The sequence below is a fragment of the Crotalus tigris genome, unplaced genomic scaffold (assembly GCF_016545835.1).
Source record: "Crotalus tigris isolate CLP2741 ecotype Arizona unplaced genomic scaffold, ASM1654583v1 scf7180000019826.329540, whole genome shotgun sequence".
NCBI classification, from domain to species: domain Eukaryota; kingdom Metazoa; phylum Chordata; class Lepidosauria; order Squamata; family Viperidae; genus Crotalus; species Crotalus tigris.
The window spans coordinates 247,621-319,709 of NW_024097729.1; the positions used below are offsets into that span (position 1 = coordinate 247,621).

The 72,089-nt window shown below is 38.7% G+C and overlaps 1 protein-coding gene across 6 annotated transcripts; it reads right to left on the minus strand.

Moving 5' to 3' along the window:
• Positions 1-3,784: 3,784 nt before the first annotated feature.
• On the minus strand, positions 3,785-27,901 carry LOC120317803 (cytochrome P450 2C20-like). 6 transcript variants are annotated; one of them, XM_039364685.1, is made up of 12 exons: positions 25,479-25,765; positions 24,409-24,462; positions 23,260-23,414; positions 21,620-21,809; positions 16,313-16,475; positions 14,973-15,122; positions 12,808-12,968; positions 11,670-11,846; positions 7,028-7,169; positions 5,916-6,103; positions 5,531-5,672; positions 3,785-5,397 (listed from the first exon to the last, which is right to left on the minus strand). In XM_039364685.1, exons 4-12 carry the CDS (start codon positions 21,791-21,793, stop codon positions 5,219-5,221), a joined length of 1,476 nt encoding a protein of 491 aa, XP_039220619.1. In that variant the 5' UTR covers positions 21,794-21,809; positions 23,260-23,414; positions 24,409-24,462; positions 25,479-25,765; the 3' UTR covers positions 3,785-5,218. The 6 variants fall into 6 exon arrangements, with proteins under 6 accessions (XP_039220619.1, XP_039220615.1, XP_039220618.1 ...); XM_039364681.1 differs by having other exon boundaries at positions 24,409-24,545; XM_039364684.1 differs by lacking the exons at positions 23,260-23,414; positions 25,479-25,765 and adding an exon at positions 27,646-27,901.
• Positions 27,902-72,089: the final 44,188 nt, after the last annotated feature.

The window sequence follows — 72,089 nt, forward strand, 5'->3', positions numbered from 1 at the left end:
TTTCAGGAACAAAGAAGTTCCAAGAAGAGCATTGCAATAGTGTGAAGGGATATTCTACCCTAACCCACGTTTCTTTCTCCTGCAAAGGAATCTCCCAGCATATTTAACTTCTGGAAAATGCTCTTCAGTGTTTCAGAATTGAACGAAAGGGCCAGAAATCAATAATAGAATCTCTGCTGTGCATGTAGAGGAGCCCCAGTTTAATCCTTACACTTTCTAGGTAAAGTCTTCCCTATAAAAATGAAGATTGCTGGACAATCAGCATCAATAATATGGAGTTAGCTGGATCAGGCCCTAACTTGGTGTTAAGCAGCTTCCTGACCATCCTATACTAGAATATAGCAGTCTTTCTGATAAATCCTTGGAATACTGAAATATTACAAAAAATATCCACTCCATTTTTAGGACTATAGCACTTTATTTTTTTCAAGCATCATGATAGTAAACAACAAAAAGCCTGCATAAAGAATGGGATAGGTGCATTGTTGTGGTAAGTGCACAATTACTTTCATATTGTAAATTAAAATTGTGCCTCTTGGAAAACAAAGCTTGCAGACTCTCAGGGTGATGTATAAACTCAGCCAGTGATATATACTGGGGAGACGATGCCTGGGGAGGGGGGGTGGAGGCAGAAAATCATTGAAAGAAACATCACTTCATTGGTACACAAACACTGGTCCATTTGTGTGTAAGCTATGATGCTATTACCTGCATGAATGGGCAGACCTTGTAATATAATAGGGCAAGAGGAAACTTTGACTGAATGTTGATAAAACATAAATCTAACCATCTTGGCTGAGTTTTATGGATGTTTACAATGTAATGCATGAGGGATTTTATTTAAAAAACTAGTGTTTCTGTTGCAAACTGATATCTTGCCTTATAGTTGTTAAACACCAGAAAAATAGAGGGAAATAGCATTGTCAGGTTCTATGGTGCAATACTATCCCCCTTTTTCTTTATCTTGCACCACTTGTGAAGGACAAATTGAATCACTTTATATATAAAAGGGCCCATTATAACTATGATATAAAGCCTGCTTCCTAAGGTTCTTCCTGTCCAGGCAGCCATTACCTTTTTGGCTTTCTCTGGAGTAAGCTGGATGAAATAGGACCTTGTCTGGTCTCTATTTCCTCTGACAAGCAGAGAACAGCATTAACAGAGGGATAGAATCAAGATCATGTGATGTATTAGTACTGCTTTATAAAGCCTTAGTAAGACCACATCTAGAATAGCGCATTGAGTTTTGGTTATCATATTATTTAAAAAAAAAGATGTAGAGACTCTGAAAAGAGTACAGAAAAGAGTAACATTGATGATTAGGGGACTGAAGGCTAAAACATATGAAGAATGGTTGCAGGAATTGGGTTTGTCTAGTCCAGAGGTAGGGAATCTTGGCTCTTTTATGACTTGTAGACTTCAACTCCCCGAATTCCTGAGTCAGCATGGCTGGTTCAGGAATTCTGGGTATTGAAGTCCACAAGTCATAAAAGAGCCAAGGTTCCTTCCTAGTCTGGTGAAAAGGACTAGGGATGATACGATAGCAATCTTCCAATATTTGAGAGGTTGCCATAAAGAAGAGTGGGTCAACCTATTTTTCAAAGCACCAAAAGGCAAGACAAGAAACAATGGATGGAAACTAATCAAGGCAAGAATCAACCTAGAACTAACGAGAATGAGAACAATTAATCAGTGGCATGGCTTGCCTTCAGAAGTTGTGGGTGCTCCATCACTGGAGGCTTTTAAGAAGAGACTGGATAGTCACTTGTCTGGAATGGTAAAGGGCAGGGGTGTCAAAGGGCCAGACTCATCACCAGGAAACCGCGCCCACCCCATTGCCGGCACGTGATGTCGTGAGTTTGACATGTCTGGTATAGGGTCTTCTGCTTGAGCGGGGGTTGGACTAGAAGACCTTCAAGGTCCCTTCCAACTCTGTTATTGTGATTCAGACAAAGTGATTTATTCATTAAATATGCCACTCTTTTTTTCTGGCTGTCACGAGAGCCCGAAAAAAGCTGTTGCTGGTTTAAGGCATCCGTTCATTCACAGCTATTAAGCTATTAAAGCACTAGCTTTTTGTGTTTCCTTTTCTCTCAGGAAAGCTTGAGAGATGCCAGATTGCTGCCCACAATGAGGGTTGAAGTCCTTTTGCCAATGTTTGAGGTATGTACACCCTGTCTAGATATGTTCAAACAAAGGCTGGGCAGCTACAGTATCTCTTGGGGTCTGAAGTTAGATTCCAGCACAAGTAGGATATTGGGGCCCATAGTTTAGATAGATCCTTCCAGCTATATCAGTCTATGAAGGGAGGGATGGAGGGAGGAAAGCTCACCTCCATGCTCTCCAATAGTTTGTCCTGCTGCTGACTTTCCAGTCCAGTCTAGATAAACATATGAAACCTTGGAGAAATAGTTAATCTTATTACAGTCTCTGTAGTAAGGATGAAAAAAGTACTTTGTGAATAAAAAATCTAAAGGGAGTATATACCTAATATGAAGCTTTTGACTTCGTGCTTGTTGTTTGCTTGCTTTTCATTGCTTGTTAAAATAGTATAAGACTTAAGACATAGGACAACATAAATGTTATTTTAAAAAGAAAACAAGAATTTTATATTACTGGGATTTAAAGGGAATCATTTTCTGCATTAAGGAATGGCAATTGAAGGAATTTTGTGAATCTTGAGATATTAGAGTTCTAATCCAGTCCTTAGAAACAAACCTACTCATTCTCAGAGTTAGTGGAACTACTATTAGTAAGTGAAATTCAGGGTGCTACAGGAGCAACATCTAGGAAATATATGGACCAGAGAGGTCTCCTCCACATCAGAGAGACAAGTATAATAATATGTTACTGTGCTTTTCATCCAAAATTGCAGATGGGAGGACATTAAAGTGGGCTAAGCAAAAAACACTGTACACTGATTTGAATTTGTGAAGTATAATTTTATGTATAGCAATTATATTTGTACAAAACCTAGAAAATATTTAATTGTGAGTACTCTTTCTTAATTCTTGGAAAGCAAAATTATTTGTTTCAGTGAGGACAGATGTAATTGTATTTCAGTGCTAACTGCCTGTTGGGAAGGAAAAGCTAAAAATGTCCATTCCTGCCCAGGAGACAAAATAAGGTCACCTATTTAGCTTTGGCTGAAAATATCGAGAATTCTAATACCACCAAATTCCAAATGTCAAGACTAAAATCTAAATGCTGAACAAAGAGCAAAAGCAACAGGATTACAGCAATCATTACAAATAAACTGATCAAAGTGCTCTTATTTAGGCCAAGAATTCCAGGAAAACATCTTGCTATTCAAAGTTTGGGTTATAGCACAACATCATTTTCTCAAGTGATTCAGAATCAAAACATAACGCCTTAGGTGTTAATAACTAAATATGCTTATCAGTTTTCAAGTCTGAAAACCAAGAAACCAGTTTAATATACCCAGACCCTAAAATTTGCCAAGATTTCAGATCCAAAGAGAAGAATATTCATAAGAAATCTCCTTTCAAACAAAAATTGAAAATCTGGTAGATTGAAACCATCTTCAGTGTAAGGTAATTTTAGTTTGGCTAAGAATATTCAAGAGGATTTAGCCTGCCATAAAAAAAAATCATTAACACAGTGTTTTGAACTGTACCTTAATCTTGATATAATATTCACTCTGGTCTTATCCCAAAGACTTGATAGGATTTCATAAATATTGATTTTTCCCAATTAGGAATTGCAATAGACCTGTTCAGGAGTGCATAATTTGATTCACTGAGGCAGAAAAAAGGCTCAAAAATCAAATTTAATCAGTCAAATTTATTTCAGAGATTGACCAGCAATTAATAAAACATAAATTTTAAATACAAAGTAAAACATAAAGAACTGGGAAAAGATTAAATATATACATAGAATAAAAGGTATCCATGCAAATCTTAAAATTTTAAAATAAGAGTAAACCAAAATAAGATATCAATGATAAAATTACATTTACTTAAATATTCCAAATTGAATTAGGGATGTAATAAAATATTAATATGTTAAAAAAAAATTATAAACTAACAATCTCCCAACAAGTTTTAACAAAAGCAACTGAACTACCACAGGATCAATAAGACTTGTTTGGTTAATTTAAAAAAACCCCAACTATTATAAATTGAGAAGGTTGACCTCAGATAATGAGACAATTGATCAATAATTATGATGATGATTGAAACAAAATGACTTTCAATGTGTATGCCTATACCTCATTCTTGTAATTATCTGTCATTTATGTGTTTTAATTGCTGCAGTGAAAAAACTGGCAAACATTACAGGTGATAAAAGGATTATTATTTAATAGATTAAAAATAGTGAAGAAATGTTCATTTTTCCTACTAAAATCAGTCAATAAAAAGAAAATAAAGGTTTGCTGGCTAATAGGGGCAATATAAAAGCATAGGAAAGATAGTTTCCATGTCACCTGTGCTACAAGGATAAGTTCTTTCACACATGGGGATTCAGTAAATCTCACTTTGAGTCACTATGGACTCCAACAAGAGGACTCATCAATATCTCCTAATACATTGTGTGGAGACTTAGAGACCTATTGGAGTCCGTTGAGTTATACATATAAACATACGGAATGCATATTTAAGACTGAAATAGAGTTAAATCTCTGTATTTCATTTCACTTGGAAGTGTATATTTTCAGAGAAAATGTATTGAAAGCATCGATTGTTCTTCTATTTTTTACATCTATAGATAGAAGGCCCAGTGTCATTCTAGAAAAAGACATAGCTGCTTTAAGGTGCTGCTGATGGATGTTGTTCCCACAACCCTTTGTTCTCTGAAGCTTCTTGCTGGAGATTCAATCTCAAGTACTGCAAAGCCTTAATGCCAAATTGTATGCAATATCGCAGATTCACAGTCATGTCATTTTCGTGTTAACTTATTCCTTGTTGTATCAATTCTTTTCTCTTAAGCTAAATGAAGCCCCTGGAGTATCTCTTCTCTTAAAACCTCTTAAATTCCTCTTAAACATAGCATACTATCATAAGCTCTTGTGAATGCCAGAATAGTGTGTTCTATGGTAGCAAATATGGCTCTACTAAGTAAGAAGATTTAAAAGGAAAAGTATTTCAGATCTGTTTCACTCAAAATCCTTCAATATCCCAAAATTCTTCTAAAAAATTGCAGCTGAGATTCCCCCCCCCCCCAAATCCTCCACTTCTTTCCTTCTCTTGATTAGTGTTCAACGTTTAATGGCTCGCACAAAAGGGAACTGATTATCTTTTAAATCCTTAATGAAAGATATTACATCCATGCCTTTGGTGTCCACATCTAGATGGAAGGTGAAGTTCTGGAGCAGAGTGCTGAAGAACAAGAAGAGCTCCATCCGAGCCAGGGCCTCCCCTGGACAGGACCGCTTCCCTGCATTAGCAAAGAAGAAAACAAAACTTATTTAGGAAGTACCCCTCCTGAAATTGTGTCTAATAACTGAATAATGTGGATCAGGTTAATATATGGCTTTGTAATGCATCCAATCCGTTCCAGAAGATGGTACCTGCTGAGAATGCCATGAAAGCATCTCTTTTCCTGAACTGGCGCTTTTCATCCAAAAAATGATCTGGATTGAACTTCTCTGGAGTTTCCCACTGGAGAGGATCATAATTTACAGAGGGGAGGACTGGCACAATAGCCATGTACTAAAGGAAAAGAAAGAAACAGATGGCACTAATTGGTACTACTATATGCAGAAAAAAATCTTCAGTTCTCACTTGCCGTAAATAACATAGGTCAGTGGGGAACCCTTTGTAAAGAGGGAGGGAAATGAGAGATATTTGGTTTAATATTCAAAATGCCTTGAATATGAAGGATGTCTGGATATATAACAGTCATCTTGTTTTTTCTTCCCCAGAATATCTTGACCAATAGTTATATCACCACACCTTGGGAATGTTATAACCATGGAATTTTATGTCACAGGTTGTTGCCCGTGGAAAGGTCTCAAGACTGTCTTTCCAACACCGTTGAACCTCATGGAGAACAGCATTTGTGAAAGGCATCTTCAAACGGTCTTCCATGCTTGGAATGCGATTTGTACCCACCATCTCATCAATCTCCTTTTGCACTTTAGCTGTGAGAAAAACATATTGAGACCAGATTGACAGCCTTTTACTTTCATGTGCTGAGCAGTCAACTACTACTTGGGTAGAAGCATGTTTTTCAAAGCACATACAGAGAAGATACTTCTAAACAGAAAAATGACCCTCCTCCTCCCTCCATGGAGACCATTTCAATTCTTCTAATTTAAGATGTGATTGATGTTGTTTATAGTATATGTACCTGTGTGGCTTCCAAATAGGCCTAGAGCTAGTAAACATAAAGTATTTCCATATGGGCTATCTGAAGATTAGAATTTCTACTCCAAAAAAATGCAGTGGATAAATTTAAATTAATTTAAACTAATTAGGAAGAGGGGAAGGAGGAGGAATGTTGTTAAACCATGCAATCACTTCTCCCTCTTCATGATCCAAAGATTATAAGTTCCCTAGAAATATCTATTAGCAGTTGCTTCTTCAAAATCCCCATGAAATCTCATTTTCTGGAAATCTTGGTGTGGGACTCATTGGTTCCTAGGGCATATTAGTTAGTAAGGCACACAGACATAGATACTGAAATCCCATAAAGTTAGTATTAAATTAATGCAGTTTGCTGTATCTCTATTAAGGAAAGGGGGAAGGAAAGGACATGTTAGCTGAACTGAATAATTTAAAACAACAACAATAAAAACATTCAGGAAAAAGACAATGGCAAATCATTTCCATAATGGTTCCAACAAATTTGCATAAAAGCAACTGTAATGTATGAAACTTTACTCAACAATATTTTGAGGATTGATCATGGATACCCTAGGAGAAATAGAGGACCTCCAATGTCCTGTCTAACTTTTTATTATTATTATTATTATTATTATTATTATTATTATTGTTGTTGTTGTTGTTGTTGTTGTTATATTGTAAGATCTGAAACCTTTCTATTTTTGTGTTCATTTCTATACCTTGAAGTTGTGGCAATTTGGCCATCACAAGTAGGCTAGAGACCAAAGCATTGCTTGTGCTTACTGTCCCAGCAAAAAACAGTTCAAGCACAGAACGCACAAGGTTTTCAGGAGTGTAGATAATCTCGGATGAATTCTGCTCCTGAAGGGGAAAAGAAGAAGAAAAAGGGAGGAATAAAGAATTCTACTTGGAATTAATAGTAGTTCATGTCGGCATATATTCATAAAGATTAATCTGGCTTTCTGCCAAAAAGACAGTTAAGAGACTATTCTGAACATTATTGAATATTTATAATATCATAATGAGAAACAGGCAGCTTTAATATTTTTAAATGCAGAGAAGGCCTTTGACAACCTAAATTGGGCTTTTATATTTAAAATTTTGGAAGACATGGACTTTGGAGAGAATTTTATTCAAGGGGTCAAAGCAGTTTATATGTCACAGCAAACACAAATTATTATTAATGGTGATCTAACCAATTCATGCGAAATTCAAAAGGGTACAAGTCCCTTGTCTCCCTTATTGTTTATTTTGGTGCTGGAAATTTTGGACAGAGATATTAGGCATGAGATATAAGAAACTAACAGGTGTAAGCATCAAGAAGAAAGTGTATAAATTGAGGGCATTTGCTGATGTTTTGGTTATATTTTTGCAAGACCAAAAATAATATAGAATATTTTATGTGGAAATTAAATGAATTGGGGGTTTAGCGGCTTTTAAAATAAACAGAAAACAACAATGCTTATTAAGAATATGGCCTCTCAGGATGGTTTATTGACTGATTTTGGGGTTGAGAAAAAGGTGAAATATTTGGGGATTATATTGACAAATGCAAAACATATTTCAAAATAACTATGTGCTTCTCTAGAATGATATCAAAAACGACCTATTAAGATGGGATAAACTGCATTTATATCATTATTGGGTAGAATTTCTATAATTAAGATTGAAGGTTTTACCCAAGATGCTTTTTTTGTTTCAGATGTTACCAATATTTGCAACAGATACTCCACTTAAACAATGCCAAATGGATATTTCTAAATTTATATGGCAAGGGAAAGAACCAAAAATTAGATATAAATTACTGCAAGATGCTAAGAAAAGAGGGGGCTTGGGTTTACCATATTTGAAACTATATTTTGATGCTTGTTGTTTAATCTGGGTAAAAGAGTAAGTGAACCTCCAGAATAAGAGGCTACTTGATCATGAAGGTCAAGTAGAGCAGGGCCACGGCATGCCAGCAACCAGTCCGCACAAACAAGCAAAGCCCCATCCACGAGATTCAGGTAGCCCACAAAACCATGCAACCTCCAGTCCATGGGAAAAACTCTCTCCATGGAACCGGTCCCTGGTGCCCAAAAGGTTGGGGATCTCTGAAGTAGAGGTTACTTAATTCATGAAGGTCACGAATTAAGATTTGGATGAAACAGTTATTTATGTCTATGGAGATTCTCAGTCATCCAGGTCATAGTTATCCCAAAGATGCTTTTTCAAGAGGCAACTGGACCTTCTTGTTTTTCTTTGAAGATGTTTCGCGTCTCATCCAAGCTTCTCCAACTCTGACTGGATGGTGGGAAATGGAAAGATTTATACTCCTTGCATTTTAAAAGAATGCAAATGAACTGCTGTCTGCAAGGAGTATAAATCCTTCCATTCCCCACCATCCAGTCAGAGCTGAAGAAGCTTCTTGGATGAGAAGCGAAACATCTTCAAAGAAAAACAAGAAAGTCCAGTTGCCCTGTGAAAAAGCATCTTTAGGACACAGTTACTTATGGTGTGACAAATTTAAAGCAAATGTTGATTTTAATAATCACTTTGTTAGACATAACATTTTAAGAGTTTGGAATAAATATAAAACAAGATTTTCTATGAAGATGCTTCTTTGGATGTTCCAAGAAGGACACCTTTAGAAAAGAAATGATGGCAAAGCCAGACTGATGGATTTATGGTCAAATAATATATTTTAATTTTGGTGATCTTATCCTAAAGTCTAAGGAGGAGTTACAATCGGAAGGACATGTCTGCCATTGGTTTATATACTTACAATTGAAAGAAAGATTTACATTAGATAAAAAGAGTTATAGGTCTGACTTCGTCAAAAATGAATTTGAAATCCTACTGTGTGGTAGTGATGAACATATTATTGCTAAGATCTATAAATTATTATTGGAAAATGAACATGTAAAGCATTGAATGATTCAGTGGGCAAGGAATTTTGGATATAATGTAATGCTTGACCAATGGGAGAATATGTGGATGAAAGGTTTAAAATTTACACTAAATTATAATTTAAAAGAAAATTTCTATAAGATGATGTATTGCTGGTATTTAACATCAAACTGTTAAGAATGTATAAAAGTATTTCAAATGAATGTTGAAAATGAAAATGTAAAGAAGGGATATTTTATCATTTAGGGTGGACATATGACAAAGCAAAGAAATATTGGAGAAGGATTTCCATCCTAATACAGAAGATTGTCAAAGTGAATATAAAGATAAAACCAGAAACTTTTCTTTTGGATTTAATGGAAAAAGACTTGGAAAAAACCTTTGGAACTTTGATGTTATATATGTTGATTGCAACAAGACTATTTTATGCACAAAATGGAAGGACACTTTGATTCCCGCAATGGACAAATGGCTGCAAAAGTTGATGGAGTTAGCAGAGATGGCTAAACTAGCTGCTTTGATTAAAGAAAAAAATACAATTACTTTCGTTTCTTCTTGGAAACTGCTTCTGGACTTTGTGCTTGAGTTGGGAAAAAAAATGAAACTTTGATTTTGGATTTTACCGATTAGATAGGATTGTTGTTGTTATTATTATTATTATTTTTAAAATTTATAAGCCGCCCCACTCCCGAAGGACTCTGGGCGGCTAACAATAAAAAACACATAAAACATAACAAACAACAATACAAAAACAATCATCCAGGGGTAAGGTTTTATAAACCCCAGGCCTGCCGGAAAAGCCAGGTCTTAAGTAGCTTACGGAAGACCAACAAGGTGGGAGCGGTCCTAATCTCCGGGGGGAGCTGATTCCAAAGTAATGGCTAGTTTATACCATTATGTAAAAGTAAAAAGTTGAGGTTTGATGTCGTTATCTTATTCTACTGCACCAAATGAGTCAGAAGTCAATGCCTTCTCTTTCTTTTCCCCCTCTTTTCTACACCTTTCCCTTCCCTATTTTCCTTTTTTTTTTGAATTTTTGTATTTTATATTATAAACTAATAAAAAATAAAAAACAAGTATAGTAGCTCATGAAGTTCAACCTAATGTATCTTCCAATTAAAGGAAAAGTAATTAATTCAAAATGCTTTTAGAGTGTATTAGACAACCTGTGCCCTGTTGAGTCACCACTGGGTGGTTAAAAAGATACAGTGGGAGCAATGTTGACTTCCAACTTCCCGCAGTGTATTTCCTTGTGGAAAATTGGCAGGGAGCATCGAGGTGCGTGAGTATACGTAATAGATGCCATGCAGATCAAGGAAGACAAGAGCTTGCGGAGTATGTGTTGGGAAGATACATGAGGTGCACCAGAGGCACCATGCAGTCAATTAAGGGGCAATTAAGGGAGTGATTTGGGACGGAAAGGGTGTGTGGAAGTCAGGAGGGGTGGCACAGGTTGGGAAGGGTGCCTGGGGTTGCTTGAGAAGGAGCAAAAGGTGCCATGTGGGTCAGTGGCAATGCATGGGGGGGCAGACTGGGTTGGGAAGGATGCATGGGGATCAGAAAGAGGTGAGCAGGGAGGTGAGGTGATTTGAAAACGGTGCTTGGAAACGTTGGGAGTGTGCAAGAGGTACCATGGGGGCAGGGAAGGTGTGCGGGAGGCAGCCTGAGTCATGGAGGATATGTGACTGTGGCTCAAGGAAGCTACGGGGAAAGGCAGTGTGGGCCTGAAAACATCTTGTCCATATCATGAGGGGGCCCTTCAACTAAATATTTACTATAAGGAATGGCCAAATTATAAGAATGCATATTCTGTTTTTGACCGAGGTTGTTATGTATAATTCAGCTAAAGAATTCCTAAAGTGTATGCTTGGAAAACAGAATTAAATCTGATCATAGAAGCTTGGATGTTTCATCCAAGAGACTAATCAAAATTGCTTATAAATTCCAGGAAATTTCACTTGATCATCTTCATATAATCTATTACGAATCTAAAGAAACATCCTATAAAGAATGAATTAGAATGGAGAACAAAATTCTATACACTCATTTTTTTAAAAAATAGCTTTTCTATGAATATAGCAACATTATTTTAAGGAAGATTCCTTTTACTTTGATTTCTGCATAAAGAATACCAAATAGAGATTTCTCATGCTCAGCTTATCTGGAGAAAAGTATATCTATTTTTAGCAACAGCAATTATAGCCAGGAGAAAAATATATGTCAAGAACTAGCAATGTGGGATTGTCCAAGAGCAAAGATAGAATATGGAGAATACATAATGTTAAAATGGTTCACATTAGGTAAATTAGTTTCATGTTAGATGCATATCAGGGAATACTCATATTTATGCAGAATTTTTACACACACACACACACACACACACACACACACATGCACACATGCATACACATACACAAACACAATATATACATACACGTAGACACACACACACACACACACACACATACATACCTTCTCTAATTTGATAAGGAAACAATCAATAAAGTCACGGGGTTCCTGAATATCCAGTGTTTTCTGGTGAAGTACCACTTTTTCATGGATAAAGTCACAGAGTTTTTCAATTTCAGCAAAAGTCTTTGTGTGTTGTCCAGGAAAATATTCCATTATTTTTGGAAAACTATTGTACACCTGTAGCAAATTTCAGGTTAAATAGCATATATTTTTATACTATTATGGTGGCATCATAATCCTCCAAATATTCAGAAATTAATTTTTACAGTGAAATTGCTAATTGTCAAGGCTCCCATAGGTGCCAAAGTTAAGAAGGCAAGAACTCGATTTCACAAAAATGTCTGTAATGGTAGTCACAAATAAATAGAGAATTTGGGAAAGTGTAATAGGAATTTATATTTACAACAAGTTAATTAAAGCAAACTGTTATTGAAAAGGTTTTCCCTAGAATTCTACCCACTTGGGTTGAGTTCCATTTGCAAGGTAATCTGTTAGTTGATTCACCCACTATTTTCCTACCCTACCCGCAATCTCTTACATTAATGGATAATAGTGTAACTGCTCATAATCTTTGATATAGAGAAAAGAGAGTGTGATTATTAGCACAAAGGTATCAGCTAACTGGAGAGAGAGAGAAAGAGACAGGTCAATAATTTGACATGAAAATTACTGTTGCCAATATTATTTGGTATGTATGTGCCATGCACTTTTTAAAAATATATAATATACCTTCTTTTTGTTTGTGTGGAATACTACTATGTATCACAAAGGTAGCATGGAGAAAATAGCAATGAAATATTAAGAGGTATCAACCATTCCAGTGAAATTTCATGTTTGTACCTCCCTGGCAAGTTAGCAAATGAGTAAATACTAGAAAAAGTAGGCTAGAGCCCAAAGGAGTTATGGCTCTAATGATCAGGGAAGAAAATGGCCCATAGGAAATAAATCCAGCTATGAGAGGTGAACTGGGAATCAACTGATATTTGGGTGGCTCAGCCTTTCTGGATGTCTAGATTTAGCTTTTCCAGATCTGCAGTTCATTACATCTAGTTTTCACATTTTTGCCTTCAGCATTTGCATCTCTGCTAGTAAAAATGAGACCTCAAGATAGGAGGTGCAGAGTAGATTAGTAACATACCATTCCTGTGAAATTACTGCAGAGTTTTAATAAAGATTCTACAGCATTTTGGTTCTCCATGAACGTTTGATCTTTGTAATCAAATCGATTGCCGAAGACAACTGCACAGATTACATTAGAAACAGCACTTCTAAGTTTTCTTTTTGGTTCAAAAGGCTGCCCTGCAAGAAAGATCACAAATATTTATGAGTGGGTTCAGAAAATGCTGTGCTTTCTTTCCACAAATCTCATTATAAACCTTGAATAAGAATCATGATCTTTCTAGAATGAAGTGGTCCAGATGGGTAATTACTCTGGAATTAAATATATGAAAATATATGAAAATCTATATAATCCTAAAACTCTTGTAACTTCAGCTGGATGAAATGGTGTATCATACGCAAAACACTTTCAGCTGAGATACCTTAAATTCAGAGTCCCCAACCTCTGGTCCATGGATCAGCCCCGGGCCGCAGCATGCTAGCAACCGAGCGGCATAAACAAGTAAAGACCCATCCATGGGATGCAAGCAGCACACAAAACCATGCCCCTTCCGGTCTGTGGAAAAACCTCTCTTCACGGGACTGGTCCCTGGTGCCCAAAAGATTGGGGGGGCTCTACCTTAAATAGGATAACCTAGAATGCCTGGACCCACTGCTCCTGTGGGGAATTTAGGAAAGTTCTTGCCATTTCAGCAATGCTCTGCTGCTGCTGCTTCTGTGCTGTTGTAGTCACATGATCCTTATGTACAACGTACTCTGGCACTTCCCCACAGATCAATGGGGAAGCTTGAAAAGCTTGCAAAGAGAAAGTCAATGGGGATCATATGATCATGGCTGATGGTGGGAATGTAGCACTGAGTTTGGACTTCTTCCCTCCTGGGAAGCTTAGAGGGAAGGTCGCAAATTGCTGGGGTAGGTTTCCCACACCTACACAATCTCTGCCAAAGGATGACCCAACAGCTCACAGTGGTGTCTGATATCATGGTACTTTGGTACTTAACTGCTCTGAAACTCATCAGATTTGGTACTCAACACATTTTGATGTGAAAATTTTGTCCCAGTACTCATCGTTTGTTTGGTAGTCAATGCACAAGCTAGAACTTGGTATCAGCTGCTTTGTGACTGACTACATTATTCATTATGGGAAACATTGTTCATTTTTGGTACTCATCACGCCTCCTAAAAACAATTAACAATGAATACCAAGGTATTACTGTATAGGTTAAATACATGAAAGCCTACATTATGTTTCCACTATCTTATCGCTGGATTCTGCTGTCTACAATTTTTTCTTTATCTGGGGCTCCTCACTCTGCATTTTTCTGCTCATAGCTGGTTTCTTTTATTTTATTTGTTCCTTTCCCTTGACCAACTTAATTCTTCTTTACCTTTTTGAACTTTCTGCTTCTCTTTCCAGTTTTAACCGAGCTTTTGTTCTTTCCATATCCCTCTCCTTCTAATCTAGCCAACACTTTTTTAAAAACAGTGCCATACTCTTTGTTTTTATTTCTTTTCCTATCTCCTTCTTTAGACTCTACTGAAGATGGTTTTCAAAGGTAATATAACTCCCTGACTGAACTTTATTTGTAGCTTTTTAAGTCTACATTGCCTACAGATCTTCATCCCTCATGCAGAATATTCTTATCCATGTTTTCTTTACCTACTTTAGTTACCTATCTCATTTAGCCATAAAGTGTTTTGCTGGCTGCTGAATTTACCTGATGGGTCATTTAGCATTGATATTAAACCTAGTTAAACATATCCCTGATTAAAAATCCATAATTACCCCACTGAACAACTTCCTAGTATTTTTGATCAGTTGCTGCAGCCACACTAAAATTTCACAACTTCTCAGTATCCTTGTAATTTTAGGAAGCCAAGAGCTGATGGTGGGTAGAAAAGTGTGGGAAACAGCTTGAAAGTTTTATATATTTCCCATGTGTATTTTTATCTGTACTCCTGAACACCAGTGTGAAAACAACCCGGTAAGGGAAGGAGAGGGGGCTTGTCTCCGCCTCTCTTTCTTTTTCTTTATTTTGTACAGAATAAAATGCAGAAGTATTTGAGTTTCAACTTAGAATCTAATTTTCCTGTAATCCTACATGATACAAAACCCCTCTCAGCTTCTTTTTACAAATGAAATTATTCTTCTGCAGGTGAAGTGTTTTGGGCTTTTTGTAGGACCTTGCATGCTCTCTACTTCCTCCACTAGACAAAAGGCTTCCTCTTGCACTCTTTCAGACATTTGTTTCTTCCCCATCCCAAAATTTCTCAAGGTAGATAGGATGAAATGTCTCATCTCCTTCCATTTTCTCTCATTGGCAGTGGCCAAACCTGAAACCAAAGACACAGGGGAAAGAGCATGATGTCAGTTTTCAGCTTTTGAGAAGTAGCATGTTTCAATATAAACAGTGGTTACTTTTCTCCCTCACTTCTTTGTCCTGCTGATAGCTAAAACAGGTCACTGCATTGCAATATATTATGGATCACAAAATCTCCCACTTTTCAGAAAGTACAACTGGCAGCTTGAAATATTAATTAGCCAATACAGCTTCTATTTATTTATTCATTCGTTCATTTTCAATTTATGTAGCTACCTATCTCAAAAATGTACACTGGGCAATATTAAAGAAAATGTATTTTTATCAGCTACTATGTATTTTAGATTTTATAATTGTTATTGGTATTGTGTTTATCTTTAACACAATTTCAATAACAATTATAAAATTTAAAATATGTAGTAGCTCTGAAAAATACATTTTTTTAGTCATTAGTATAACTGGGAGATGAGAGCCTTCACACACTCAGGGCCCCAATCCTGACTGCTATCATATCAAGAGGAGAATAAGTAAGGTTATGAAAATCATGATACAGGTTTCTGCCATTGTAATATAGACAAAAATATATGATGTATATTGAACATAGAGACAAATCTATACTGTCCCTGCGATTTTCAGGAAGCAGGAAAAAAAATAGACTCACTTCAACATTTGTGCAACATTGGCTAAGAGAAGACATTTCCTTTTGAAGGTATATGAAATTAATTTTCAACAATAGCCCAGACGGCATCAGCCAAAACAGTTTTATTTGAAAAAGTATTTCTGGGTCTCTTTCCAAAGGACCAATATAGAAATGAGAGTCTGTCTTTCTTTCTTTCTTTCTTTCTTTCTTTCTTTCTTTCTTTCTTTCTTTCTTTCTTCCTTCCTTCCTTCCTTCCTTCCTCTGTCTCTTTCTCTGTCTCTTGCATGTGCACGCACTCTCTCTGTCTCTCTCTCTCTCTCTCTGTCTCTGTGTGTGTGTGTACTTACATACTTCATAATGGACTACTAACAGGAAAGATGGTACAGTTTTATTCTCTCTTCTACAACTGTGACCAAATTAACATTTCTGCAAAATCATCTTTCAAGTGAAACTTTCTAGATCTCTCTAGCATAATTTCTAGATCTCTCTAGCACAATTTAAAATGCATGTTAACAGCTTGCAAAGAAAAAGAAGAGCAAATAAGGAAGTGCAAAAGTACCAACCATGATTACGGAATATTCGCTCAATGGTGGGCACAATAATACGTCCACCAAATTCTTCTGCATGATCTATCAAAGCATTTTTTATCATGTCATATCCACAGAGCGCAACCATTGGTTTTGACCCAATCCAGATGGTAAAGATAGGACCATACTGTCCAATAAGCTAAAGGTAGAATTAAATGAAAACCTAGTTAATTACTTGATGACCCATGTTGGAGTGAAATTATTCCCAAGCATGTTTGAAGTACATTTTAAATTATCACAGAGCAACATTCAAAATGTTCAAGGAAAGTTCCAAGAATTCTTAACATCCACAAATACAACTAGATTCCAGAATATTACAGGTGTCTACTAGTTTGTGGGATATGGCTAATCATATGGGTTTATATAAAATGTAATTGCTTTTAAAATAACAGAAGAAAAAAGCAAAAGAAACAAAGCATAAAATTACATACATTATCAAGAAATACATAACAAATGCTTTAAAAATAAGTGAAAAAATACAGCACAGAAAAATAAGGTATGGAATATAGCAATAGCACCGCTTCACTGTGCTTGTACAACCCTCTCTAAGTGGTTTACAGAGTCAGCATATTGCCCCCAACAATCTGGGTCATTTTACCGACCTCGGAAGGATGAAAGGCTGAGTCAACCTTGAACTGGTGAGGGTTGAACTCCTGGCAGTCAGCAGAATTAACTTGCAATACTGCATTCTATAACCACTATGCCACCACAGTTCCTATTATATTATGTTGTTAAAACAATAAACAATTACCTTTTTTTCAATATCATTTTCTAGTAAATACACATATACACATATACTCACACACACACAAACATATATTATGAATATACATATATATTTCTAATACTTGTGACAATCATGCTTTTTAATCAATTGTACTTTGTATAAATGTTTACCTTTATATTTATCCATACAAAGTTTATGTCTATACGCAATCCACTCTTAAGTAGCAACTATAATCAGTCTTCAATCCATTGAGTAAATGAATCTTAATTTATCTTTTCAATGTAGCAGTATCAATCTTTTAATTATGATAATGGCATGGAGAATCCATGTATGCTGTATAGTTGTCAAATTCCATATATCACCGGTAAGTATATAATTCAACAGAACTTTATCCTTTGAAAAATTTAGCTTTAGACACATAGTCACATTAACATTATTACTTTCTCACAAAAATTAGCATGGCTAAAAGCATATTTACTTTTATGTGAATTAAATATCCTAGTTCACATACAATAGCATGTGCTGTACATCATAAAATAGAGATTTTGTTGCATTTGTGACATACAAGATAAATGTACCAAAACTTCCTAATACTGTTTGTTTCACCCTTTCTGGTATCATTAGACTTCTTTTACTCTTCAAGTTAGAATTAAACTTTCCAAGTGACCAAACTTTGCCTGTTACAACTTTCTAGTTTGATCGAACTCCAATCAACCCCAAAGAAAACCATAAACTGTCCATTGTCTTACAATTCACCACCTTTCAACCTTAAGTAAGCATTATGCTTTGCTATTTTGTAGTTCCCCATTATATTTATATTCATTGAGGATCTTCAAGAAACTGGATATTACTAGGTTACAGCAAGGAATTTATGTATGTTTTTGTTGATGTCTAGTGATTATGCAGATTTTTGCAACCATATAAGATAGTCTTAGTGTTAGAGATTTGCTATCCTGAGCAGCAGTGCAGCAGTCAAGGGGTTCGGGACTCCATGCCCTTTGGCTGAGTTTCTTCCTGTTAGGGAACCCTAAATGGGCCAGAAGTCGCCCCAAAGAGGCGGCAAAGGAAGGAAGTCCCGGGGACCTTGGAGCAATGGCGGTCGACCTGATCAGTCCAGGAGAAGCCTTCCAGAAACCAACAGGAGAAAGGCTAGCCTAACTTCAGAGTCTAGCCCAAGCTGCAAACAACCGAAGTCAAAAGCACTATTTTAAGCTGACTGTAAACAGCGCGTTTGAATCTGGGTAAGAACATCGATTTTCTCTATCCTACTTATCAACTTTCCTGAAGGAAAAAAAAATCCCAAGAAGCAGAAAACCTCCGAAAGTGAAGGAGGAGGATTTTTGCCCCACCCTTTTACTAATGGAAGCAGCAAATTAAACCTTTTATGGAGGACCAAAATGTATTGAAATGAAATGACTATAAACCCTAAATCTGGATAAGTTTGAAGTTACTGAATGGTTAAGACTCTCATTTTAAAGGCAATTTGTTCATTTTGAAAATTTGAAAAATAAACCAGTGCTGACAGCTAGTGATGGATGAAGACTACGACAGCTATGGCTTTCATGCAGGACTTGGCAAAATCTGGAAAAAACTAATCTCTACTTGTGACCTTGAAAGCTCTAACAACAGAGAATAGCTGTGACAAAAAAAGAAAATCTGGGCTGCAAACAAAGTGAGACTTACAAACTTCAGGGAACAAAAAAAATATTTTTTTGAACTTTCTGGATTACCAGTATCTACCTAACTCTGACCTCAAAGCTATTTGCAGAGAAAAGAAAATTTGGATTCTTAGTCATCATGGAAAATCAGAGATTTATAGAAAGAATCTATCAAGAAAAAATAAATACTTTTCAATACGAGACATATGATATGTTGCAACTAATTCAAATAACAATGATTCCAAACTGCAAAGAAATCCAAAATAACTTTGAAAATATAAACCAATTCATCTCCAATTTATCTTTACAACAACAACAAAAATCCCAGGAAATAACAACAGAGAAGGAACAAATAAAACAGACAACTGAATACAAATGTGAGAATTGTTGTTGTTGTTAATTGCAAAGTCGTGTCCGACCCATCACGACCCCATGGACAATGTTCCTCCAGGTCTTCCTGTCCTCTACCATCTTCTGGAGTCCATTTAAGTTCACACCTACTGCTTCAGTGACTCCATCCAGCCATCTCATTCTCTGTCGTCCCCTTCTTCTATTGCCCTCAATCTTTCCCAGCATTAGGCCCTTCTCCAGTGAGTCCTTCCTTCTCATTTGGTGGCCAAAGTATTTGAGTTTCAACTTCAGGATCTGGCCTTCTAAAGAGCAGTCGGGTTGATCTCTTCTAGGACTGACCGGTTTGAACGCCTTGCAGTCCAAGGGACTCGCAGGAGTCTTCTCCAGCACCATAGTTCAAAGGCCTCAATTCTTTGGCCCTCAGCCTTTCTTATGGTCCAACTTTCACAGCCATACATTGCAACTGGGAAAACCATGGCCTAGACTATACGCACTTTTGTTGGCAGGGTGATGTCTCTGCTTTTTAGAATGCTGTCTAGATTTGCCATAGCTTTCCTGCCCAGGAGCAAGCGTCTTTTAATTTCTTGGCTGCAGTCCCCATCTGAGGTGATCTTTGAGCCCAGAAAAATAAAATCTGTCACTACCTCCATTTCTTCCCCATCTATTTGCCAGGAATTGAGAGGGCCGGATGCCATGATTTTGGTTTTCTTAATGTTGAGTTTCAAGCCAACTTTTGCACTCTCCTTCTTCACCCGCATCAAGAGGCTCTTTAATTCCTCTTCACTTTCTGCCATTAGAGTGGTATCATCTGCATATCTTAGGTTGTTGATATTTCTCCCGGCAATCTTAATTCCAACTTTTGTTTCATCTAGCCCTGCCTTTCTCATGATGTGCTCTGCATATAAGATAAATGTGAGGATAGAGACTTAAAGATGGAACCTAACAAAACAAAGAAGTATGATTTAACCCAAGTGGGGAAAAAAATTACAATACTGGATTTGGAAAAGACAACTTATACTTTAACACCACAAAACAAATTTGAGGGTAAGAAAAAAGATTATTCCAGGAGATGCCAGGAAAAACACTAGAACTGGAGAGACAAAAATGATAAGAGAAACAGAGAGAAAAAGAAAAAGATTTTCAGCAAACATGAAAGGGCAAATGCCTCTTACAAAGATATTGTACTTGACTTACAGTACCTTTTATATCTACAGTAACACCTACAAGAATATGGAAAGATTCTTTGACTCAGCAGAACATATTGATTAAGAAAGATACTGGGCAAAAGAAAAACGCTAAAGTGAAAATTAAGAAAATAGACGATGGGGCCTATCAGAGAGATTATTTAAAAAAGAAATACCTGTTCGAATATGGTTAAAGAAATATAAAAATTTTGGAAGTGAATTTGCCTTTAAGAGGGAAGAGCCCCTCAAGTAACATAGTACTTTTTAATTCTTCTTTTTTATTTTATTTCTTGATATGAATAATATAAAAGAGTTGGAATGGCTTATATAAAAGAAATATTTTAGATATCTAAAGGTGATTGACTCTAAGAAAATTACAATGGATTAAAAAAAATGTTTTGAATAAGAGTTAAAAGACCAGAGTACTAGATTTATTAAATGGAATTTTTAAAGATTAAATATATTTTAATTATGGTAAAAAAGAACAAATAACTTTTGAAAATAAATATGTATTAGCTTATAGGAAATAGGGATTTTAAGTAACATATTATCTTTTTTTATTCTTATTCTTCTTTTTTCTTTTTTTAGTCTTATTTATTCCTTAAGAAAGGTAAAAGTATTGGGTTGGCTTACATGAGAAAAATAACTTAAATATTTAAATGTAATTAACTTTGAGAAAATCTTAAGTAAGAATGTTTTGAACATTGGAGGAAAAACAAATGTAAGCAAGAACTGTAAACAGGATCTATGATGAGACAACCAGAATGACTAGATAGAAAAGGAATATTATATTGATGTGATTATTAGTAAACCTTTATACTCAATCATCATTCATTAAAACAAGAATTGTATTAACTTAAGGTTGGTAAAAGAGAACATCATGGGAAAAAGAAATCAAGTAAAGCTATTATATGGATTATAGATTACAGAAATCAACTGTTGGTGAATGTTTCTTAAATGTAAACCCAGACAACACACTGTTTACCAAATATTAAGGTGATTATATTAAAAAATTAATAAAACATATTTTAAAAAAGATAATCTTAGTGTTTGGTTAGCTAGGACAGAAGGTGTGTCTGCATTTCAACAAACTGGAATCAAGCAGGATGGCTAGAGGAGGAGGAGATTTCATTGAGTTTGATGCTAATTCAAATGAAACAAACTTGAGACCAGATATTTAATTTTCTCAAACACTTATTACTACTACTTATTCTTTTTATCAACTTTATGCTTTTATCAGGTTGCTACAAAGCAATTCTATGCTAAAATACCTGTTGAAAACTTATATGAATACTCAACAACACCTCTAACTACTAAAACTAGACAAAGGAAGTAATATAGATAGACTTCAAAGAAATCATACCTTTTCATAGTTTTTATACAGAGGTAGTACATCTTGCTGCAAGAGGTTCCCCAGAATAGGCCATGGAGTAGGTCCAGCGGGCAGCTGCCTTTTTTTCTTGTACATTTGGAAAGATGAGAAAAGGGTGAAGAGTACACAGAGAAGAAGCAGAACTCCTGTCCAGGTTAGCTCCATCCTTCTTCAAGTTCCTCTTGAAAAATCACAGAAAATGTTTAAATAAGACATACTCAAAGGAGGAGGCCTCATAGACTCCCAATCACATCTAAAGTCCAGGTTTCCTCTAACCTTTCACATACCTACTTGTTTACTTTCTGCTTAATTTATTCTTTCACCTCGAGGAGAGTTACTTATCAACATTTATAAGTTCTTGTTTCTGTCCTTTGGGGGGATTGGGGTAGGTTGAAAACCAAAACATTTGCCTTTTCTGTAGGTGAGGAGTCTTTCAGGAAAAAAAATGGTAACCAACTATGCCAATGATGGCGATCCTTTAGAGACTGAGTGCCCAAACTGCAACCCAAAACCCACTTACACATCGTCGAGTGCCAGGTGGGTATGGCCCATTGGGTGGGTGTGGCCCATTGACTGGGTGTGGCCAATTGGGTGGGTGTGGCTGCGATGGTAACAGCAGACTGGGTGGGACTAAAAAGTTCAATCAATCAATTCCAACTTTGCAAGATCTTTTTTTTTCCCGCGAGAAGTTGAAATTGACTGATTGAACCTTTTTTTTTTTTTTTGCACACAGTGGCAGAGGCCTAAAGTAAAAAGGTTTTATAAAACCCAGCTGAAGGCCTAGGACTGGGGCGACGGCGTGCATGCCCACAGAGATGGCTCTGAATGCTGCCTCTGGCACCTGTGCCATAGGTTCATCACCACTGAACTATGCATAGGAAAATTTTAACAAAAAATATGTAGTTATTTTAATTGTGCCATTTTGAATTAAAAGTTCACTCACAAGTCAATTTAAAACTCCATTGTTACTGAGAGAGGAAATGACTAATGGAATGGTAGTGGGTAATTCAAACATCTGTGATAAAACGAGTGGCAATAACAGTATTTAGATTCATAGGCTATATAATGTTGAATTATGAATACAAATTTGGGGGAAAAACATGGGCCACATAGTTTTTGTATTTCTAAGCTGTAAAACCTAATTACATGAACAGAGCAGTGATTCTCACTTGTCCTATGCAAGGTTACCCAAGTTCTCCTTCCAAGTGGCAAGGGTAAGGAGTTTCAACAAGATCTACTTCTTTGTCATCTTATTTACTGTAAGTGTATGTGTGATCTTGGAACAGTCCAAATCAGTTTTAAATATAATGAAAATTCCTTTACGTTACGGTTCATTCTAAACCAGTGGTTCTCAACCTGTGGGTTGGGACCCCATTTGGGGTCGAACGACCATTTCATGGGGGTCGCCAAACAACGCAGTCAGCCATTTTTCCCCCTTTTCCTTAGCTGTGCTACTCCCTTTTATTCTATTGGCTTTTGAAAGCCAATAGAATAGACTCTCTTGAATAGAGTCTAATTCTATTGGCTTTCAAAAGCCAATAGGAATTGTCCAGGCTGTCTCTGCCCTGCTGAGCCCGTCAAAAGTCCCAGTCTGCAAACTGGGTGCTGCACCAGTTTAGTCCTCGACTTACAACTGGTTGAGTAGTCCTCGACGTACGACTGGTTGGGGGTCGCGGCATTAAAAAGGTTGAGAACCACTGTTCTAAACACTTCCTCTTCTTTGCAGAGTACTGTATTGTTTCTAGAAGATCCTGAAGAAACAAACTCGCTGGTGACAGCCTCTTCACTACCAGGGGAAGGATAAACAGGAAAACCAGGTCAATAAATGAGAAAGTAGCAGCCATTCAGGACTACATCCTTTGGAAGAGCAAAAGTCACCTTTATCTCATTCACATTCACCATTTGGGAATTGCCCAGGTTTGGGTGTTTGCTTTTGCAAATATAAGTCAAGGAACCTAATATCTCTGGAGATAACCAATTTAGCCCCAGTAACACAAACTTTAAATTCCTCTGGAGGACAGCAATAGCACATTTAAGACAGGGCTGCTTTTATAAAATGCTTTGAAACTTCAAATGATTTCCCAATAATAGAACAACTTTCCAGGAATTCTTAAACTATTATGTTTCCATGTTATTGAAACTGGTGGTAACAATATTTGCTGTTCAGCACCACAAGAAATTCTGAATCAATGAGGTAAAGTCCTCTTCACTAATTGTTTTCATTTTTTACATTTTTATATGTTTCCTGAAAGAATAAGACAGAAATCAGAATAAAGAGAATTCAGCATTTCTAGGCTGCTATTATTATGGTTCTTTAGTAATTATCTTCTTTCCTTGGGGATTGGGGTTTTGAGCATGAGTTTTTAATAAATTCAAGAACTACTTCTCTTCAACCTTCATGTAGTGTTCGAGCATTTTGAGCCCATTCAGACTTTACACATGCTTGTAACTGGACAGGCTTTGGAAATAATCCCTGACATGTTTTTCAAGTGGCAGCAATGTGGCAGATTAGAAAGTTCAGGAGGGGACCAGGTTACACAGCAGCAGTAATGGCAACAATAGCAGCAGCAACAACAAAAATAGGGGTTCGTTTGTTCTAACCCAATCAACAACATCCACATCAGCCGTTACCTGGATTACCTAGAAATAACCAAACTATGTTGCCCAAGTAAGGGTGATGGGTCACTGAAGCCTTGAACTATCCTGCAGTAAAAGCTTCCTGGCAAAGGAAAGGGAAAATGTTGACTGAAAACTTCCAGAGAGAACAGCACCCAACTCACCTCACAAAGGAGTTGTGATAAAACCTCTTCGCAATATTTACTCTGGAATACACCCTTTGGAAAAAGCAGAACACAACTTCTGAGCAAACGTGTCTTGAACTTGTCACTTGGAGACAGAAGTCCTGCTCAAGGGGACCCTTGAAAGGATAATATGATTATTTTAACCAGTGTGCACCAACCAGAACCAAATCTCAGTTTTAACCTGAGCAGCTCCTGCTTTACTGTGCAAACTAGGCTTTCCAATCCAGAGATGACAGATCTCATCCACTAGGATAGGTACAAAGTATACTGGAACCTAATTTTACTAGTGTGGCTCACGTCCAGTGAGTACAAAATTACATTGAAGCTTTACATATAGCTTCAGCAAGTTTACTGAAAATTCCTGTCACAAATTCAGGATGTATTTCAAATAGTTTCACCAAAACAAAACTTCAGGGACTAATTAACTAGGTTTTTATTTAATTCTTTCAGCTGACTGGGAAGCATGGGTTTATCTTTAACATCTGGGTTAGATCATGTTAACTAATTGTTAACATGACATGGCTTCGATTTTTCCTTCGATCCTTGGGACCTGTGAAAAATGGCCCAGCATAACTATTTGGAAGGGAGGCAAGTTGACTGGAAAAAAAAAACCTAGGGATGATTATCTTTTTTAAAACATCTTGGATACAAAAATCCTTTGCCTTTTACTGATTATTTAAATTATAGCTATCCATTCTCATTGACTCTGAGGGGGCTTACAAATACAAGTACAAACAATAAAAAACAGTTGAAAGCATACCACCCCAAAGGCAGCCTAGAACAAAACTATCATACCATAACAAATCACACCAAACTAGAAGCCCCACAAAAACAACAATCCCAGTCTGAGACCAAAGTTTCAGAGGATGTTATACATATTTCCGGGGGGGGTGCTGTTTCAGAGGGCAGAAAATGCCCAGGTCCCATAAAACGACAGTGTTTAATAGAAGAGACCTGCACTTGCCCGGCAGAAACAACCTGTAAATATTGTTTAGGTTATAAAAAATACTTAACGCAGTAAATCAGATTGGTATAACATTGTGTCATACCTCCAGCCAGCCAACGAACACCCAGGAGATTAGCATCAGCGCCTTTTATAATGTTTGCCAGATATTCAGGCATTCCGAAGCTGTAGCAGCCTTTGTTAATGGGATGCTATCAGATTTCAGCAGCAGTTAAAAGTATCCTTAATACGACCGGAACAGAGACCAAAAGCAGAATCTTTAACGGCAGCAAATCCAAAACGTGCTTTCAACTCAGCCAGCCAAGCATAACAGCAAATATCTAGAGCATAACCGTCAATTTTTGCTCTCCTTTACAAGCCACGTGCCCTAGAAGCACTTTTTTTTTTAATTAAGAAGGAGGGATTTCACTTCATTGCTGACAGAATGTTCCTTTTTCAGTTTTAGAGTTGGAGAGAATTACGAAAGTTTGCTGCCGCCGCCTGCTGGACGTCTGTATTACTACAGGCTCAATCTTTTGCATCATGGCAAGCAATCAAGGGATTTCCAATCACCCACAATATCTGGGGGTTAACCAAGAGTAGGTCAAAAATCATAGGGTTTCCAAATCCTGGCTTAAAAAAACTGGAAGTTTGGATTTTATTTTTTGTTTTAGTTTCATGTGGCATTTTTGTGATAACTATTAGTTCTATTTACTGACCCTTTTTAAATGATAATTTCTTCCTTTGCCATTACTGGAAATTTAAATAAATATCTTTTGGGCATATGCGATGGTTTGTGAAGAGAAGCAAGACAACCAAGTGAGCCTCTACCAGGCTTTTTGAGGGAAGGTGGGCTTAAGGGAAAAAGGAAAAATAATTCTTAGGCTCTAAGCTCAGCTCAGGACTTGGGTTCAGAATACTAAAAATCTAATACAATCAACTTTGTTTTTAAATCTGCTTTTAGATTTATAGATCTGTAACATCCCTCTGTTTTCATTTCCTATCAGGTGACTTTTACTCTTAGAAATCCTTCTGAGATTTACTGAATCACAAGGAAATTTTACTCCAACTACATTTACTAACATTTACTAATCACTTTTATTCCAGCTGAAATTAATTGCACTTTTTGAGGAGAGAGGAAATTTCATGCATAAAATTAGTATTAGAAATATGCTTCTGTTTTATGCACAGTGAATGCAGATTTAGAATGTATCATACATACACTCTCTGCATTTTGAGCGAAATAACCAATGTATACGTAAAGCAGAATTTAGTTGTTGGGAATGTTGTGTGGTTCAATAAGTGGAAAGAATTAGCTATAGCTTAACAGAAAATGAGTATTTCAGAAGTTATCTTCATCATCATTATCATCACCATCTGTTTTTACTTAATCGGCCCATACGTTGGTTATTTTTTTCAAAACGGCGAACTACTTTTCTGTGAAAGAAAGTCATGATATATATTTGCAATATATTTGGCAGGTCCTATCAGTTGGAAGGGGACATTTTGAAACAAGACAGAGACAGGCAGAGCTTCTGCCAAGCCAGTTCTCATACTGGGCAAGTGTGTATCTCAGGGAGAGAAGAAGCACAAATCACAAAAGTTCTGTTCTGCAGTATATGATGTTGATACTCTCCCAGAGCTTTGATGGAAGCCTTTTCCCCACGTGTGGGACCTCTGGTCTAATTTCCCATAGAGTCAGAAATCTCCAATAGATTTCTCCCTGCAGCCTTTCCAGCAAATCTCATCTTAAACTTCTAGTTAGTTTCATAATCCCTATAAAATCTTTCTCTGTATTACATTTTCCTCCTTATATAAGGAGCCCCTTGTTTCACCTGCCTTCCAGCCCCTGGGTTCATGCAATCTATTACTTTCTCCTTAGTAACACGGCCAGACATTTGATATTGCAACCTACAACTATAGTTATCCCTCTTGGCAAAAGCTCATGACTACATGAACAGATGGATAAAATTTACTTTTCTCCTGTGTGGAGCATAAGACTGCAGGGGCTATGACAGTAATATTATGAACATGACACTCTCTGCATATTCCTACTGAGTGTCTGGAGAGAACACTAAATGGCTTACAGTGACAACAACCTGTTCCCAGTATTTCAAGGCGGACAGTGTATTCCAGCTCAATACTCTGGAGGACTGGGTAACCAAAAAGGTATGATGTGGAAACAAACACAGGCATTCACAGATAAACCACAAAAAGCAAGAAGTTTAGTTACATAGGCTATGGCTTAGAGGAGATGGTTGAGGTTAACATACCCAAAGTCAAGAAAGTAGCCGGCATGGACAGCAATCTAATTATCTTCATTTTAGTATAACTTGCTAACAAGGCCTTCTTGGTACTCCCTCATTCTTCTGTGCCCATAGCAACAGATAGAAATCTCTTGTCATATATCCTTATCCTTTCCCCCCCCCCAAATATTTGATAGGGGAAGCAGAACTGAAGCAAAGATATAGCCCATCCACAGGGGCTTTGTGTCCCTGCCTTGTTCACCCCCTTCCCAGTCCTGTTTCTTCTCTACATAGCTCTAATCTTCAGCACAGTTACAGCCCTGATAAACAATATAAAGTTACTGAGTAACTGTGCAAATGTTGAAAGTAAATAGAGAGGAAACAAAGTACAGTTTGCTGACCTGCTTAAATTATCCTTCTACATTTTCTTTAATTAAAAATGATTAACCCATTCCATGAAATAGTTAATGCTGAACATATTTAAAGTGACTATTTGCCTGCTAATCAGTGACTATGTTGTCAATTTAAACCTAAACAGCTAAACTGATTCCAACATTAAGAGTGTGAAAATTCAAGCTGGGAAGGGGGGAATCAGAGCTGAAAACATGCCAAATTTGAAAAACTCACGTCTTTTACTTTTATTTAATCATTATTTTACTTTAAAAAAAAAAAAAAGTAGACAGGCAGACGGATAGAAAGAAGAGTAAAGCATTCAAAAATAGCATTTATTTACTTTATTTACTGTTGCTGTTAACAGTTCTTAGCCTTTGTCTCAAAGTGTTGAAGCATGCTGTCAATTGTTATTGTTTTTTAATGTATTTATATTCCATCTCTAGCCTAAAGTAGATTGTAGGGTGAGAAGGAGAGTCTCCCCTGATTTTAGCCTTATCATAGCAATCCTGGAAAGGGAGAGAGTCACTGGCCAAAGAAATCCATTCAGTGAGCTGTCTGGTTGAATTGGATTTGAACCTGGGGCTTCCTGGCCCAAGCATAAAACATTCACCCCTACAACTTAGGAAAGGAAAGGAGATGAGAGGAGAGGAGAGGAGAGGAGAGGGAGGGAGAGAGGGAGGGAGGGAGGGAGGGAGGAAGGAAGGAAGGAAGGAAGGAAGGAAGGAAGGAAGGAAGGAAGGAAGGAAGGAAGGCTCAACAATCTAAAAGGGGATGTAAAGAACCAGCAGTATTGTTTCTTCAGGCTGTACTGTAAATGAAAAACAGCTCAGACTTCCTACTTTAAAGAAAGATTTTGCCTTCCTACAACTAAAAAGCAAAGTACAGAAGATGACTTTTTGCTGTTTTCTTCTGCCACCTACTGGTTCATGGAGGAATAAAAGTTGAGCTGCATACCATATGAGCTATTATCGTGTTTCCCCGAGAATAAGACCCAGCCAAAAAACAAGTTCTAGCATGATTTTTCAGAATGCACCTAATATAAACCCTACCCCAAAAATAAGCCCCAGAGATGAGGCTGGGCAAGTGTAGGGGTGGGGGTGGCTGGCCTGGGACATGTCCACTTGCCACTAGAGTGGCAAGTGGACATGGACAGTTCATGTCACTCATGTCAAGGGGTGCCTGTGGGGGCCCGGGCAGGGCTGGGGGGGTCCAGGGGTCTCCAGAGAGGGGGCGGGACCAGGGCAGGTGCCAGGGCCTGATCCACTGGAGGAGCCTTGCTGACCCTCTCGTTTAAGGTCCCCAGCAGGCAACATGGGCTGCCTGGAGCCCTGGGCGGTGGGCACCCACCCAGCGTTTTAGCTCCTGGGGCACTGGGATCCCGTGGCCCGGCTCTGCTTCACCAAAAGACTGTCTGTCTTTGCCCACAGTTGCCACAATTGGGACAGGGCAGGCAGCCGCATAGTTGCCCAGACAGATCACGTACCTCCCCCCATGTATCTGCCTCTGCCTGCTGCTTGGAGGGCCGGCCTGGTGGCCCCAACACACTCACCACCTCCTGTATATGAAAAAATAAGACATCACCCGAAAATAAGCCCTAATGGTTTTTTGGAGCAAAAATAAATATAAGACCAAGTCTTATTTTCAGGGAAACACGATATACACCCTATGTTTTAGGGACTGGGTTATGTCAAGGAAGCTGTCTGAAAAAAATAAACTGTTTTTTTTCTTTTTTCTTTTTCTTTTATTTAAAAGTTTTATAAATTTATTACAATATAAACCCCCCCACCCCTTCCCCCCTCCCCCACTTCCCAGAGCTGATTACAGGATAAAAAATAAAATAAACAAACAATCTAATTAACATAAACCAACTATACTATCAAACAAAACCATAACACACTTTAACTCCTTCTCCAAACAAATATTAACAAATTAAATCAAAAATAATAAGATAATTAAAACTATTAATAATTATCTAAAATCTACTCAAAAGCAAGATAATACTTTTCCATCTCATATTTCTTCTGAATGTAATCAATCCATCTTCTCCAAACCATAATATATTTCTCTTGTGATTGATCCTTTAAATAGGCGGAGATTTTCGCCACCGGAATGAAAAAATAAACTAAGCAACAGAAAGAAACTAGAAATGCATGAAAAATGGAAACAGAACAGAAAAAAGAGGATAGAGATTTTTTTTTAATAATAATAGATCTCAAAATCTGCAGGGTAGGCAAGGGAAGCAAGTGATGAAATAGAAAGGTAAACATTTCCCGTCTCATGAAATATATGTGACAATTAAGCAAATGCCAAGACTCATAGTACATTCTCACCTCAGACATTGATACAGAAATATGTAATCTCAGAATTTGCATGATGGTGTCATTTTGGCTTGTTGCAGGTACCATGGCATTTGAACCGGGGGAACTCAAGCTGAAAACTTTACTTAACCACAGAGTTCACTGGGTGACTATAAGCACATCATTCTCTCTCAATCCATTTTATTTCAAAAGATTGTTATTGTAGGAATATTAGATCCATCCTTATGTGCCATCACCTTGAGCTCCCCAAATTCCTTCTCTACTGATCATCCTTGTCTACTGATCTGCTCAGCCAGGCATGATTTTGAAGACATTATAAACAATAATAAAGATCTGGGCAAGAAGCGAAGGATCTGGAGAAACAGATGCTGTTCCTTTCACTCCTTATCTGTCAAAGAACATAGATCAGAAAGAAAGAGAAGAATATTGTAAGGTAATAACTAGTCATGTTGAAGGAGTTCTGGCAAGAGATGGGCAAAGACTTACAAGGGCTGAGACCAATAAGAGGCACTTTGGAAAAGCCAAATCCCTTGCAGCGGGGAGACAAAAGACCCCAGAAATAGTGAATGCCATGTACTGGGAAGGAACTGGGAGTGCATACTCATCCCCGTAGCCTACTACTGCAATGTGAAAATACCTTGCATGCATTTTCTAAGGGTATGTCCTTATAGTATAGCCTCCATCTCATAAGCAGCCCTTTGTTGAAGCAACTTGAAGCCAGTCCAGGTTGCTCTGTATGAAAACTGCTTACCCAGGGAATATGGAAGATGTCCTTTCCAGAGTGTCTATGACACATGGAGGAAAAGGCTTGAGGTGGCTATGAGGTCTGCTCTTCTGATGACCCCAGACAGCAGTAAGCCCTGAAATTAAGTGTCCAATCCATAGTTAAACAGATGTAATTAAAAATGTAACTAAAAAGAGTGGGCTCTTTTGCATCTGTGTGGCGGGTTATTCACATCCTCTCCTTACAGAATATTCTTGTAAAAAAAATCACTACATCTGGTACAGATATGGTTTTAATATACTTTTTTTTCCTCCTACCCTTTTGGATAATATGGGGTGTATAATATGCATGCTGTGTTTGACACAAATATCAGTAATGTTTTCTCAAACTCCACTTCTGTTCTGTTCTTCTGTTCAATACTTTATCTAACAGCTACACCTTGAATAAACAAATCTAGATGACCTCTAGATACTGCTGAAAGGGACAGAAAAATCTTTATTTATATGTATATATCAAACTTCTTAACTGCCCATCTCCCTCATAGAGGGGCTCTGGGTGGTGTACAACGTAATAAATATAATACAACATTAAAAACTAAATAATTTAAGATTAAAATGTTTTGCTTCCCCTTAGTAGCCAATAGGTCAACATGATATCATCATGAGAGTAAAAGAACTGAAATGGAAATGGGCCAGTCAAATCGCAAGAAGAATTGATGACAAATGAACTAAGGCAGTCATAGAATGGATCCCACTTGATAAAAAGTGTCCCAAAAAAGTGTCCACAAAACTAAAACAAGATGGAGTGACAACATCAGCAAGTATTGCAGACCCAATTGGCAAAAGAAAGCTCAAGATTGAATTGGTTGGAAACAGGCAGAAGAGACCTTCATCCTTCAATTGATAGACAATGGCTAGAATGATGATGAGATCAATTTATTTGTTTGTTTGTTTATTAAATTCAGAGATTCCACCCATCTCACTCTCAGAGCATCTCTATGACAGGTCAGTGAACATTTTGAAAACATTATATGGGTGCATCTCACAACCCTCCACAGCTGACACTTTTTCACACACATTAAACCTGTTTCTTGAACTCTTATTCCAAGAATATGTATACTGTAACTGAGATGGAATGGAATAGAATAGAATAGAATAGAATAGAATAGAATAGAATAGAATAGAATAGAATAGAATAGAATAGAATAGAATAGGTTGTCATTTTAAATGTATACTAATCAGCATACATTAAAATGAAATTTCATTGCATTCAGCTCTCAAACAATAACCATTACACATATACCCACCTACACACATATATATGACATAGAGAAACATCACAATCTAGTTCAGATGTATGTATATGTATGTATGCATACACACACACACACACACACACACACACATCTGAACTAGATTGTGATGGCAAAAAAAAAAAGAGAATCCTGCGAATTTACAAGATGGATGGCATGAGGAACAAAGCTATTACAGAATCTAGTAGTCCTGCTATAAATACTTCAAAATCTCCCAGGGGGGAGCAACAGAAACAGACCATGAAGTGGGTGTGTGGTGTCTCTTAATAATGCTTCAAGCTCTAAGCACATAGCACTTATAACCAGTATCCTGAAGAACGGGAAGCATGCTTCCTTTAATCTTCTCAACGGTCCTTACCACTCTCTGTATGGGCCTTCTATCTGAGGCACTGCTATCACCAAACCAAACAGTTTGTTAAAATGCTCTCAATAGTGCCTCTGTAAAAGTAGCCAGGACATAAGGAGAAAGATATGCTCTCCTCATCCAATGCAGGAAATGCAAATGCTGGTTTGCACGCTTCACTAAAGATAATGTATGAAGAGACCAAGTTCGATTGTTAGTTATCTGCACCCCCAGATACTTAATACTATGGACCACCTACACAGCTGCAGCCTTCATACAAAGTGGAGCATGACTATGTCGGCTCTTTCTAAAATCAGCAATGATCTCCTTTGTTTTATTAACATTCAAAACCAGGCTATCTTTATTGCACCAGTCAACCAAAGCCTTCACCTCTTCCCTATAAGTATCTTCATTGTCATCCGGGATAAGACCTACCAGTGCTATGAGAGAGACTAATTCTTTGCTACCATCTAGTGGTCATTAAGAAAATATATTGTCATTAAGAAAATATATTGTCATCTGGGGAAAAATGATTGGGCAGAGCACCTGCATTCTACAAGCACATGTTCTGTATGGTGTTTGGTGACAACTTTTCCCATGGTTGATGATACTTCACTTTCATCTACAAAAATGTACCAAACACTATTCTTACAATGTTGAGTGCATGGACAGCAGCACAGCATAATCCTATTCCACATGTGTGGTAAGGCCACACAATGGGGACAGCACATTTTATGTAACATGATTACATAACAAACAACAAAGATACTATTGCTGAAGTATGTTGTAAACCATTCCATAAGGCAGAAATTTTGGATAATGCTCTCCTGGACTTGACTTTATGGAATCTTCAGGGAACTGAGATATAGTAATCGTAGGAGACTTCAACCACCTGGACAGGTGATGAAAAACCAGCTCAGCCAAAATTGTTATTTCCCAAAGTTCTTGGTGATCTTGCTCAGTGCTTTATCTTCCAGTTTGTTTGTTTGTTTAAAACATTTATATATCTGCCCTTGATACTTTCCAATAGAGATGAAGTGATAGATGTAGTGGAAGGTGTAGGAACTTTGGGAGAGAGTGACCATGTCATATTAGCCTTCACTATAATGCAGGCACAGGTAACTGAACAAAGTCAGACTAGTGTTTTAGACTTTAGGAGAGCTGATTTCAACAAATTAAGAGAAACAATAGAAAATATTCCATGAATGGAAATCCTAGAGACAAAAACAGTTCACAGTGCTTGGAAAACTCTGAAAAACAAAATAATAGAGGTCCAAATAAAAACAATACCAGAGAGAAAGAAAAACAAGAGATAACTGACAAGACCACCAGGGTTGCACAAAGAGCTCTCTGACAAACTTAGGAATGAGAAGGACAAATATAATAATGGAAATAGGTGCTTGGAAGTAGAGGGGAATAACAACAAATAATCTGAATCTGCAAGGATGGGGTCAGGAAAGCTAAGGTTCAGAATGAGCTAAGATTTGCAACAAATGCAAAAAATAACGTTTCTTTCAATATATAAGCAGCAAAAAGAAAAAAGTCAAGGAAATGGTTGGTCCATTAATGGGAGAAGATGGCAAGAAGATGACAGGCGGCGGGGAGAAGGCAGAGTTGCTTAACTCCTTTTTTGCATGTCTTTATGGAAAAGAAAAACATAGTCCAATTTATCAAAAGCAGCATTGTGAGAAATAGAAGAGAAATATAGGTCAAAATAGTTAAGGAATTGGTTAGAGATCCCTTAACTATTCTGAACAAATTCAACTTTCCCAGAGAGTTTTCCGGAAACTCTCCTAAACCAAATGGTTTATACCACAGGGTACTGAAGGAGTTGGCAGATATGAACTCAGAATCAATTCAGTTGCTCCTGGAGCACAGGAGAACTGCATCAGGACTGGAAAAGAGCTGATACAGTTCCAATATGTAAAAAGGTGGGGGAGACTGGATCTAGGAAACTATAGACCAATCAGCTTGACGTTTATATCTGGGAAAATCCTGGAAAAGGTAATCAAGTACCGGGTTTGTGAGCATCTAAAAATGAACAAGTAATTACTAGAAGCCAGCATGAATTTGCTAAGAACAATCATCCTTAACGAATCTTATGGTCTTCTTTGATAAAGTAACTAAATTAGTTCACCAAGGAAATGCTGTGAATATAGCATGTTTAGATTTCAGTAAGGCATCGGATAAAGTAGACTACAGCCTACTTCCATTTAAGCTGTAAGATAGAACAATGTGGGATAGAAAGTAGCACTACCAGATGGATTTGCAATTGGCTAATCAACTGAAGTCAGCACATGATCCTTAATGGAAATACATATATGTGGAGAGAAGCATGCAATGGGGTTCCTCAAGGTTCTACTTGGTCCCAGTGCTCTTCAACATCTTCATAAATAACCTAGATGAGGTGGTTGAAGGAGTGCTCATCAAATTTGGGGATTACACAAAACTGTGTAATTACTAATACTTTGGAAGATAAACTCAAGATTCAAAACAAACCTTGAATACTTGAGAATTGGGTTCTATTTAATAAGATGTAATTTAGTGGCAATTCTGCCCTAAGGCAGAAAAAAACAGGTGCACAGGTATAGGATAGGCAGTAGCTAGGTCAACAGTAGTGCCTTTGAGAGAGATCTAGGTGTCCTTGTGGTTCTTGTTCAGTTGCTAAGTCATGTTCAACTCTTTGTGACCCCATGAATGCTACGTTCTCCTGTCCTCCACTGTTTCCTGGAGTTTGCCCAAATTTGTGTTCATTGTGTCAAAGTCACTATCTAAATATCTCATCTTCTTCTTGTCCCCTTCTTTTACCTTCAATCTTTCCCAGCTTCAGTGTCTTTTCCAATGAGCCCTCTCTTCTCACTAGGTGGCCAAAGTATTTGAGCTCCAACTTCTGTATTCAGCTTTCTTGTGGAACACCACTTAAGTATGCATCAGCTGCCAAAAAAGCCAGAAGGGTCATGGGCTGTATCAACTGAGAGACAGTATTAAGATCAAAGGAGGTGACAGTACTGCTCTATACCATATTGGTGAGGCCACATTTGAAACACTGCATCCAGTTCTGGTCATCACAGTACAAAAAAAAGAAGCCAAGACACTAGAAAGATGCAGAGAAGAACAACTAAGATGATAAGGGCCCTGGAGGCTAAACACTATGAAGAACAGCTAAAGGGACTTGGCATGTTAATTTACCAAAGAGAGGACTGAGTGGAGACATGATAGCAATCTTCCAATAGTTAAAGGGCTGTTGAAGGGAAGAAGTCATTGATTTATTCTTCATAGCACCTGAGGATGGGACAAGAAGTAATGCGTGGAAACTCTTCAGAAGGAGATCCAGGAAATAAGGAGGAATTTCCTTACAGTGAGAACAATTAAGCAGTGGAACAGCTTGTCAGCTGGAGTTGTAAGTGCTCCATTGCTGGAGGTTATCAAGAAAAGATTACACAACCATTTGTCCAAGAAGTTGTGGAATGACTGGAAACCATTGTAGATGAGGGGTCCCTGATGCTCTCTGAGTTTGCTTGTTTTCTTGCAGACATTTCATTACCCAAACTAGGTAATGAACTAGGTAACTTTACTTGGTTTGGGTGATGAAATGTCTGCAAGAAAAACAAGCAAGCTCAGAAAGCACCAAGGACCCTTCATTTCAACCCTCAGTTACAAATATTCTCTTTTATTGGTACCATTGTAGATGTGAAGGCAGATTTTAAATGGGCCAAGAATTAAAAGCCACAAATATAGGAAATGAATAATGGGTATAATGACCAAAGAAGCATCTCAGCAAGTAAATAATATCTGTAGAAAGGTAGTCAGAAAAGGTAAATATAGAAGGAACATACCTCTCAAGTATTTTCTTCCACGTTGAATGTATTCTCTCTTGACTACGTCAGTAAGAGAAAGAAGAGAGGGAATGGATCCTCTTCATGGAGAAGACAGATAATAACAAGTGCCAGGCAGAGGAAATGCCCCTCAACTTCTATTTTGCTTGCTTTTTTCCTCAAAGAGATCTGTGAACACATGAACCTCAGCAAGGATAGAAGGGATAAGTAAAAGGCTAATTTTATTTAATTATTTATTAAACCAATTTACAGAGCTGCCCATCTCACAAACAAATAACTGTGGGTGGGATACAACAGAACTATAGTTCATTAGACAATCCTTGATCCATTGGATCATTCTTCTTTGCATATATAAGCTGACATCCTTTTCCCTTCCCTCGCAACCCTCAGAGTCCTGGTGAAACCTTCTCACTCTCCTCCTTGGCTGACCTGCCAGAATTCTCTGCCACTTTGCTAAGGGTGTGGATGAACAAAGGGAGCTGTGGATTCTGAGGAAAACTATGCCCCCCCCTTTCAATTCCAGCATGTCTCCAATGGCCCCTTCCAGGGAGGAAGATAGCTTACCTGTTGGTCAAAGGTGCCCTCCAACCAGTTCTATCTTGCCAACAGGCATCCAAATCACTCCTTCATCTTTTCCTCACTAGCCACATTGTTTAAATTTTGTCATTGGTTACAAAACAGCCAATGGCTGTTCATCCATCACACTTGTAATCAGTCAGCTGGGCACAGGGACAGAAGGAGGAGGAAAGAGGGCAGTGATACAGCTCTCTCATCTTCACTTGTAACACACAACCTATGGGTTTTATAAGAAGTGTAATCAAAGGCATGGTGGCACTGAAACAGCTATAACTTTTCCAAACTTCATTCCCATAGGAATCATGGGACCTCGCATTTTGTAAGTTAGGCCATTTGAGTTGCCTTGGTTCAATAATTCTTTTTGTATCCTTTCCCATTTCACCAAATTGAAGGTTATGAAGTATCAAACAGGCACTAGACTTTTAGTAGTATACAGATATACCAATTAAATCAACTCAAGATGATTTAGGTCAGTGGTTCTCAACCTTTCTAATGCCGTGACCCCATAATACAGCTCCCCATGTTGTGGTGACCCCCAACCACTTATACATCACCGGGTACCAGGGGCGTGGCCAAGGAAAAGGGGGGAAAATGGCAGACAGCCTTGTTTGGCAACCCCCGTGAAATGGTCGTTCGACCCCAAATGGGGTCCCAACCCACAGTTGAGAACCACTGATTTAGGTGCTCCTGATTATTATGAACAAATATAAAATTTCCAGGCTGGGTCAGTTGTACCCAAGAATCCAGAAGAATGTTGTGGATGTTATCTTGGAGACCCCTTCTATTATCTCTGATAATTCATAGAACATGGGAGTAGTGCTAGACAGCTGAAGAACAGCAAATGTTGTTCCTATCTTTTTTTAAAAAGAGGAACTAGGAAACTGATGTTGATTTCAGATTTAACTCTCCTTTGTTGATAGAGCGATGTGGTAGACATAATGTATCTTGACTTCAGTAAAGCATTTGACAAACTTTCCCATGAGATCCCAGTAGAAAGATAGCAAAGTGTGGGCTGGACAATGCAATCATTAGACGGATGTAGAGCTGACTGAACAATTGCACCCACTGACTATATATCAATGACTCTGTCAAGTGGGAGGAGGTGATAAATGGCACATTGCAATACTCAGCTCTAGTCCCTGTGCTGTCCTATGTATTTATAAATTACTTGGATGAGAGCTTTTAAAAAAGAGCTATACATTTGCTGAAGGGAAAGAGATTGGGAGGGGGGTGGGCTAGCAAGTACTTGATAAAACAATATCAAATTGCAGGAAGTCCTTGACAAACAGGACCAATGAGTGGAAACCAGCAAGATAAATGTCATCATGGGTTAATATGCAAAGTACTGCATCTAGTTGTAGAAAAATCAAAGGCATGGGTTTAAGATACAGGAGCATACAGCCAGCAGTACATGTGAAAAGATCTGAGTATCCTGGTGGATTGCATACTAAACATGAATCAACACTATGCTGTAACTGCATTAACAGTAGTACCGTATGCTTCTCTTCATTCTGTTTGTTTCACCACATCTAAAATATGGCTTCCAATTTTGGGCACTGTGTTTGGAAAGAACATTGACTAACTTGACCAGAAGTTAGCTGTCATGGTTCCAACAGATGAAACTCTTCCAAGAACTTTGAGGTATTGTTTATCTTAAAGAATCTTTATTCGAGAAGCATAACATCGGCACTAACATAATCAAAGCCAAAAACTGAATTCTCCCCTTGAGAACATAGTATCAAAGCACAGTTCCCTCCTCCAATTAACTGTCATAAATCACATTCCCCAATTAGTTTAAAGCATGGGCTTTCCCCCCATGCTTTCTCCATCCTGCCAATTCTTATCATCTCTTATTTCAAGAACCTTGATTCTCATGCTAGGTTCAGTATTATTATGCCTAGCTGAACTCTCATGCACATTCCCCTCCTCCCCAGCATCATCTAATTCTAAAAGCGAAAAGAAGAAAATGGCTATATCTCTATCTGTTGTAAAAGCAAAAACATCTGATGTTAGCAGTGTTGACATTAGCAAGATAAAGATCCTGAAAGGGAAAGTTAGCATATCCAGAAATTAGCAATCAAGATAAAGTCCTGAAAGGGGGAAAATTACAGAATGGTTAGAAGGATTGGCTATGTTTAACCTATAGAAGAGAAGATTGTGGGGAGGCTTGACAATTGTTTGCATGATGGGCTGTCTTATAGAAGATGGGGCCGAATTGTTCTGAGTTGTTTTAGAAGACTGGACAAGAAACAGTGGTTTAAATTACAAAGAACTAGATTTTTGTTAGATATCAGAAAAAAAAATCCCAAAGGAGCTGTTCAGTGGAACAGACTACAGTTAGTCAATTTACAGAACAATTGGGACCCAATCTTCATTGCTAAGCAAGGTGATTATTAAATGAGCTGCACCCAATTTTACAATTTTTTTCCATGATTGTTAGGCAAATTTTTAAGTGAAACGCTGATCATAAACCAAATCCTATTTCCCCCCATTAATTTGCTTATTGTAAGCCAGTGGGAAGGTTGCAAATGGTAGCCCCATGACCAGGGGTAGGCAACCCAAAACACTCAAAGAACCACTTGGACCCATTTCCCACCAAAAACAAAACACCAGGAGCCACAAAACCCTTTTAATATCTAAAATGAAGATAACATTGCCTATATCCTTTTTTACCTTTATTATAGGTGTGTGTGTGTGTGTGTGTGTGTGTGTGTGTATGGACATTTGTATGTGTATATATATATATATATATATATATATATATATATATATATGGTCTTTGGTTGTTCGGGTTTTCTCCCGCGTAAAATTGGAAGTGTCTTGGCAACGTTTCGACGAAGTCTCATTCGTCATCTTCAGGCTGGTGTTTTCAGCTTCGTGCTTTGAGCAGCAAAGCTCGTGCTCGTGCTCGTGCTGCTCAAAGCTCGTGCTCGTGCTGCTCAAAGCACGAAGCTGAAAACACCAGCCTGAAGATGATGAATGAGACTTCGTCGAAACGTTGCCAAGACACTTCCAATTTTACGCGGGAGAAAACCCGAACAACCAAAGACCTACATACAAATACCCGCGAAAACCTCAGAAAATATATATATATATATATATATATATATATATATATATATATATATATAATACATATATACACACACACATACATACATATATATACATATATATATATATATATACATACACACACACACACACACACACACATTAAAAATAAAAGTAAAAATATGACTCTTGGGAATATCCATACTATTAAAACAATGATCACCAAGAGAATGCTTTAAGAGAATAAAATTACATACACACATAGGTAAAAAAAGGATATATGCAGTGTTATCGTCATTTTAGATGTCAAAAGGGTCTCTCTCTCTCTCTCTCTGTCTCTCTCTCTCCCTCCCTCTCTATCTGCCCTTGGTCTGCCACTCCTCTTCCCCTACTCTCTTTCTTTCTCTCTCTCTTTCCTCTCTCTCTCTCTCTCTCCCTACCTCCCTCTCTCTCTCTCTCTCCCTACTTCCCTCTCTCTCTTTCTCTCTCTCTCTCTTTCTCCCTCCCTCCTATCTGCTGCTCACCTGGCAAGCTTCAAGCTGTTGTCCAACAAGCTCAGGGGTAAGCAACCTCGTCTCTTTTATGACTCATGGACTTCAACTTCCAGAATTCCTGAGTCAGCCTAGCTGGGCTAGCTAGCTCTCTCCTACCCTTCCTGCTTCCTGCTTCCTGCAGAGACGCAAGAAAGGGAGGAGCTCCGCCCAGTAAGCTTTTCAGCTCCTCGGAGAACACTGTGAGTGCACTCTCTTTTACACATACACACACACAAAAAACAAACACACACACACACACAGAGAGAGAGAGAGAGAGAGAGAGAGAGAGAGAAAAGCAGGGAAGCGCAATTGCCTCTCTCTGTCTCTGTCTCTCTCTGCAAAGGCAGAGGAGGCTGGGAGCCACAGGGGAAGGCTCAAAGAGCCGCATGCAGCTCCGGAGCCGCAGGTTGCCGACCTGTGCCCATGACCCTAGGTGGCTGCAACCATTGTAAATAATGCTGGATTTGATCACATGGCCATGGGGATGCTGCAATGATTTTAAGTGAGAGTGCCGGTTGTACGTCACATTTATCAGTGCAATTGTAACTTTGAATGGTCACTAAACAAATGATTGTAAGCAGTGGTGGGATTCAAATATGTGAACAACCAGTTCTCTGTGTGGATGCTGTTCCAGAAGTCCATTCTGGGCTTGGGCAACAAAAAATTAGCTACTGGTTCTGCCGAAGTGGTGCGAACTGGCTGAATCCCACCACTGGTTGTAAGTCAATCTACCTGTAACTCAGAAGCTGATGGACTCTCCTTCACTGGAGGGGTTTAAACAGGTTGAATGGTAATTCATTGGTAATATGTAGTAGTGGAATACTTCCATTGCATTGGAAAACCAGCGGGTTGGAAATTTGAAATGTTGAGTCCTGACACTTGGGAGTATATATGAGACATCTCCTGCTGCTAATAAAATGCATTCTAATATGTGACTACCTGCAATCAGTACGAAGCCAGTTTATAATAGTGGCAAAGCATGTGATAAACTCAATGGACACAAAGTTAAGACAGAATTATCCTTGCCACAGCCTGTTCCATTATGATCTGTGTTCCCCTCTTCAGACTCAGATGTTTTAACAATTGCAGAGAGGTATGGATTTTTGGAGGAGGCATTGTGGCTTCAAAACATTAAAAAAAAAATGAGATAATTGTTTCTGTAGAAGGAACAGTATTGGGATTTACCCTCCAAACAATTTCAGAGATCACAGAGAGAGGGAAATCTTGGTAGATTTGAGGTTCCCGATGTATGACAAAAGCATCATGCCATACATTTTGTCTCTTTCAGGCATGCATGTAACGTCATGATGTTTCAATAAAAGTGTGGCTTATGTTACAATTCTGCTTTTATCCTTCTTTTATCCTTTGCTGTCCCCAAGGATGTCTCTGCAAAGCCAGGATAGCTAACCAATGTAATGACATAGCATGACTTTGAGTCTAGGGAGGCCTTACCCATTCTACAAAATATATAGGCAAATTCCTAAACAGAAACAAACTGAAGTGCAAGTCCCTTAATTTTCTCTGTGTTTTTTTTTTTTAAAGAAAAGGTTATCCATATAAGTTTAGGGATCCTTCCTTCCGTCCCTCCCTCTCTCCCTCAAATAATAGTGAGTAGCCCAGACATTTCTGTTTGTATGTATTACTAGAAGATTGAAATACAATGATTGCCTTACTGTATATGACATGTGGTGCATCTGCTTCTTTCTGGTTTGAAATTTTTTTTAAAAAAAATCTTTAATATTGTCCTTAATTTTATAGCAGCAATTCTCAGATGCCACCATTAAGATTGACCCCTGGGGCTTTTCATTGCACCTCCCGATTCCTTGAGCCACATATCTATTTCTGTTAAGAAAATCTACAATTATATTAGCTAAATGGCCTCTGTTGAGAGCTAAGTGTTTATGATGGATTTTCCAGGATACATACCTCCCTCCTCCCCCCCCCAAACAGTGGGACAGTACTTCTGTTAGTTATGAGAAACTTGCTTTGCACTGACGTTTGCATACATGTGCCCACAATTTCAGATAACACATTTACAACTTATAGAAACAATTAACATACCATCAGAACTTATCCAGTGCCTTGACAATATTACTTCCTATGGTTCCATGAACTATTTTGGCTTCACGTTATGATTTTCCTTCCTGCTTCCTTTTCTTCCTATGCCTTTTTTGCCCCAAAACAAATCTTGCAGTGGTCATTAGGACTTTTCTCTACTGTATGCAATTCCCAATGATTTTCCTCATCCTCTTTCCAAAAAAGCTGCTGCTCAATTCTACCTTTCTAATACACTGCCCATACCATCCCCATTATGCATTAGAGCCATGGTGGTAAACCTATGGCATGCGTGCCACAGGTGGCACGCATGCCACAGTGGCATGCAGAGCCCTCTCTGTGGGCATGCGTGCTGTCCCCCCAGTCCTAGGCCTTCAGCTGGGTTTTATAAAACCTTTTCACTTTAGGCCTCCGCTGCTGTGTGCAAAAAAAAAAAGGTTCAATCAAACAGTCAATTTCAACTTCTTGCAGGGAAAAGAAAAGATCTCATAAAGTTGGAACTGATTGATTGAACTTTTTAGTCCCACCCAGTCTGCCGTTACCACCAGAGCCACGCCCACCCAATTGGCCACACCCATCCAATGGGCCATGCCCACCTGGCATCCAACGATACATAAGTGGGTTTTGGGTTGAAGTTTGGGCACTCGGTCTCTAAAAGGTTCACCATCACTGCATTAGAGGAAAACATTCTGGCATTTTGCACTGTGGCTTCCGAAGGGTGAATAACAAACAGAAAGCCTATGCTGAAGGGCAACAAGTCACACAGGACCAGGAGATGTGCCTTAACTTTCAACACTTTCATCTATCTCACCTTAGGGAGATAGAACTTGTCTGCCTTGGCAGTTCTCCTTTGCAATGCTAGTGACACAACTAGAAGCAGCTATCATCCAAGAGGACTTCTCTTATATGATTCTCCATATAACAAAATAAATATTAATATCCTGGATATTAATGTATGATTGGTATCTGATAAGTGAAATTTTGCACCACATGAGATTAGAATAGGCAGTTCTCTAAGCAGGGGTCCTCAACCTTGGCAACTTTAAGACTTGTAGACTTCAACTCCCAGAATTCCCCAGCCAGCCATGTTAGCTGGGGAATTCTGGGAGTTGAAGTCCACAGGTCTTAAAGTTGCCAAGGTTGGGGACCCCTGCTCTAAGAGACAACAAACTCATGAAGCATCAAATCAGTCCAGAGTTCTCACTTGAGGCACAAATCACCAGGTTCAAATTATCCTATTTCAGACACGTTATGCAAAAACCCAATTCTCTGGAGAATATTGGGAAAGGTGGAAAAAAAGAAGAGATGACCAGCAGCAAAGAGGAAAGACTCAGAGTGGCAATAAATGTACAGTTGGGAGACCTGAAAGAACAGGTTAAGGATAGATCGTCATGGAGAAGATCTATTTATCTATCCAGTCAAAAATGATTGGATAGCACACAATCAACTATTGCTTGGTCCAAATTCAGTGTTTTTTCAACTGGAAGTATTTACTATCTGGTTAGATGCCAATAACTACAGAAAAAAAATGAAGCGGCACTCCTAGTTTATTGGTAGAATTTGATGATGGAATTCCTGATCTCTGATGAATATCTATTTAAATGTTTATTTTTTAAAAAAAAAAAAATCCTTATATGCTGCCCAGAGTCTTTGACAAGCAAGCAGCTCTATACATTTTCATTACAAATAAATACATGCAGCCCAGTGTTTGCAGTGAAGCAAATGATAATATGAAAGATAAAGAAACAGGATCTTTGCTATCCAGAGATAGCAAAAGCATTTGGAACCAGCATGGCAGGGAGCGGGGACACCCCCAGGATGGGTCAACAATGTCTAGTACTGTAACTGGGCAATTGGAGCCACCTGCCCTTTTTAACATGTGCTACACACATTGCATGCATTCAAAAGGGGACAAGGCTTTGATTTCCCCAATTGCACCTATTGGTTTGGCAGGACCTTCCCTGAAAGCATCTCTGATGGGAAGTCCCACCAATGCTAACAGAAAAATTTCTCATGAATAGGAAGTAAAGATGGTTGAGTATGTCTGCAAATAATTCCAGCATCACCTGCCAGAGGATGAAGAGCTAGAAAATTTGATTCAAAAAGAATCACCCAGTGAATTTGGCTAGAACAGCGGTTCTCAACCTGTGGGTCGGGACCCCATTTGGGGTTGAACGACCATTTCACGGGGGCGCCAAACAACGCAGTCCGCCATTTTTTTCCCCTTTTCCTTAACTGTGCTACTCCCTTTTATTCTATTGGCTTTTGAAAGCCAATAGAATAGACTCTCTTGAATAGAGTCTAATTCTACTGGCTTTCAAAAGCCAATAGGAATTGTCCAGGCTGTCTCTGCCCTGCTGAGCCGCCAAAAGTCTCATTCTGCAAATGGTGCTGCACCAGTTGAGTAGTCCTCGACTTACAACCGGTTGAGTAGTCCTCGACTTATGACCAGTTGGGGGTCACAGCATTAAAAAGGTTGAGAACCACTGGGCTAGAAGGTGAATTGTTGCAGAACCAAAGGAGAGAAGATGGAAGCTTGGAGGCCTAGCCAGAAAGCAGGAGACAGGAAATGAGCAATATGCAATTCTGTCCAAAAACAAATTACCAAATTGCCATGGATGGAGGGTAGGTTTTGGCTTGAGTTAGGACGGAGTGAGCTTTAGATCTGATCTGCACTTTAGAACTCTCTACTGGTGGAAGGTTTGGCAGCAGGCGGAAGAGAGTAAATTCCGTAAGAGTTTGCTAAGTCTGTGCTCCGGTGAGTGTTTGGTTAGGGTGATAAGGGCAGGTGTCTGCCATACAAGAGGCTACAATAATACAGTGATTCAAATGTATTTAATGTATGTAAATGCTGGTTATCCAGGCAAGAACTAACAGCAACAGTTAGCAGAGAGAATGGGCAGTTCCCATTCCAAAACCAGACCTGCAGTCTGAACGAAGTGGATCCAGATAAGCAGCAACACTCAGAAAAGCGATCCAGATGTTTTGCAATCTGCCTCCTTCCAAAGGATGCCTCCAGATGTGAGATGTTACCACCCACACAACAAGCAGCCTTTTGCGGGGAAGGCTAGAGAGAAGGAATCCCGTGGCCATCTTGTGGCAATTACCCCGAAGTATGTATCCATCCAGCGCCAAGCCTTGTTTGCAACTGTCCATACTGTTTGCGGGTCAAGGAGTGGAGAGGAGAGGAGAGGAGAGGAGAGTGATAGACGTCCCCGCCCCCAAAGGGTTAATTTGCTATATTCCTTCCAGACGGTTACGATCGTCTTATTCCTAGACTTCCTGGACTTCTTGGCGGAAATCCCCGCTCTTCGGCCAGCCGGGTAAAGACTCCGTAACAGCGATGCTCATCGTTCCTTCCTCTCTTGCCTCCGCCGGAGTAGCGGCTTCGAAGTGCTCCGCAGCGCCCTCATCCATCGCACGTCAGAAAGAGGCGGACAGAAGGAGGGGGACTACAGTTCCCAGCGCCCCAGGCTGGGCAGCCGCAGTGCGAGCCGTTACTCCCCTTCCCCGCCCGGTGTAGAGAAGCGCAGAAAATCGGGCTGGCGCTGATGAGAAAGAGGGGAAGAGCGGGGATCGGAGCGCACCACCAGCGGCCCCGGTCTAGGCCAGGCGCGAGCGGGAAAAGCTTCGGGGGCCCACCGGGCGTGCTCGCTCCGCGGCGGCTGCGCTTATTGAGAGAGAGAAAGTGACGCCGCAGCGCACCGGGAGGATGCGGGAGGCTGCGCTGTTGCTGGCCGGCGGCTGCCCTCCTCCTTTCCCGCCGTTGCTGCAGTGCTAGAGTCCTCCTTCGCTTTCTACCCTGCAGAAGAAGGGGCCATGTAACCGCCTTCCTCCGCCTCTTCCCAGCCCGGGATAGCTACCGATCCTCCCACCTCCCTCGTTCCGGAGCCCGCCCGCCCGTTGCGCTCTCCGGCCAAGGGCGCAACCATGAAGAAGCAATTCAACCGCATGCGGCAGCTAGCCAACCAGACAGTGGGCAGGTAAGGAGCCAGGAGCGGGTTGGCAGGGAGAGAAATACCCCTGGCGTCGGTTTGGAGAGCCCCTGGTGCACTGCGCCTGCGGGGGGGGGGGAGCGTCCGTGCAGGACAAGTATTCTGCGGGGCGTGATGGTCAGTGGACTTTGCGATGACCTCCCTTCCTCCCCCCCCCCTTTAATTTCGCTAGTCAGTCACTTTGGGGTATCCTTTCCTCTGTATCCATTCCTCATTAGGGTACCCTTTCTTTTGCATCCATTCCTCTCAAATTCAGCCTTGCCCCCAATTCTCGATCATGGCTGCTGCTTTTCTAACCAGCCTACCGTGTTGCAGCTGGGGCACCTAGGTGTCTACTGGCTTCAAGTGGATAGCCAGCTGTCTTGCCTAATCTTTCTCCCACAGTCTTTGGCCTCTTGCATTGGCTTGGTTGTCAACAACTGCTGACAAGTCCACCAATTAACCAAACTCTTAACCAAAGGAACATCTAGCCTTTAGCTGATGTAGGCTCCCGCGAGTTAGGCAGTTTCTGAAACCATGGCTCTTGATTTATAATATCTAGAGATGCCAATCCTGAGATGCCCTTTGTGTGTGGGGGGGGGAGGCAATTTTGACTTGTAGTAACATACTTCCTCCTCCTTCTCCTCCCCCAAGCAGTTCTTGAAATGGTTGGGTCAAGTCACCAGGTATTTCATTCAGTGAGAATGTTTACATCACTGTGAAAAGGGTGAGGAAATGTGAAATGCTAATTCTGTTTGGGTTTGGTTTTCTTTTAATATGCAGAGATAAAAGTCTGCAGGATTTGGGGAGGAGAGTTGTTTGAGTCTTGATATACTTCCTGGGCAGCTGCCAGGTTGACTTTTAGAAACAGCCATGGCAGAGCCCCTTTCCAGCAATTGGTACCTTGCTTTGGGGCACTGGCACTGCAAGATTCTTTTTTAGCTGCTGGTGTGGCTGCCAGAATTAGACTCTGGTGGAAAAAAGCCAGGCAGGCTCTGATGTGCTGGCTTGGCTTGAGTCCAAAGTCTGGACTTGGCTTAGTGTGATTGCTCCTGCCAAACCTTTGAGAATTAACCCAGAATCTGCACAGAATCTGAACCCCTCTTCCCTCCCACCCCAAGAGGCACAAAGAAGATGAAGAGTCCGTCAGGATAGGGTGGAGCTGAGAGGTGATTAGAGGATGCTGTTTCTCAGAAAAAAAAATAATACCTCAGACAATTTCTCTGGGCTTTGCTTCCTATAAATTTTGCAGACAGGTCTGAATGGCAGAAATCACAGAAAAATCATAGCGCTTTGCTTGCATTTAGTTGTCCAGATGAACAGTTGTCCATCATTTATTCATGTTAGTCTATCAGACAGATAGGCTTCCATTTTTACATTCCTGATTCCTCCTGGTAACAGCTGGAGACCATCTTTATATTTCTTGTCTGAGCAGATAACAATGAATGATGCTTTTTCTTGCAAGCTTGGGCAAGGGCTAGTGGAGCAGCTTGCAGGATTAAGGATGCTTTTATCCCGTCTTCCTTTGATAAACGTAGATGGCCATTTTGCTGTTCCCCCCCCCCTTTTTTTTTTTTTTACAGCTGGTTCAAACTCAAAATTCTAAGCTTGGTTTTAATTGCAATCCCAGAAATGGTCCTGCTGTGCAGCTAGCTTTTGATCCATGTGGCTAAAGCGATTCTTCTGTATGCACCCCAACAAACATTTCATTTCAGACCAGAGGGAAATGATGTCGTCCCTGCAACAAAAGAATGAGCTGTGCTTATTTTTCCTTCTTAGCAGTCCATTTGCTTAAGATCAGTTTTCTGGAAGGGTCATTTGGCTCTGAAAGCAGACAGCTATTGAAGCAAGGGCATAAGTGTATTTTGGTGGGGGTGAGGAGTTGAGGGAGGTAGAAGCTTTGCTACTGCTATTGGTAGGTCTGGTATATATGAATGATGGTAACTAACTTGCTGAACAAATGACCTAGATTAGATACTATGGCAGGAGATGACTTGATCAGGGAGGGGACTGATGGGAACAGCAGGGTAACTATACAATACCCAGGAATATATGGAACCAAGTAATATGTTGCTATATAATCCATGTTGCTTGCTTTACAAATCGGGAACTTCAGGAATTCTGTCATAAAACAGAAATTTTCTAACATAGATTAGAGTAATTGCATGTTAATATTCTAACTTTCGTGTTAATTACAAACATGCAGAAAGACATGTATGCCAGGTGATAGACCAAGATATATGGTGGTTTTCTACAATACCTGGCCTTTAGCTGATTTTTCAAAAGGAGCAGCTGTTTTAGGTATATTTAGATAAGCTGCAATCAGTTGTAGCGATGCAAGTATCTACAGAACCTGTGTGTATTTTGGTTCTCCCTTGTGTGTTAATCAGCCTTTTAAAAGCTGGAGTGGGTGGGGAGACGGAAAAAGTCTTATTTGAAAAGAAAGGTTCTGCTGATGTAACCTAGCATCCTGCTTTAGTTATTTTTGGGTTTCAGAATTGTTATGCAGATCTTTTAAAATCATACTGTAGATTTAGAATTAATGGAGTTTGGAATTTGTTTTCTTAACTGTATACAGTACTTGAAAAAAAAAAACCCAATGCCTATAGTTTCCAGAATTATGCTTTCCTGAAACTTTTCTGTTACAGAATTACAGAAATTGCCAGGGAAACTTGCCTTGATTCTTAGCTTCTAGAGCAGGGGTTCTCAACCTTGGCAACTTTAAGACTTGTGGACTTCAACTCTCAAAGCTGGCTGAGGAATTCTGGGAATTGAAGTCCACATGTCTTAAAGTTGCCAAGGTTGAGAACCGCTGTTCTAGAGACCTCATTTTGGTTATTATGAGAATACAGATCTTTGCAGATCCAGCTAGTATTTTCAGATCTTAACCACTTATGAAGAAATGGAAATTATTGCACATAAATATCTGTTACTTTTCTTTGAATAAATTATTAGAATACTACTACTTCTTAAATATGATTCATCTTCCATTAGGGACTGTACTGCCCCCTAGTTATCTTATCTGAAATCCATGAGTTTTAGATTTGTTTTTCTATGAAGTAGGATATATGGTAGATAACCTTGTGCCCTGCAGTCTGTGATGTATATATATCATAAAGTAAGTGATGTGCCATAAAGCCACTTAGTTAATGCCCAGGAGAGAATGGGAAAATGTTAGGGCGAGGCAAGATTGTTAAAGAGGGAGCAGTGGTAGTGTTGATGACAGACATAGATCAAATTCCGGGTAATTCTGGTTAAGTGGTTTAAGTTTTATATGTTCTCCATGATATATAAATGAGATGCTTGGCCATGGAAAGATAAGTTTGTGTCGCCCTGAATTCTTTCCAAACCTGATTTAGGAAAGTCTGCAAGATAGGAGTTTACTATGGTGACAACAAGGTCCTTATTTTTGACTCTAAACGGGTCACATCTCAGCGGCTGGAATTTCTCAGAAATCTTTGGTTAACACATTAGAAAATCACATTTATGTTGGCTACAGCTTACTAGATGTGCTATAATAGCTTGCTAATACACATACAAATGCTTGCCTTCAGACATTGTGGGTGCTCCATCACTGGAATGGTATAAGTTGTCTACTTGAGCAGAGGGTTAGGAGGGTTAGAGCATAGGTGCCAAACTCGCTGTGTCACGCGACATGTTGTGACGTATCACAACTTATTTCATTTTTCTTTTTTTTTATTGAAAAGTTTTACAAAAAATTACAAAATATACCCTCCTGCCATATCAGCTTGAAAGGCAGACAAACTTTTGAAAGGCTGGGGCTTTGGAAGCGTTGGAATGCTTTTCCCAAGTGAGATGCATCCAGTGTAACTATTTTTTCCTTATCCTTGCTGACTTAAAACAATTTTCTCAAATGTGGCATTTTAATTGCTATGGGTTTTTTTTTTCTTCCAATCCAGTTGTCTTCTGTTCCATTTTATGTTATTGTTTGTTGCTTTGTTTGTTTAAATGGGGATTCCAAAAGGGAGACAGAGTAGAAGAGGTGCTGCCCTCCCCCAGCTGTCCAATTTGAATGGTATCTGCTGGTTTCTGTGGCTGGATCTAGAGTATTATTTGGTGTAGCCCCTTGCAAATTTCTTAGAGGCATCAGACTTGCCGTTGTTAGATCCAGAGCCTTAAGGTTTTCTTCTGAGCCAGCCTAGAACTGTGTTCCTTCTGAGAGTCAGAGAAATTGCTAAGGCCACAGGTTGTGAAGTATCTAGCTGCTGGAACTGTATTTACAGGCTGAAAGATAGCATTTAGGGGGAAGAAAAGCTAAGGGAGATTTGTGAAATGAAAAGTCTGAATCACACTAATGCTAGCCTTTTGTCTTTGGCCAAGGGCTGTTGCAGTACACATTTATAAAACATGAAGGGAGGGAAGCACAAAATGAATATAATAAAGTATAAGACATGTTTCAATGAAACAGATAAATATTAGTTTTCAAACCAGATTATTTAGTGTATTATTCTCTGTAGTTACAAACTACTATGCCATACAGAAATCTCTATCTTGTTACAAGTTATTTGCCAATTCTGGAATTGTGGTTACCAGTGTATACCTGTGTGTGTGTGTCTGACGCTTTGAAGTGCAGAGACAAATTATGTGCCAGCAGCAAGTGGAATAATTATTTTATTCAGTTTGATATTTCTGTATTTCTTCATTGACAAATAACTTGGAGCAGACATTTTTAAACATTCCCTATAATAGCTAAACCTCAAGTGGGTGGTGAGTTTAACCTTCTAATTGGCTTTTTGGACCATACACGTACCAATTTATTCAATAGTGCTTGGTCTCTCATGCTGCCGAGCTAAATGTGGGGATTAGTAATAGGGATTATTAATATGGGGATTAGTAATAGGGATTAATTAATTATTCAAAGCAGTAGTGCTCAATCCAATGGTTCCTAGCAAAGATAACAATAACAGATTTTTTTTCAGAATTGTATTTATCAAATATTATATAGCTACCCATCTCATCAAAAGCAACCCTGAGCAGTTGAGCAACAATCAAATAAAACAATAAATGCAGTATGATAACAATAAATAAAACAACCACAGATATAAAATGTAAAATCCATATTAATAAATATCATAAAAAAACAAACATACCAAGAATTGCCTAGATCCTTCAAATTTTTGTCATAGTCACATAATTTTGGTTGGGAATGCCAACATCTGTAGAGAAAAGAGGGAATGCCCTTGAGGGATATAGGAAAAAGAACTGCTAACGAGAGAATGGTCAGATAAAAGAGAACTATGTCCAGAGAAAGAATGTAATGTGAGTAGACATTTCAGACAAATCCTACCTAGTTCTTATGAAGATAAAGGGAGGGAAGTGGAAATGAATTCAGACTCGCAAGATATAGTTAGTATAGCTTTGCAATAAACATAATGCTTGGTTCCTAGTTTGATCTGTCTTGAAAAACTGACAACATCTCGCAGGATTTTTTTTCTCTTGCAAAAATTGTGCTTATTTAACCTGGGGGTGCAGTGAAAGATATCTCAAAGGAATCCCTATCCCATGGTGCATGAAGACGCTGTGTTGCCAATTTCTTGTTTATGTGGTGATTCTCAAATGTTTTGGTGATATTTTAGTGGTCTGCATAAAGAAAACCGTAAGAACCACTGGATTAAATGTTGTTAGAATGTATTGATTTTAACTGAATTCATAAGCACATTTGGTTTGTGTTCATCTTTTTGTTGCATTCTTAGATGGAAGGACTAAACAACAAGAGAAATAGGGGAATGTTTGTGGCAACAAACATATGAGATTGAACACATTACATTTTTCCTAGTTCTCTTCTCTTTCACCTCCATTTCTGTTTTGGCTTCAGAAAAGCTTCCTCTATCATGTTGTCTACGCGCCATCTATACGGCGAGCAGTCATCTAGGAAGCTGTGGATAATGGAGTGTGCAGGTGGAACAAAATCTCTTTCCTGAGGAGTACTTTTTATCAGGACTGTTTTCAGGACTGAATTTTCTTTCTATTATAAATCTCTTGTTTCCTAGGGTGGAGGGTGTTTCTCTGGCTTTAACAAAAATCTTCATTTATTCTTCATATTGCTAAGTAAACTCTTCTGTAACAAGATCTTAGACAGCAAAGAATCAAAATAGACAAGCTTTCCATTTCTCTCCCTTTCTCTTTTTCGTGGATTGGAAAACATGTTCCTTCCTTCTCTTTTCTGTTGCCTTAGAATTTCCCTTTTATAAAATATGCAGGAAAAGGTTATGGCTTGGACTAGCAAAGGACAAGATAAGGGAGGTAAAAGCATAGGAGAGAGTGAAATGGATTTATATCCTTCCAAAAGGAAGGTTCCAAAGAAGACATTTAATCTTTTTGGAAGGCTAGATTTTTTTTTTTTCTATAACATTCTTGTAAGAGAGAGAGTAGGGAACAGTGGCGACATCTCCGTTGCATTCTCAGTCTTAGCTTGAAATTACACTGATTGGATCTTTACTCAACTCTGAATTTTTTAGTTGAATAAACTAAGCAGTGAAAAACATAATAAGTATTCTGGCAAGCTAACAGCCTGGCTGTCATCCTCATGTGGAATTTGTCTTAAGCTTCAGTCCTCTTGAAGATGAAACCTTGATGGGCATTAATAGGTAGCAGGTGATGCAATGCGGTGCTTTATCAGTACTCCTAAGATGATAAGTTATTGTGATGAGGACCAAGGATTGTGTAGTCCCGTGGTGGATATGTGGATTTCTTCATAGAAAGTTTCATCAGACCATGACCTACTTTAGACTACCTGTGAAGCCTTATGACTGAACTAACCATAATTTATTGAAAAGTCATTATTAATTGTGTTTATATAACCTGCTAAGGCAGAAACCATGATTTCTAACCATTGCTAGCTTTTATTTGGTTTAGGATAATGAGTAAACTCGGTTTGTTTCTATATTTACTCCAGAAGGATCCTCCAGGAATGGGGGGAAACAAAGGGAAGCATATTAATAAAACAGTTGTGTTGGTATCATTACAACACAAGTATTGCTCTGTCTTGCCCAGTTGCATTTGAGAGGTTAGAGACTCTGTATGTTGTTCACACCATTTGCATGGATATTTAAGATTATGTGTTAATCATCCTCATTCTCTGTTAAAGTAGTGTTTGTTGTCAGCATCGGAGAATGGTGCATTTATTTATTGTGGTTATTATTGGATTTATCTACCTTTCTGTTTACAATGTATTAATTCTCAAGGCAGCTTACAACATTATAACCTAATTGGATAGCGAGATGGATGGCATATGCATTGAATGATAAAAAAAAATCCACTTCCATAAAAACCTTCTGTTGTCATATTTGGTATTTAGAAAAGCTGGTTTGTTTTTTTTGTTTCCCAGAAAAATAATCTTTCAAAAAAAATCTTATATTTAAAATTCCAATATCTTTTGGTCTTTTAGATAAGATAAGTTAAGTTAACCTTTATTGTCATTTTTTTTACTGTGGGCACAAAGGCACACATCAAAAATGAAATTTATTTGCCCACTCTCAAAGTGAAACACATACATGACACACACCTAAACATACTATACACAACATATCTATAGACCCACACCCCTACATATACATAACAAATAAATATTAAATACTGTCCATCTTGAATGTATAACGTAAGAAGAAAACTTGAGAGTTCACAAGGTTAATACTGTATAGAATGAAATTATGGCTGAATCTGGATATTCTGCTTCGGATACCACGAAGCCTCCTCCCAGAAGGTAACAAGGAAAACAGGTCATGAAGAGGATGTGTAATCTTACAGACCCTGCTCACGCAACACTTCTGTGCTATGTCCTGGATGGGAGGGAGGGAGCTGCCAATGATCTTTTCGGCCATTCTCATCATTCTCTACACTGCCTTCCTGTCTGAAGCAGTGATGCTTCCAAACCAGACTGTGATGCTGTATGACAGGATGCTCTCGATCGTCCCCCTGTAGAAAGTGGTAAGGATAGGGGAAGGAAGATGTGCTTTTCTCATGTGACACAGAAAATGCAGGGGCTGCTGTGCCTGCTTCACCAATGTCTTGCTGTTGAGCAACCAAGCCAGCCTACTCGTTAGTTGCACACCCAGGAATTTGATGCTGGTAACCATCTTCACAGGTGAATCATTAATGCACAGAGAAGTGTGGCTGTGCCTGCCTTTTCTGAAATCCGGTATTTAAAACTAGGCTGTTTTCCTTACGCCAGTTCATCAACCCCTCAACTTCCTTGCGGTAAACATCCACATTGTCATCATGAATAAGGCCCACTACTGTTGTATCATCTGCAAACTTCACAATATGATTAGTGGCAAACCTAGCACAATAGTCATGGGTCAACAGGGTGAACAGCAGAGGACTTAGGACGAGCCCTGAAGACAACCTGTGCTCAAGATAATAGTATTAGAGGTATTTGTTCCAGCTCGCACATATTGGGGCCTGTCGGTAAGAAAATCCAAGAATCCAGTTGCACAAAGGAGTGTTTAAGCCTAAAAGGCCCAGTTTGTCTACTGCAATGTTTTCCAGACAGAGGTGACATCAAAGCTTAGCGCTTGCTCTTGAGGCTAGAGCACAGCTTTTCTAGCAGAAATGCTATTTGATGCCTCAAGTCTACCAAAAAATGTATTCAATTTGTTTAGGAAGTCTTGTGTTGTCCTTGCATCTCGATGGAGTCACCTTGTAATCCGTAATGGCCTGGATTCCTTGCCACATTCGCCTGGTGTTTGTTGGGTCCTGAATTTGTTGGCAATGGGCTTGCTTTGCACCTTTTATGGCCCCTTTCAGATTTGCTCTGGCTGTTCTAAGTGTCAGCATGTCACAGATTTAAAAGCCACATTCCGTGCTTTCAGCATCTTGCAAACCTCATAAGTCAGTCACGGTTTTTCATTCGCCCTCACAACAATGCTTTTCAGGACACAGACATTTTAAGTTCTAATTTATGAAGCATCAAAATATATGTTGGCCAAGAAATTATTTTGGATTCCTACATTGTGCTAAGTTATTTTTATTTTTGTGTACAAATCTAGTGATTCCAGTTGGTAAACCATGATTGTAGAGATGTGAACTCAGCCATAAGGTACAATACACGGACCTATTCACCTTTTCCTTAAAAATAATTTTAAAAACCTATGTTTATTTTCATTGTAAAGCTTACTCTCCTTGAAAACATCAGGATCTGCTCTGCTATTGAGTAGTGTTCCCCTGCTTAAATAGAGCAGCTCTCTTAAATCCTGTTCCATTAGACCAGTGGTTCTCAACCTTTTTAATGCCGCGACCCCCAACCAGTTGTAAGTCAAGGACTACTCAACCAGTTGTAAGTCGAGGACTACTCAACTGGTGCAGCACCGTTTGCAGAATGGGACTTTTGGTGGGCTCAGCAGGGCAGAGACAGCCTGGACAATTCCTATTAGCTTTTAAAAGCCAATAGAATTAGACTCTATTCAAGAGAGTCTATTCTATTGGCTTTCAAAAGCCAATAGAATAAAAGGGAGTAGCACAGCTAAGGAAAAGGGGAAAAAAATGGCGGACTGCGTTTGGCGACCCCCGTGAAATGGTCATTCAACCCCAAATGGGGTCCCGACCCATAGATTGAGAACCACTGCATTAGACACATCTTACTACCTTCTGTTAGTGGCAGAGTTTGTCTCCTTTGTGCACCTTTTACACTGCAGTTCTTTTTTTTCCCCAGAAGACTGAATTGGAAGTAAAGCTCAATCTTTGACATACAATTATAGTTTCTAAGTTTCCTAACTATAATTATTTTCCATTCCTAAAAAGAAAATTTATAGCTCTTATGTTTCCAGTAAAATAATAGTCTTCATCATCATCATTTAGAAATGAATTTAATTATTCCAGAGAAAAGAGAGACACGTGATCTTTCACCAGATTTTATTTTAATTTATTTTTAAGTGTTTGATGATGGCAAACTGTATCATCGCATATTAATGACTGAGTGTACTGAGAATGTTGAATTTGAATTTAAATATAAAAGGCAAACACTTTCTGCCTGGGGAAACACCGACATACTTACAGTGAACATGTACAAATTAGCAGCTGTTTGAGAGCAGCCTCTTAAGGAGTAAACAGGGAACCCCTCAGGGATGCTTGGAGGCAAAGAGAATTTCCCAGAAACTGTGGCAGTAACCTCTCTGGATTTCAGAAGGACCTTTGTAATAATGAAACTTAAAGAAATGAAAAGTTGCAGCTCACAATTAACTACAGTTCAGCTCAAATCATGCACCGGTGTATCCAGGACAATGTTCTAGATGTGTGGGAGTACATTCTCTTTGGCCTGCACCTTTTTTGAACAAGATAGGCCCATTGAACATGGTCTAACTTGTACATGGACAGAAAAGTCTAAATACTTGAAGGTTGAGACGACATAATAGTAAGTTGCAACTTTACCATTCAGGTAAATGGGCATTTTGTGGTTGGCCACCATAAGTTTGTAGAAGTGACCACAAAGTAAGTTTGAATTTACTCCTCTGGCCCAAAAAGTTGGAGTCCTCCTTTTAAGGCCAGATGCCTGCCTCGTTTTTATTAGTTTCAATCTCACACCAGTCATTTCAGATCAGAACATCCTATATTCAACAGCTATCCTTGAAGGATTGTCTACAGAGTGATTAATTAAAGTTTTGCAGTAAAGCGTTATTGGGGTTTCGTTGTTAGATATTATGTTAATGTATTAGATATTATGGATGTTTCATTACAACATGCTGTGGATGTTTTATCGTTTAATATTTTAGATTATATTGTGGAGGCTTATGTCTTATGGTACTCCGTAAAAGGTTTAATTATTAAAGCCACCCTGAACCTATTTGGATCTGGCTGCATGCAAGTCCAATAAATAACTAGCCAACTCTCAACCCGATTGTCCGGTGCCTGTTGGCTGCTGATTCATTGCTAAGTGAATTGATCTGTTGACAGAGATGGAGAAGGGTTATCAAGCTGGTTATCCTTTACTCTGCATCTGTTACTAGGGACAAAAACCGGTGGTATTAATTGCTCCTTTGATCCTTATTTCCGAAACTGGAATGTCTTATTTCAGTGGTTCTCAACCTTTTTAATGCCGCAACACCCAACTGGTTGTAAGTCGAGGACTACTCAACCGGTCGTAAGTCGAGGACTACTCAACTGGTGCAGCACCGTTTGCAGAATGGGACTTTTGGCAGGCTCAGCAGGGCAGAGACAGCCTGGACAATTCCTATTGGCTTTTGAAAGCCAATAGAATTAGACTCTATTCAAGAGAGTCTATTCTATTGGCTTTCAAAAGCCCATAGAATAAAAGGGAGTAGCACAGCTAAGGAAAAGGGGAAAAAATGGTGGACTGCGTTGTTTGGCGACCCCCGTGAAATGGTCGTTCGACCCCAAATGGGGTCCCGACCCACAGGTTGAGAACCATTGTCTTATTTGATTTCCTTTTCAATGAGAAAAAAAATCTTGAAAATAATTATCTCCTAAAAAAAGCTTAACATCCTTCCCCCCCCCCCCCAACTACCTCAATACCAGGGAAAATATCTCATCCATGGTCTCATCCCTGTGAATGTCAGGGTCCTCCTGCCCACTTAATATAATTGCTTCTTCACCTACTGCAACTCTTTGTTGTGCAAAAGTCATGAATCATTCAAGAAGTTTTATGGAGAACTGTACACAGGCATCTCCTTACTTCTGTGTTTTCCATTTTTCTCATTGCTCGTTGCTGCTTTTCTTACTGAAAAAAAAAAACTCAAGTTAAGTTAGCTGCAAAATGAATTTTTACTTGGTAGCATAAGGGGCCATCTGGAAAAATTTGGATGCAAAGGCAGCTTTGATTTCTTCTCTTTGGCTTCCTTCTTTCCCCTGCTCCCCATTTTGCTGACAGGTTCATACAGCTTTTTAATAATCTATACTGTCAGAATTAATTTAAAGTAACCCATCCCTACACATGGCTCTAGAAAACCTCGAAGTACTGCTTTGCCAATTGTGGTCTGCAGGAAGAAATACAGAGAGGATTTTTTTAAACAAAAAATCATCTACTTCAATATTTGACAGGAATAAAACATGGTGAAAACCTTTTTTAATTTATTCTTTTAATGCTTTTAGAATAATGACAGAAAGAGAAAAAAAACAAAAATATATGCATTGTTAAAAGAGGAAAAATACAAAAGAAAAAATGTCATTTTAATTATAAATAGTTACATTTCTGCACATATTCTCTAATGCAATTATTGTTCAAGCTCATATGTAGTTCTAATATTTATATAACTATCACTTTTTAAACTTACTTTGTATAAATGAGTCCCATATTTCATATTTTTCCATACAAAATCTACATCTATAGACAATCCATTCATAGTGGCAAGTACAATTTACTTCAATCCATTGAGTAATATCCATCTATCTTTCCAATGCTACAGTATTGATCATTTGGCCATAGCAAAGGTACAGAGAATCTATGTCGTCTGCTTGTCAGATTCCAAGCACTAGGTGTTGTGTCCTGAGCCTGCAAATGCAGGCTCGGGACGTTGCAATGGTCCCGGGCTTTGCAGAAGCTGCCTGAGACCAGACTGAGTGGCGCCAGCTTTGAGCACATACGCAAGGCACGAAAAGTGCCTGACTATGTTACCATGATGTCCAGGGATCTGGGCATATAAAAGGAGGCCTGTGTGCCTTTGCTTGTGTTGGAGTTTTGACTGAAGCACAATAAAGAGTTGTGTCTTCTTCGCGTTCGCTTCAAGGATTTAACACTAGGTATGTAGTACAAAAGAATACTGTCCTCTGAAATTTTTAGCTTGTGTCGTACAATTATTTTTTATAAAATCCAATACTTTCTCCCAAAACATAGTAAAAACATATTGCATTGTAAAAACAGGTATTTTATCATTTCCCACGCTTTTGACTAAGATCAAGTAGTTAGCATGATGAAAACCTTGTCTAAGGAACCTGGAACTGTGGAGAGTTGTGCAATTTTAGGCTTGATAATGGTGGCAGTAATATAGTTTGCATATGTGCACACACCACTGCAAAATAAATTGGGGGGGGGCATTAGCTGAAACTTGTACACTTTTGTGATGATATGGAATAATTAACTAAATTAACTAATAGTTAAATAAGAATTAAATAATTAACTAAGAAATAGTTAATTTTACGAAGTTAGACAAAGATTTCTGCTGAGCCAAAAGTCTGAAATGACTTCTATCATTCCAGTGGCTAGAAAAATGAAAACCCATTTTGTTTTCAGTGTGTGCTGCTATGCCTGCTCCTAAATGTGGCTCTTGACAAGTAGCATCTCCAAATACTTTTGTAAAAGCAATGCCATGAATCATAGGAGCCTTTGGTGAGGATGCCCCCCCCCCCGTTACCATAATTCCTATCAGGGATAGTTTGTATCTATGCATTTATTCTACAATAGTTGTAAAATAATATCAATTAATACTCTGGGCAGTAAACAACAAAGGAACATTTTGGAGTCAAATTATGTTGGGATAATAAGGAAAGAAGGGCTAAATGTACCCGATGGGAACTTTTATGAAAAAGGGTTGCAAACTTAGCTCATGATCCCATGTAGTTCTCAAGGAGGAAAGAATATCAAATGCTCTCTAGAGGTTTAGTCTGGATGGCAGACTCAATTTTTGAGAGGTGATACCTGAAATATATACAGCCTGGTCCTCCAATAACATTACATGAAAAAAGTCCAATTTTTATTATATAGGGCTATTTAGCAGGTTAATTTCAATGACAGCTACTTACGAATTAATTCTTTATAGGACAGAGTTAAAAAGATTTTAAAAAGCAGTCAAAGGGAAGACTTCACCTTAGGTTACTTATAGTCAAAAACAGCCTTGCCCAAATCTGACACACTTCAAATGTAAGTTAAGGATTATAGAATCCAGAACCCCATCCCCAACCCAGGCAGTTGTTCTGGAAATTACAAAACAACAATGTTCTGTTACAATAATAATTATAATAAAATTGCATCAATTTTTGATACAAGAAAGAGGGAAGAGAAATTTAAGCAACAGTAGCAAGACTGGGTGGATATAAAAAATGCATTTCAATGTTACTTGAACATCATTTCAATTAGCAATGTGTAGCGTAAGGTTATATTGAAGTGTTCATTGAAATATGAATTTTGAAAAATGGGAGGAAGATGTGAGCCTACACAGGACTTAACCATGGAGTTCATGGTATAAAAGGCAAAAGGGAAGAATAGCCAAAGATACAACTTAAGAACTTGGGAAACATTCAGGTCAGGAAGCCAGAGGAGCAGGGAAAAACATTTATCAGAGAAATGGCAGTCTGGAAAATGGATGCAGCAGGACATAAAAAACTATAGCAAGGAATTGAGGAATGTCATTTTGTGATGCTGTTCCATTCCTTGCTCTTCAGAATTAGTGCCTTCCTATAAATTTAAATTTAGTAGGTAGAACTGCTGTGATACTTCCACTTACCAATTCCGTTTGATTAGCCATAACCCCTATAAAAATATTTTGTTTTTGTGAGGCCAAATTGTCTCTTATGCCTGAATCTGCAACATGGTGGAACTGCTATATGTGAAAAAATTCTGATTCTGTGATGCAAACAATATTTCTGAAGAAGACCCATAGTGTAGAATGTGTTACATTTGTTGGTTTGATTTTCAGTGGAAGTAGATTTTAATTTTTTTCCCTATGTGCATCCAAAATGTGTATACAGGAGAGTATATATGCAGGAGAGAGTGTATACTACAGGAGAGTGTATACTATATACGACAGGACAGTGTATACTATATGCACAACAGAGTGTATATGACAAGGATACCTGGCAAAAACTTAGAACCACCTTTTTCTGTTACTTTTCCCAAATTCTTCCCAGAATCAATGGAAGAATGGAGTGTTGACATCCATGGTCATTTTCCACAATCCTTATTGAACCTTGAGAAAAATATATTTATATAAAAATGGATATGTCAGAGTCCTTTTATCACAAAAGTGTGACCTGTACTTCAGAAACACATGCCCAAGTAATATGATGGCAGTCCCTGTTGACAAATTATTGTAGCTCTGTAGATTACAGTAGAGGCTGTATAGGTATTCCAGGATTTGTACTTTCCATTTGATGTTATTAATGGAAGAACTTAGGTATTATTTTGGGGGGAAAGCATATTGTTGCATAGCAGGGCTAAACTGATTTTCAAAGGGGTGCTTCATTTCAATCAAGATTGGAGCAAAACACTTTCGATCAGAAGCAATGTGCTACTGCATGAAGCAATGTGGGGGAGTCCATTCTCAGCAATGGAAATTCACTGATTATGGACCAAACACTCTCTCTAATTCACAAAGTTCTTTTGGAGATGAAATGAAAGGAGTCTCCCATTACACCTGGGTTTTGTACATAGATACAGACACTTCAAATTATGGTTCCAAGATAATATTTAAAAATTAAAAATCATGCCCTTTAGTTTTATGCTAAATTTCCATCCAAAAAGAGAATATAGTGATTACATTTGAAATGCCTTTTCCAATTTATAGGCAGCAATGCAAAACTTGGGGTCTGCAGAATAAAGCAATACAAAATGTGTAGCTTGGGGGTAGAAAATTAATAGTTAACAGAGCTCTTAGATAGACACAGTGCATGCTGAGACTGGGAAACTGACAAGGTTCTAGAAAATGGATCCATAATGACAGAATGAAAAAAAAGTTTATACCGTTTCCCCCCCCCCCATATCTCCAAGGATATATCTTCAGAGGGGGAATCTGATGCTGCAATTTTTGGAGCTGTCTGATTGAGAGTTAGTATGTGCCTTGAATCCAAGAAAATGCCATGTTCCTGAAGCAAAATCGTATTAGTTTTTCATTCTTCCACTCTGTCTGATGTTAGCTTATAATTTGCTCCTTCCATCTGTCTTGGTCGTTTTGTATTTGGCTTGTTTTCTGAATCTAAAGATTGTGGTACCAGATATATATCTCTAATCAGAAAAAAAAATTAGTTGGTATGCCAGACTTTAGCAAGAAGGTATCTGAGACAAATTGGTTCCCTAGAGATAAAGTTAAATGTCTAGGAAACTCTCTCCCTTATTTATTTTTTTTTTTAGAGAGTATGGAACCATATCTCAAATGCATTGATAGTAATATTCTGTTACGTCAGAATAAAGCTTCAATTTATTGAGACTTATGCTGCCCACCTAAATCAGAAATGAAAGGCATCCTTCAGTGCCATCAGGAACGCCCAACTCCCAAACACAGATGATTTCAATGAATTAGAAAGAATTGCGCAGACATTATAAACAAGATAAAATTACATATTGAAATATGTATATGAGTTCTATCTTAATACCTGGAATCAGAAAGATTGTAATAAAAGGATGTCAATGGCAGTGACTATTACCTACAGTATATGTGTGTTTCTAGAATATTTCGGGGGGGGGACTAGTGAAATCAATTTGTTAAGGACAAAAATTATAGATGTGATTTTTACCAGACAAAATTATAATTTTTCTTGATCTTGACCCAATCTATAGTTGTGTTGGGTTTATTTTGGGAGGGAGGGGGAAACTCATATGACTATAGGCCCATATTCACGTTATGATCCACCAAGATAGCCAGATTATATTTTCATGTTCTACTACCCAGTATGACATTTCCCGTCATAGATAGATAGATAGATAGATAGATAGATAGATAGATAGATAGATAGATAGATAGATAGATAGATATACTTTTGATTTTTCCACTCATGTAAAGGACCTTGCAGTTGACCTTGTTGCAATTCTTCCTCCTTCTTGATATGGTCTTATAAAGTATTTTTATCTTCTTTATTCTTTGGTTATCTGCTAATTTGATACGTTTAACCCCTCATTCAAATACTTCATAAAACTGTTGAACGATGCATTAGAATCCTATGGTCTCCTTCCAACTTGCTGAAGATCCCTAGATGGAAATTTTTCACTTAGTTCTGCATCCATATAATGATAGCATAATCCAGCTTACATTTTGTCAATTTCTGCGCTAGTATTAAGTCTCGCTAACAACAGTCAGGACTGGAAAAGAACAGTAGTGGAACTGAATTCAAATTAATAAGGTTTATTAGGAAATAGGTTGAAGTGAGAATACAAGCATTCTATCAACTTGGCTTTCAAATATGGAGCCTGTTTATTAGCAATTCAAAACCATTAGATTCTGGCTTTCTTCCGCACTTTTGGTATAAAGAGAAGGATGCCAATTTTTTTCAGAGAGGGCCAGCCTGCCTTGATTTTTATTTACATAATTATTACTAGTCAAATTATCAGTGTGAGAATCCTCTTTTATAATTAGGGTTTCATGGATGACTGACAAATGCTTTGCTGTAGTCAAGATGGATGGTGGAAGGGAAGGCAAGGAAAGGAAAGGAAAGGAAAGGAAAGGGGACAGAGGAAGGAAGGAAGGAAGGAAGGAAGGAAGGAAGGAAGGAAGGAAGGAAGATTTGATGTGCCATGTTCTCAATAAACCTATGCTAGCAGCATGCTGTCAAATTACAACTTAATAGTCTCTTTCATGATTTTATGCAACAGCACCACCAATGGTTTTTTTTTTTTATCTCCTTGGATTGCCATCTCTGCTGGTGCACCCACACTCAGAAATACATGCTCTTGGCCCCCAGCAACCTGCCTGCAGTTCTTGCTAGCCCACTCATGCACTGTAGTGTCTGCCCAGAGCCCCCAGCAGCCTGCCTGAGTACTGCAGTGCCTGTTGTGACCCCACATATACCCACTTGTGGCCTTGGCCAATCTGCCACACTCTGTAACACCTGCCCATAGTACCTGTGCACCCCCTGCATTGCTTGCCTGGGACTCCTGCCTCTTCCATCTTAACAAGTTGCATGGTCCTGGAGTTATGACACCAACTGGATTGCCATCACTAAGTGATCCATTCATATGATATACAGTAGTGGCCAAAATTGTGGAAACCTTTTGGGTAAAGTGTACAATAGAAATGCCACCTTTGGTTAAGTTTCCATCAATTTTTCTTCTAATTTCTTTATAACTGTAGCCTTGTTCACTTAATAATATTTTTTCATTGTTATATAATTTTATGCTACTACTCCCCCCAAAAAGTGGTGTTATTAGCCACCAAACCTCAAAAATACACTTTTCCCAAAAGGTTTCCACAATTTTGGCCAGTACGATAGAGCTTTATGACCACATTGGTAGGTGACAAAAAGGTGGTCCTAACTGATGTTTAAATAGGACTACTTGTTTAATTACTGGTAATTACTTTCCTCAACCTTCTGTAAAGTCTAGTTCAGGGGTGTCAAACTCGCAACGTCACAGGACGTGTCGTGACATATCACGACTTTTTTTCCATTGCTGGCAATGGGGTGGGCGCAGTTTTGCCATGACGCATCCGGCCCGCGGGGCAGCAATTTGACACCCTTGGTCTAGTTGAAGAGGACACTAACCAAATCTTCTGCCAAATCTTTGGTCGTCCATAGCAAACTCCCACAATAGTATCTTTATTTTTCCCACTTTGTATTTTTATTTAAATGCTCCTGCTTAAATTCCTTCATCTTAGTACACATGGACATTTTCTTTAAATTTAACACTATTAAGGGAGCTTAAATTGCATATAGAGAGGAAAGGATGATAATTCAGATACATTCATTGGATTCTGGGTTGCTGGAGTTACCTCCCTATTTTGTCTTTCCATACAAAGTAGCTTAAGGGCATTGGAAAAATTAAAGAGGTTCTTTTCTCAGGAGATGTCCATCATCCTTGGATTCTGGTTGGACTTGTGAGAGCAATTATTTTCCTCTAATAATATTATGCTGTTCCAATTTGGATAAAACAGAGAGAGTTGCTATTATTTTCAATTGTAATATTCTCAGGCAATAATACCAGACTGCTTTATAGAGAATAGACTCCATTGAACAAAGTGGATTTTGAGTTAATATACATCCTGTAAGATTAATTTATTTTAAGAGGGATTCAGAATTGGCCTATGCTGGCCTCTCCTAAAGCAGTGTATCCTCATAGGCCATGAACTTTTGCCATGTTGACTAGGAATTATAGGAGGAAATGTCAAACAGATTTAAAGGCCATCAAGTTCAGGAAAGATGTTATTCCTCTTCTTGGCTTATGTCAAGGTCTGCAAATATTCACAATTCTATAGTGGGCTGATATACATATCAATCATTCTGGCATGTGTCTGCTGTTCTTCCCCTTTGAATAATAGAATGTATGCTTGTGAAGCTTGAAAGAGAGAGTGACTGATGTTTTGAACAAAAAACCAAGCTTAATTAAGTCTTGGGGAAAGGGACAGTTGTGGTATAGGAAGATTTCCTTTCCTGACTTTTTTCCCCCAAATCCATGATCTTTTTTTTTTTTTTTTGGATTAGCAAATGGAAACACACATCGGGCGTCTTTAGGACTGGAAAACCACAGTATGCAGTGAAGTAAATCTTGTGACTTAAATTTATAAGTGCCATGTCTGTTTGCTTGAGGTACTGGATATATGCCTTATTGAAATGACGTGGCTGCAACAGAGTTAGTAATTAGAATAAACCCACTTGGAATCAGTTCCAGGTCTTGTGGGATTCTTCTGAATACGGGTGGAGTCAGTCATCTGACTGCCACGGGCACTAATGGCTCCACAAACACTTCATTTGGTGACCACTATACTCCTGCCCCATTAAACTTTAAAGTTGTTTAAAGATTACTTTAAATTAATAAATATGAAGCTGCTGGAATGCAGAGTAAAGTTCTAGCACCTTTCTTTCAAACAATACTTTAGGCTCATAGAAGCACTATAGCAATCTCCGGAAAGAAGACTGCCTTTTTTCAGGTGATAAACTGGAAAAGAATCAGGCAGTTTTATTCTATGTTTGTCTTGTGGTAAATGAGGGTTTTATTACTGTTGGTGTTGAGCATGACAGACATCTTATGAATGAATGTATTCCTCCCTCTGCCCCTCCCCCCCATGCAGTGGTGGGATTCAGCCAGTTCGCATAGTAGCTAATTTTTTTGTTGCCTAGGCCCAGAATGGACTTCCGGAAGCGGCATCCACACAGAGAACCAGTTGTTCACATATTTGAATCCACTACTGCCCCTATGACAGCCATTTTGGAAGAGTTGTTATCAGTTTCCTATTGCAAAACTTTCAGAAAGTTTGCCAACCAACGATCTACCTTTTCAGCAATGTTTCTTTTTGTTCTGTATGGGTATTTATTACCCTTCCCATGATCCCTAGAGTCCTTCATCTTGTCTGTTCACTCTTTTTCTATTTGCATGTCATGTTGCATTGCCTCCAACTGACAAATAGATGGCCAACTGTTTATTGCCTTCTTGGTGAATTTGTTCTACACATGTCAATTTGATGTTGATGGTTGTGTGTGTCTGTGTGCACATGCTCCAAAATCTAGGCTCGCTTGGGCTATAAACTGAAATGGAGTGATACTATTTTGATATCATGAATAGTGTGAAAGATTATATTCTCATAAGGCTACATAATTGATAATTATAGCTAATAATTTGTTACAACTATTATTTGGGGAAGGGGAGTTGGTCCGGTTTCCTTTCCTTAACAGTTGAATAGCTGGAAATGTGAAACTGATCAGTCCCAACCTGTTTGCTCCCTTCTCTACTTATTCCTTTCTCCTTTATCTTTGTTTTCATATTGATTATGCTTGGCTTGTGGTGATTGGATTGTCTTCTGTGTCCTGACCATTCTACCATCCAGAAATGTATGCTTAACTCAGTAGTTCTCAATCTGTGGGTCGGGACCCCATTTGGGGTCGAATGACCATTTCACAGGGGTCACCAAACAACGCAGTCCACCATTTTTTTCCCCCTTTTCCTTAGCTGTGCTACTCCCTTTTATTCTATTGGCTTTTGAAAGCCAATAGAATAGACTCTCTTGAATAGAGTCTAATTCTATTGGCTTTCAAAAGCCAATAGGAATTGTCCAGGCTGTCTCTGCCCTGCTGAGCCCGCCAAAAGTCCCATTCTGCAAATGGTCTGCACCAGTTGAGTAGTCCTCGACTTACGACCGGTTGAGTAGTCCTCGACTTATGACTGGTTGGAGGTCGCGGCATTAAAAAGGTTGAGAACCACTGGCTTAACTCATTCTGTTGTGTCTCTAGATTTAATCATAGCATGCAGGCTGGTTGACTTTCCTCCTCTTTCTTTTGGCTGCATTTCCATTTCTAAAATAATAATTTTGTGTCTTGAGATTTTAAATATCTTATGAGACTCTGCAAAGAGGAGGCACGAGTAGGGAGGGATGAGTCAGTCTAGCAGAGGAACTGTAATAGAGTTTTACTTCTGATGTGGTGTGCAGACTTTAGAGGTTGCCATGACATTTTATTTTTTCAGAAGTGCTGAGAACTGCACTGGTAATTCAGAGTATGATTCCCTGATTTTGGGGGTTGCCCTTATACTGTTCATAATGACCAGAGTGGTTCAGTTGTAATTTTTTCCTCAGTACTAATTGCCCATGAATGTTCCCAGATTCTGTATTTGATCTTCAACACTATATTAGGGTTTCAGTTCCCTTCTACATTTTCTATATTTTTCACTTATGCAAACTTGTATTGAATTTTTAAATTATGGAAATGTTTTGGGCTCAGACATGTAATTATAATGCAGTCTTCGGTCAGCCTCTGTGAAGTTGAATGAATGAAAAAATGTACCAGCTGAATTAGTCTATCGGTATTGTTTTGTCTGGTCAGGAAGCATATACATCTGGGAATTACTCGAAACTTCAGCGTTTGATATTTCTGTTGAAAACTTTTTTTCCAAGTTGTCTTGGAAACAGTTAATTTTTAGGCCAAAAATATATTGGGAAAAATGTTTAAAACCATCTCCTAGATTATTTATATCGTAGAACATATTGACTTGAACTGCAGTTTCACTCTAAATTTAACATTGTATTCATTTTAAGGTGTTAGGATTAAATGCTAATTCCAGATTTCATTGGTCTTGAATAATAAATAATTAATAATAATAGTTTATTTGCCCTGGTTATTAAAGACTATCTATTCTTAGGTGTATCTACAGTGTATGTTTCTGGAGTAAAAGCAGCATGGAAGTGCTCCCTGGGAGCCTAACCTAGATTTTTCTATGAATCAAGATAATTAGTATTTTCAGTGGCAGCAAGGTCATTGTTGATTGATCTGAAATCCTTTGATCAGTAGTGGCAAAGAAAAAAAATGTCTTACTAAATTTATTTCTAAAAAAACAATACCAGCGCTTTGAAATGAACTAAATAGCAATGGCAATAGCACTTAGACTTATATACCGCTCCATAGTGCTTTACAGCACTCTCTGAGCAATTTACAATGTCAGCATATTGCCCTCTGAGTCTTCATTTTACTGACCTTGGAAGGATGGAAGGCCGAGTCAATCTTGATCCAATTAGGATCAAACTCTTTGAGGGCAGAGTTAGCCTCCAATACTGCATTCTAATCACTGAACCACCAAGGCTCCTTACTTACTAAAAGTAACTGATTTTTTCAAAAGATGTAGGAAAAGTGTATACTGTGATAATTCATGTACAGATCAATATCACTTGGCCCTACCAATTTCATATGTATTTGTTCATTCCTATATCCTATCCCTTCTATAATTTTGTTTGGATTTGTTTTTTAGAAAAAATACATACGGTATATAAGGTTGAATTACAAGGCCATTCTGTTATGTTATCATAAAATATAGATGGTTTCAAATATATTCTGGAAGCACTCCTTTGGGAAAGCTCAAAGTCACAAAATTTGGAGAAAGTTAATCTGAAGTATAATCAATGTTAGTTTGTGCTGGAATTCACAAATAAACATGTCTTGTCTATGAAGAATTATTGAATGAATGCACAATAGTTAGTCACATGGACATACTAAAAATTACAGTTTAAAGAACATTCCTACAGTTAGACCAGTGTTTGGGAATTCCAATCCTTTTTATAAGCAGATGGCCTGAAAGCTGTACTACCAGCTGGAGATTTGTAAATGCAAGAGTTAGCGATATTCCTGGAGAAGCAAACATAATTGCTGAGGAGGCTTTGTTATGGTTTGACTTTGAGCTACCTGATTATGCTCAGAATGACATAAGCCATTGGCTTTCTATTAGCTCTCTAGGGCAAATTAGAATCCTTTAAGTTAATACCTAGAGAGCCAATTTGCTCTAGTGGTTAATGCTAGAAAGCAGGAGACTCTGAGTTCTAGTCCCACCTTGGGTGGCCTTGTGCCAGTCACTCACTCTCAGCCCAATTCACCTCAGAGAGTTGTTGTGAGGAAAATAAGAGGAAGGAGTATTGGATATGTTTGCCGCCTTGACTTACTCATAAAAATTGTAAAGGTGGGATAAAAATATTTTAAAATAAAATATATAAAATAGGAGAAAAAAGATCAGAAAATAATAATGAAAGTATATCTAGAATTGCACAGCATTGAAATAATAGTACAGGAAACTGGATCTGTTTTCTGGTTTTCTTTTTCTTTTAAATAGCAACCACACACTCTTAATTAGGTAGTATGGTGCAATCAGGAAGGTATTGAACTAGGAGCAGGGAGGCCCCAGTTCTACTCCAGAAACTCCCTGGTGACCTTGAGCTAGTTCATTGATGGCAAACCTTTTAGAGACAAGTGCCCAAAAACTGGCCCCACCCCCGCTCCACCCCTCCTGCCCCGCCCCTGCTCTGCCCCCCATCCCCCGCCCTGCCTGTCCACAGGAATACTCACTGCCTCCAGGGCCCGTCGCAGATCGGCCAGGCAGCCCAGCAGTGCTATGGCAGCCACACCCTTTGCCCACGCCCTGCAGTATCAACTGCATTATGGGGTGTGAGGGCAGAGTCTTGTCTATGCTGCCTGGGTGCCATGTCCTTGGCTGCACTGCTCCGTGTGGGCCATGCTCAGGGGCGAGTCTCCTTCAGGGGGGCTGCTGGAGAGGAGGGGGTCATGGGGGGAGGCAAGGCTGGGGCAACGGTACATGTGCCCACAGAGAGGGCTCTGAGTGCCGCCTCTGGCACCAGTGCCGTAGGTTTGCCACCACTGAGCTAGTTGTTCTTGCTCAAACCAGCATTCCACTCAGGATTGTTGCTTCTCCTGGCATTGAACTAGTGAGGTGAGTGAACTGGTGAGTGAACTAGTGAACTGGTGAGTGAACTAGTGAACTGGTGAGTTTTATGATGGTTGGATTCACCAGACTCAGTTTATTTATCTGTTTTGTTCGCTTTTTATTTTTAATTATTGTTTTTTAATCTTTTTCTTACATTGTGAGCCCAAGAGTTGTTTGAAATTAGATGGTGTCTAAATTGAATACATTTAATAAATTAGAAAGAGAAAAACTATCTTATTTATTTTATAAAATTTGACGGGTCCTTGATAATGAAATGTTTGCATGAAAACAACCAAACTCAGAGAGCACCAAGGAGCCCTCATTTCAACCCTGGGCTACAAATATTCTCCTTTATTTATGAAATTTATCTGACCGCCTGAAACCAATCAGGTGCTATGACTTCCATTAAAGAATGGGACTCCAGAAGATGGTAGAGGACAGGAAGGCCTGGAGGAACATTGTCCATGGGGTCATGATGGATCGGACAGGACTTCGCAACTAACAACAACAAAACAAATGAGAATGAAAAAAAAAAATAAAATGCTAAGATGCTAAAGGAAATATAAAATGATAAAAGAAATTCTATTTTCATATACAGTTCTCCCCAAAGTTCTTCTGCTTCCAGGAGGCTATAAGGCTGGGGGCTTCCTGCTGTTTAGGGGCCAAGCTATTCCAGAGGAGGGACGGCCACCTCAAACCTTTTTTGCCTCTGAGGACAACTAAGTTCTCCCTAGTTGTTGAGCTAAGAAAAATTTGGGGAAAGGTAGTTGCAAAAATACCCAGATCCCAAGTAATATAGATAGTGATCAACACTTTGAATTGCATTCTGAAACCTACAGAGTACCAGTGCATTTCATCTAGTAGAGAAGTAATAATAATAATAATAGTAGTAGTAAAGTTGGAAGGGACCTTGGAGGTCATCTAGTCCAACCCCCTGCTCGGGCAGGAAACCCTACACCATTTCGGAGAAGTGGCTGTCCAGTCTCTTCTTAAAAACTTCCAGTGTTGGAGCATTTACTGCTTCTGGAGGCAAGCTGTTCCACTGATTAATTGTTCTCACTGTCAGGAAGTTTCTCCTTAGTTCTAGGTTGCTTCTCTCCTTGATGAGTTTCCACCCGTTGCTTATTGTCCTGCCTTCAGGTGCTTTGGAAAATAGCTTAATTCCCTCTTCTTTATGGCAGCCCCTGAGATATTGGAATACTGCTATCATGTCCCCCCTTGTCCTTCTCTTCGTAAACTCGACATACCCAATTCTCGCAACCGTTCCTTATATGTTTTAGCCTCCAGTCCCCTAATCATCTTTGTTGCTCTTCTCTGTACTCTTTCTAGAG

Coding starts and splice junctions, on each gene's coding strand:
- LOC120317803 (XM_039364684.1), bottom strand. CDS start 21,793: ATGGAGCTAACCTGGACAGGAGTTCTGCTTCTTCTCTGTGTACTCTTC. Junction 16,476..21,619: donor TGTATAAAAACTATGAAAAG/GTATGATTTCTT, acceptor TTCTACCTTTAG/CTTATTGGACAGTATGGTCC. Junction 5,673..5,915: donor ATGGTTATAACATTCCCAAG/GTGTGGTGATAT, acceptor CTTTTCCTTTAG/TACATGGCTATTGTGCCAGT.